Raw genomic sequence first — 72,089 nt, forward strand, 5'->3', positions numbered from 1 at the left:
TCTGGGAGGGTTGGGATGGCAGGACATTAGATTAAAAATATTTCCTTTTTTCCTAGAGTACTAAATTACAACATCTGCAGTAGTTTGCTTTTGATTAAATTATGCTGCTTGGGAGAGGGGAGTCTTGTCTTAACATTCCCTGTACAAAAGGTTAAAACTCCTGTCCTAGTACAGGCTCTATTCTGTCCTTCCATGGATAGTGTTCAACTCCAGAAGTGAAGTGCCGTTTCATTTGATGTCATTTCTATTAGACGCAAGGCCCCCAAATTTCCTGGATCGCACTTACGCACAAGTTACGCGAAATTTATGGCAGTTTCTGTGCCGATCTTGTCGACGGGAACTGTTGAACCTGTGATTCTTAAAGTATGATGTTTTCCCAATAACTAGACGGAGGCTGTAAGTTAACAATCAACAGGTGTTTACTGGAGGAGGGTAGTCTAAAGACTGACAGTACAGAGGCATACTCAAGGCTTATATACAGGTGTGGTCACTGCCAGTACTACAGTATACAGGAGCTGTAAAAGTAGTTCTCTCTTAAAGGTACATACACTACAATTCCTCCCCTTTTAGATTAACAGTACCCATAACATTCAAATAACAGTTAACACTTTAACATGCACATTAAACTGAAATAGTCCATTTATAGATTCAGTCTTTGGGGCGGCTTCCTGATCCTTTCTGGATAGCGCCTTTCCTGAGGTTCTTGTTCTTGGTGCGGAGGCGATTCTGGCCCCCTTTCGTTGGTTAGTTCATTAGTTTCTGCTGCTACTGTTTCTGAGGTAGATGCTACCGGTATGTCGGGTTCATCCCCAGGTACGCGAGCCATGGGGTTGACTCGTTCCTGTGACGCTAGGATCTGGTCGACGTGGCATCTCACAAGGTTCTCCCCGACATCCACTGTGTACATTAATGGCCCCTGCCGTGTGCATATCGTTCCGGGTTGCCATTTCTCTGTTCGGTAGTCGCGGGCCAAGACTGGTTGCCCTACATTGAAGCTCCTTGTCGGCTTCTCATTGATGTGCTGGAATTGCTTATCCTCAACATTTCTTCGCACATTTGGTCTGAGCAAATCCAGACGAGATCTCAACCTTCGGTTAAAGAACATCATGGCCGGGGTCTGGTTGGTAACTGCATGTGTCACATTTCTGTAGGCTAACAGGAAATTGTCCACCTTATGCTGTAGTGGAATTTCATCATCGCACATGGCCCTTATCGCCTTTTTAAAGGTTTGTACGAACCTCTCGGCCAATCCATTTGTGGCTGGATGATACGGGGCGGATGTGTAATGCCTTACCCCATTCCTTCTCATAAATTTCCGAAACTCTTCGGACACAAACTGTGGTCTGTTATCAGAGCAAATCTGCTCTGGCAAGCCGTTCCTGGCAAATATGGTCCGTAGGACTGCAATCGTTTTCTCTGTAGTGGTTGAGGACATTTTGATCACCTCAAGCCATTTCGAGTGCGCATCCACTGCTATTAAGAACATTGAGTCCATGAATGGACCAGCAAAATCAATATGCACCCATTGCCATGGAGAGGAGGGCCACTCCCATGGGTGTAGAGGGGCATGTGGTGGTGCATTTTGGACCTTCTGGCATCCTGAGCAGCTCTTTGTTAGGTCCTCGATTTGTTGATCGATCCCCGGCCACCACACATAAGCCCTAGCAAGGCTTTTCATTTTCACCCCTCCCAGATGACCTTCGTGAAGCTCATTGAGCACTCTCTCCCTTAACTTGGGTGGAATTACCACTCGGGATCCACACATCACTGTCCCCTGGCATACTGACAGCTGTTCTCTTCTGGATGAGAATGCTGGCAACAGTGAGTCGCCATGTGTTGGCCATCCCTTCACCGTCAAATCATATACCTGAGACAGTGTCGGATCATTGCGGGTCTCCTTCTCTATATCCGCGTTAGTTACTGGCAATCGTTCAATCATCGACGAATAAAATATTTCGATAGGGTCCACTGCTGGTGCTTCCTCCACCGTAGGCAGTGGCAGGCGTGATAGCCCATCAGCGTTTCCATGCTGTTTCGTGCCCTTATACTCTATTTCATATTGGTTCGCCCCTAGAAAAAGTGACCATCTTTGTAGCCGTTGTGCAGTCATCACCGGAACACCCTTCTTTGGATTAAAGATGGAGACAAGTGGTTGGTGGTCAGTCAGCAAGGTGAACTTCTGCCCATGCAGATAGTGGTTGAATTTTTTTACTCCCCATACTAGGCTGAGGGCCTCCCTGTCGATCTGGGCGTAGTTGCGCTCGGCTGAGGTTAGTGACCGAGACGCAAAGGCTACTGGCCTCTCCAACCCATCTGGGAATTTGTGCGACAGCATCGCTCCAATACCATAGGGTGATGCATCACATGCCAACCGAATTGGTAGTGCTGGGTTGAAATGGGCCAACACCTCTTTTGATGTGATCAATTCTTTGCACTTCTGGAAAGCTCGTTTACATTCGTCATTCCACTTCCATGGTACCCCCGTTTGCAGTAGGGTGTTCAGTGGGTGTAATACTGTAGACAAATTTGGTAAGAACTTATGGTAGTAGTTCACCAGCCCGAGGAACGACCTCAGTTGTGACACATTTTCCGGTGCTGGAGCCTTGACTACTGCCTCAATCTTTTCAGGGGACTTATGTAACCCCTCTTCATCAATAACATGGCCACAATACGAGATCTGCTTCTGGAAAAACTCACACTTGTGGCGATTAACTCGTAGCCCATATTCCTTTAATCTAGTGAGCACCTTCTCCAGGTTGGCGAGGTGATCACTGTCATTTTCGCCCGTGACCAGGATGTCATCCAAATAACACTGGGTCCCTGGAATCCCTTGCAGGACTTGATCCATTGCCCTTTGCCAAATAGCCGGAGCCGATGCTACCCCGAACACCAGCCGGTTGTATTGGTAGAGACCTTTATGAGTGTTGATCGTGAGGTATTGTTTCGAGGCTTCTTCTACCTCCATTTGCAGGTACGCCTGAGCCAGATCAATTTTGGTGAAGCATTTACCTCCAGATAGCGAGGCGAAAATATCCTCAATCCGTGGACGTGGATATTGTACCGTGTGAAGGACTGGGTTCACTGTCACCTTAAAATCCCCACAGATGCGGACCTTCTTTGGTTCCCCAGGCGTATTACTCAATGACCTCTTCATTACAGGAACAATGGGTGTAGGCCACTCACTCCAGTCCACTTTGGACAGTACTCCTGAACGTTCCAACCCTTCCAGCTCTGCTTCGACGGCTGGTCGGATCGCATAAGACACTGGTCTGGCCTTAAAAAAACTTTGGGCTTGCATTTTCCTCTATTTTAATCATCGCTGTTATGCTTTTTAGTGTTCCGAGTCCCTCCTGGAATACTTCTTGTGCATCAGTTAGCATTTTTGACAGTCGTCCAGGTGTGACGTCGTCATCCTTTTTGGCCTCAACCTTCAGTGCCTGTATGGAATGCCAATCTAATTGTATCTTCTGGATCCATTCACGTCCTAGTAGTGGTGGTCCTCCATCTGGCAATACATATAGGTCCATTTTAGGTATTTCCTGGCCGTTGTATATCACTTTCACCCTTATTTTTCCTTTGGGGTAGGCTTTTTGCCCCGTGTACGTCTTCAAGACAATCTCTGTAGCTTTCAAGGGTATATGTGAAACTAGCCACTTGTAGTCCCTCTGGTTTATGACTGTTAGGGCTGATCCTGTGTCCAATTCCATTTTCACTTGAACTCCGTCTATCTTGAGTGTGACCCAGATAGTCTGGTGATCCTCCATTTTGATTACCTTATGTAATTTCAGACAACCCAGCTCCTTGCTTCCGGAGTCTGTATCACTTTTCTGTTCATCTGAACTACTGTCCATCACCTTATGTACCTTTTTGTACTTCTCCTGTGGAGATTTCTTGCTGCTGGTTTTCTTCCCTGACCTGCAGACTCTTGCTATGTGTCCTGCTTTTCCACACTGTCTGCACACTTGGTCCATGAACCAACAATCCTTCTGGTCGTGTGTTGTTCTGCCGCAGCGATAACACTTCCCTGCTCCATATGACATTTCATTGGTGCCATATTCTTGCGGTCTCCATTGTATCTCTGCAGCGCCCCGTGCGGCTGCTTCGTGTGATACTGCCATGCTGAAAGCCTTGTCCAGCGTAAGATCCTTTTCTGATAGAAGCCGTTTCTGGGTTCCTTCACTTTGAAGCCCACACACAAACTTGTCCCTTAACGTATCTGCTAGTCCCAATCAGAACTGGCAGTGTTTCGATAGCTTGCACAGTTCCGTTAAGTACTCAGCATTACTTTCGTCTTTATGCTGGTTCCTTTTGTGGAACTTAAATCTTTCTGCTATCAGCAGCGGTGTGGGGTTTAAGTGGTCCTGTAGGATTTCCACTATGCTTTCGAAATTCTTATCCACTGGCTTCTCTGGGGTTATTAGGTTTCGCAGTAAGCCATAAGTTTTTGCACCCATGGAATTCAATAAAACCAGTGCTTTCCTAGCATCTGGCACTTCATTCGCCCTGCAGTACACCTCCATGCGTTCCACATATGTCGCCCAATCTTCGACTTCATTGTCGAACGCAGTGATACTGCCACTCTTCGGCATCCCGGGGTGTGATTAAACTGTCTAAAATGGCGTCTCCCGCGCTCTCCCTTCTTCTCCGCTCGCACAAAATGGCGTCTCCCGCGCTTTCCTTTCTTCCCGCGCTCACCCTTCTTCTCCACTGCGGCTTCTAAAATGGCGTCTCCCACGCTCTCCCTTCTCCGCGGCTCAATGGCGTCTCCCGCGCTTCCTTTCTTTCCCCCACGGATGCTGTTCAGCCCTTGAGCCCTGGCTGTGCTCTGCGCGTTCTCCTGTGCGCCTCTCTCGTTGCCGCTGCTCGGTCCTGAACCCGGCTGCTGCTTTACCCTCTCTCTCTTTTTGTTTTTCTTTGACGCCGCTCGGTTTTCAACCCCCGGCTGCGCCCTGTGCGCTTCACCCTCTCTCTTACCCCGTCGACGCTGCTCGGCCTTTTCTGTGCCGTCAGTCGGCTCCAGCCGCCGCTGTCCGGGAAGGGTCTGCGCTGCACCTGTTGCCAGTCTGTTGCTGGATCGTCGTGGCTGGAGAACTAAGCCCAGCTCTCAACAGCCTCCCCTGCAATGTTCACTCTTTGCCGGATGACTGGGCGGTTGCTCGTGGTTGACGCCCGTGCTTCTGGCCTCGACTTTCTTCCACCGTCCTCCCGGAGCGAATCCTTGAAAGGAAATGCAGAGTTGCAGGTAGATTCGAATCGACCTCGTCGCCACTGTTGAATCCGTGATTCTTAAAGTATGATGTTTTCCCAATAACTAGACGGAGGCTGTAAGTTAACAATCAACAGGTGTTTACTGGAGGAGGGTAGTCTAAAGACTGACAGTACAGAGGCATGCTCAAGGCTTATATACAGGTGTGGTCACTGCCGGTACTACAGTATACAGGAGCTGTAAAAGTAGTTCTCTCTTAAAGGTACATACACTACAGGAACTTATGGTGACATTTCCTGTGGAGCTCAATTGCCTATGCTGGAATGGAACGAGCACAAGTGCAACACCAATTGTTACCCATTTGTGTTACAACTGTTGATGCTATTTTTAAAATGGTAACTTTCCCATAAAACATAATGGCCTGGATATTGCAGTTGTAATGACAGCAAAACTGCTGTCATTACTCTGAAACTGACAGCGACTTCTGAAGCCTGCACATGTGCAGTTAAACGCGGAAATCCAGAAGTTGCTGTTGAAGTCCCCGCAGATGGCAATCTTTAGAAATCACTGAACTGACGAGAACTTCCCCTTTTACGCTGCAATACCCTGGAAAAGTTGAGCCTTTTGAATGAGGTGTAACTGGGTTTTTAATGGTGTACTGAGTCATAACTGCTGCTGAATAACCTCTCTGGCCCTGAAAAACTAATTTTTTATTTGTGGATTGTCAAATTTTTCCATTATGATAAAAATTCCACATGTTTTAAATATAATTTAAAATATATTTTTTATAAAGTTTGTTTATGATATTTCAGCTTCTACCTTAATCCCATGTGTATGTCCCAATATTTATATTGCTCTCTATAAAATTTATAAAATGTGAAGGATAATCAGTGCATTTTAAACATAGAAATATAGAAGATAGGAGCAGGAGTAGGCCATTCAGCCCCTCAAGCCTGCTCCGCCATTCAATGAGATCATGGCTGATCATCCAAATTCAGTACCCTGTTCCTGCCTTCTCTCCATAGCCCTTGATCCCTTTAGCCTTAAGAAATATATCCAACTCCTTCTTGAATATATTTAATGAATTGGCCTCTACTGCCTTCTTTGGCAGAGAATTCCACATGTTCACCACTCTGGGTGAAGAAATTCCTCCTCATCTCTGTCCTAAATGGCTTACCCCTTATCCTTAGACTGTGACCCCTGGTTCTGGACTCCCCGACCATCGGGAACATCCTTCCAGCATCTTGTCTGTCTAGTCCTGTTAGAATTTTATAAGTTTCAATGAGATCCCCTCCCATTCTTCTAAACTCCAGCGAGTACAAGCCCAATTGACCCAATCTCTCCTCATACGTCATTCCTGCCATCCCAGGTATCAGCCTGGTGAATCTTCGCTGCAATCCTTCCATGGCAAGAACATCCTTCCTCAGATAAGGCGACCAAAACTGCACACAATACTCAAGATGTGGTCTCACCAAGGCCCTGTACAACTGCAGCAAGACATCCTTGTTCCTGTACTCAAACCCTCTCGCTTCGAAGGCCAACAGACCATTTGCCTTCTTAACCGCCTGCTGTGCCTGCATGCTTACTTTCAGCGACTGGTACACAAGGACGCCCAGGTCTCGTTGCACTTCCCCTTCTCCCAATCTATTGCCATTCAGATAATAATCTGCCTTCCTGTTTTTGACACCAAAGTGGATGACCTCGCATTTATCCACATTATATTGCAACTGCCATGCTTCTGCCCAATCACCCAACCTGTCCAAATCATACTGGAGTTTCTCGGCATCCTTCTCACTGCACACACACCCACCCAGCTTTGTGTCGTCTGCAAACTTGGAGATATTACATCTAGTTCCCTTGTCCAGATCATTAATATATATTGTGAATAGCTGGGGTCCAAGGACCGATCCCTGCGGTACCCCACTAGTCACTGCCTGCCACTCGGAAAAAGACCCGTTTATTCCAACTCTTTGCTTTCTGTCTGCCAACCAGTTCTCTATCCAAGTCAATACCTTGCCCCAATCCCATGTGCCTTAATTTTACAAGCTAATCTCTTATGCGGGACCTTATCGAAAGCCTTTTGAAAATCCAAATATACCACATCCACTGGTTCTCCCTTATCTATTTTACCAGTTACATCCTCAATAATTTCCAGTAGATTAGTCAAGCATGATTTACCTTTTGTGAATCCATGTTGACTTTGTCCGATTCGGTCACTTTTTTCCAAGTGCTCTGCTATTACATCCTTTATAATGGACTCTAGCATTTTCCCCACTACCAATGTCAGGCTTACCGGTCTGTAATTCCCCGTTTTCTTTTTACCACTCTTTTTGAACAGGGGGGTAACATTAGCTACCCGCCAATCCATGGGTACTGTTCTAGAGTCTATCGAATTTTGGAAGATGACCAGCAATGCATCTACTATTTCTAGGGCCACTTCCTTAAGTACCCTAGGATGTAGATTATCAGGCCCTGGGGATTTATCGGCCCTCAATCCCATCAATTTCCCTAACACCATTTCCCTACAAATACTGATTTCTATCAGTTCCTCCCTTTCATTAGACCCTATGTTCCCCAGCATCTTTGGGAGGTTATTTGTGTCCTCCTTTGTGAAGACAGAACTAAAGTATGTATTTAATTGGTCTGCCATTTCTTTGTTCCCCATTATAAATTCCCCTGATTCTGACTGCAAGGGACCTACGCTTGACTTCACCAATCTTTTTCTCTTCACATATCTATAAAAGCTTTTACAGTCAGTTTTTGTGTTCCCTGCAAGCTTACTCTCATACTCTATTTTCCCCCTCTTAATTAATCCCTTTGTCCTCCTTTGTTGGATCCTAAACTGCTCCCAATCCTCAGGTTTGCTGCTTTTTCTGGCCAATTTATGTCCTCTCCTTGGATTTTATGCTATCCCTGATTTCCCTTGTTAGCCATGGTTGAGTCACTTTTTTTGTTTTATTTTTATGCCAAACTGGGATGAACCAATTCTGTAGTTCATCCATGCGATCTTTAGTTCCTGGTTTGCTGTCTATGAGAATTCTTCAATGTGATTGGTTGCTTAGCCTCCATAATGACTTCACTGTTGCTGGATGATGGAGATCCCCTAGAATCAAATTAACCTTGGGAAAGTGATATCAACGCCACAGAGATTGCTAGATCTTTGTGGGCAGCTTTCTTCGAGGTCACGCAGTCACTTCACTGCTGACTGCAAAATCCGGCCAAAGGCTTTCTGCATGTGTCTGTATTGCTGTTTTGTGGACTTCTTTGTAAAATCAGGACACTGGCATGTGTGGAGTATGAAACGGAGCACTCTGATGCTTCACAGCAGTAATGCTGCATTATTTAGTGGTCTGGCAAGAACCACCAAAACTTGCACAATGTGGGAAAGGAAGTGTGAATCTCAGTTAAATCTGGATTTGAAGTCACAGCTTGCCATTTGAGATCCCTGACATTTTATCACCAGGCGTAATGGAGAGGAACTTATTTCTGGTTTAGCCTCTCATTTCTATAAGCAACTGAAAAGGCAGTGGCTCCATTACTATCCACAGTAACAAAGATTAATTTGCACACCTTCACCATGGTGTCAATGTGGGAAGCATCCAGCACTAGCGTCAAAAAGCCATTGTTATTGTCTGAATGATTCAGTGTTTCCTTGAGGTTAACATTCTTAACCAGATGTAGTTTCACTTTTGAGTGATATTGGCTGGAAAATTCCTCAGAGCTGCTCCGCTTTGCTGGCATTACTTCACCAGAACTGCAGCAACAAACCCAGTTACATGTGCAAATAGGGATTCCACCGCTCTTCTGGTAAAATAATGCCGGCGGAGTGGGAGTAGCTCAGAGGAACTTCCTGGCCATTGTATTGCCGTGCTGGCGATTTCACTCTGTCAGTACTTTCTGCAATGGTGCCCTCAGAGTCTCTTACCTCTGCTGCTCCTTTTCATCTTCCATTATAGTACAGAACAAGGAGTAATTCCACTGGGAAGGTCATCCCACCTGCTTAGCCCTTCTGAACACATGGGGGAGGGGCGGGGGTTAAAAATTTTGAGTGCACTGAGATTGACAACACTTTGGTTAAGTATAGTGCAGATCACACCAAGGAAAATGTGGGGGAAACAATCGCGAAGAACATTGCGATCAAACTCCAGAAATCTCAGTTACACTGAAATCAGGAGGCTTTGGGTTGGGTTGCATCCAATGTTCCTGATCTGCAGGTCCCGCGCAGCCTGCTCCATGGCGTTCTCATGTCAAAAGTCACGCATATGCGGTAATTTGAATGGGCTGCGCAGCCCCTTAAAGGGGCCGTGCACCCAAAAAAAAATTACAGGGAACATTGGTTGCGTCTATATTTCTGGGTGTAGACCTATGTCAGCAAATCCAGGAAACTCACATAAAGCTGGACTTTCACATCTAGGTGGGGCTATGTAAATGAGTGACCAAGGATTTGACAGACCAAAGCAGCAAAAACTATTGAGGGAACTTCGCACGCACCAATGTTTCAGCGTAAAACTGGCATAAATCAGTTATACGCAAATTTCCTCATTAAAAAATGGTGAAATGCCACTCTTACACCATAGTTATACTGAAACTTTCCAGGAAATTCTGGGCCAAGGTGCATAAGGCTATTCAGCATACCCGAAGTGAAGAAAGATGCAAAATGTTACTCTTTGAATTTAAACACTGCATTCGAAAACACATCTGTACAAAGTCTTTGCCCATACAGGCATCAGTTTTAAATGTTACAAGCAGTTTAAAGCCACTTTCTATGACAATCTGTGCACCACCATTGTATTGACCTAGCAAAAGTGAATGGAACACATAATTTGGGTCAATATTCCCAAGCATCTTTGTACACCCCAGGGTTCCACAGCGCCGGTTCAAAATTGTAAGGGAAAGTGAGCATTGATGTCAGACCAGCAACACCTTGATTTTAAAATTCTCATTCTTGTTTTCAAATCCCTACAGGGCCTCGCCCTTCCCTATCTCTGTAATCTCCTCCAGCCCTAAAACCCTCTGAGATAGCTGTGCTCCTCCAATTCTGGCCTCTTGAGCATCCCCAATTTTAATCACTCCGCCATTGGTGGCCGTGCCTTCAGCTGCCAAGGCCCTATGCTCTGGAATTGCGCTCCCTCTCTACCTCTCTTTCCTCCTTTAAAACACTGCTTAAAATCTACCTCTTTGACCAAGCTTTTGGCTACCTGCCCTAATAATCTCCTTATGTGGCTCGGAGTCAACTTTTGTGTGATACCGCTCCTGTGAAACGCCTTGGAACGTTTTACTATGTTTAAAAGGTGCTATATAAATACACGTTGTTGTTGAATGGAAAGAGGTTACCTTTTAGATAGTTTTTTTTAATTGTTAATCGTTTTTACTAGCAACTTTATGGATCCAATTAAAGTTATACATAGAAATGAGATATTCAGTATTTTTTCCCCTGGAGGCATTGACTGCTTGCTGGAACATTAGTTTCACAGGTGCCAGTTACACTCTGGAACATTGCCCAAGTGGTTTTGTTATTCATTTGTGAGTCTCGAGTGTCATAGCCTCACCAGCTGCAGGGGGCATCACTATGAATTTGTCCTCACACAATAGCCACGTACACTCTTCCAGCAGGAGACACTTACCATTGCCCTAGATTACCCAACTCAGCTCAAACTGAGGATTGAACCTGGGACTTCCGAGTCTGTTTAGTGCAGTTATTTACTGTATAAACCTCCTGAGCCATCAGAGTGGCTACAGCATAGTCAATATTCCATATCACTTCTATTCTCAAGTGCCCTCAATAGATGATCAGCAGCCTTCCAGCTTCGGTTCTCCTGCGACAGGGGAACCATCTCACAGGAGTATTGAATGGGTAAGTGAGCACATAAGCCAGGCACTAAGGGATTGCACTAGGGCAATTTCATTTCAATATTAAGAGAACGAATAGAAACTTATAAAATTCTAACAGGACTAGACAGACTAGATGCAGGAAGGATGTTCCCGATGGCGGGGGAGTCCAGAACCAGGGGTCACAGTCTAAGGATAAGGGGTAAGCCATTTAGGACAGAGATGAGGAGGAATTTCTTCACCCAGACAGTGGTGAACCTGTGGAATTCTCTACCACAGAAGGCAGTTGAGGCCAATTCATTAAATATATTCAAGAAGGAGTTAGATATATTTCTTAAGGCTAAAGGGATCAAGGAATATGGGGAGAAGGAAGGGACAGGTGTAGGGGGTGGCGCGTGGGCCCAGTCAGTTATGCCTCTGACTGCCCGTGAGCAGTTCGAATCGCTCCCACGCCCCTGAGATTCTCGACACCGGACTTAGGTACAGGTAGCGATACAGAAAAGACTCGAGTAGACAGGTGGTTTGGATGTAAGCAAAACTCAAGATTTTATTAAACAGAAAAATAACACAGTCTTATGAGAAGCTACCAGTATATAAAATTACAGGCAAATACAAATAACTATACTTATAGAGAATGGGGAACACACGGCACATCGAAGGAAACAACTACCTTAACAAATCCCCTTATCCTTATCCCACCCCCTATACCTAACTAGATTAAGCTATGAGGGGCCAGAATTTATGCTCACCAATCAAAAGGGTTTGCTGAACTCAAAACAGCAGTTGGGTTCGGGGTTCGCTCTTGGTGCTCTCTGGAGCCTGCCGTCGTCACGTGGTCTCCGGGTACTACAAGGGCGTTGTCCAGGTTAGAGTACCCCAAAGTTAAAGTCACTGTTTGGGTACTTTACCTTGCAGGGATGATGGTTCTTCGGCCGACAGTTTGAGTTTGCATAAAGATAGTCGCAGGTTGGCTGAGACTGAAGGCCTGATGATTTGAAGCCTACCCTCAGTTCATCTCCTCAGTTGGTCTTCCTCAGTTGGTCTTCCCTCCTCCCCTCGTCGCGTCCCGCCTCGCCTGGCCTGAATTGTCCGTGTCCGCCTGATGCAGTGCCTGGGCGATTTCCAGATGGAGTGGGAAAAGGCACGGGCAAAGACCAGGGGGTAAGCGCGGGACGGGGAAAGAGCAACAGTCATGAGGGCGAGGGGCAGAAGAGCCGAGCAGAGAGAGAGAGAGAGAGAGAGCGATTGCTACCCGGGGCCTTTAATTATACTCTTTTCAAAAAACCCTTATCTGCGTGCCAAATCAGGTTAGTTCTTTGTCTTAATCTTGGCGGGCTATTTTAAATAATGGTAGCAATCTATACTAACTGTTTTTAGATGGCTGGTAATCACATCTACCGGCCCGATAATTGACTTGTTTTGTTATGAATGTTCCTTGATGGGCCTGTCCAGCCTCGATGGCTTCCTTAATCTGTTGCCGATTATATATGTAAACTGCTTGATGGCCTTAACTATAGGCCTAACTGGGTTTAGATTTGTCTCCAATTCGATCTAATACATAATTCAAAGTCCTGTCTGCTTTCAAAATACAAAGTCTCTCTTCACAGAAACTACAGCTTGGGTTTCGATTTCTCCACAAGCTGCCTGCGCTGCAGGGTCCAAGTTTTAAAATCTCACAGGCTTTCTGCCATGAGGCACGGACGCCATCTTGGGTACCCTTTTTTATTTAAAATGTCCACGCAGGGTCCCTTTATTAATAACAACCTTTGGGGAAATGTAGAAATTTTGCAAATCTTACACAGGGTACTGAGTTTGGATGATCAGCCATGATCTCATTAAATGGCGGAGTAGGCTCGATGGACCGAATGGCCTACTCCTGCTCCTATCTTCTATGTTTCTATGTTAAATCCACAACATGCCCGATGTGAAGTAAAGACTTTTATTTGCATTGATGTTGACCCTCATACTCTTAGTTATGTGAAAGGAAGACCCATGAGGTAGTAAGAAAGAAAGACTTGCATTTATATAGCGCCTTTCATGACCACTGGACGTCCCAAAGTGTTTTAAGGCCAATGAATTACTTTTTGAAGTGTAGTCACTGTTGTAATGTAGGAAACACCAGTAGTGTTGAAAGGACATTCAGAAGGTGGGTGGAAGGACTGGGTCTAATGATGGGACTGTTGGCTGGGAGAATCTCTCCTCAATAATTTGTTGCCTTACCACTCTGTCAGCTGGTAGAACTGCTTGGTCTTGGTCTTTCCTCATCATCTTCTTCCTCGTCCACTTCTTCCTCTTATGGCAGCTGCAAGGCTTGGCTCCTTTGATAGTATAGTTGTGTGTCAGGCAGCAAACCACTACAAACCTGGAGACTCGCTCGAGCCTCTACTGCAGGACACCACGAATCGGTCCAGGCACCAGTACCTTTACTTGAGGACGCCTATGAATCATAGAAATTTACAGAAGGAGGCCATTCGGACCATCATGTCTGTGCTGGCCCTAAAAGAGCTTTCCAGTCTAATCCCACTTTCCAGCTCTTGGTCCGTAGCCTTGTAGGTTATGGCACTTCACGTGCATACCCAAGTAATGGTTTGCTCAATGTGAGCACTGATTTGTATGTGGTTCTCACTGTATCCACGCTCAGCGTCTGTGCCCGAGTTCCTAACGGGAGTCATGAGTCAAGTGTAACGAGGATATTCCCTGTCTCCAAGGGGCCAGCCTGACATCTGCTGGTCTGGGTCAAAGACAGGGGGAATTGAGGACTACCACAGTATGAAGGCATCATGACTACTGCCAGGAAATAGGGCACAGACCTTCATTAGTCGCTGCCTGTGGTAACGGACCAGCTGAACATTCAGGGAGTGGAACCCCTTCCTGTTATAAAACATGGCTGGTTTTTGAAGGGGAGAATGCAGGGCAACATGTGTGCAGTCAATGACACCTTGCATCTGGGGAAATCCAGCAATGTGGGCACATCCGAGAGTTCTCGTCTCCTCGCGAAGCAGGCATCCATCACTTGCTTCATGGCCATATGGACAACAAACTGAGTGATGTTGCTGTTGTCACCTGTTGCAGCCTGGAGTGAGCCTGTGGCATAGAAGTTGAGAGCCACTGTAGCCTTCACAGCCACAGGTAGTGCTGTGTGTGCCCTGGTGTTTGGCTCCAATTCCTGCAGTAACATGTGACATAGGTCAGTGACCGCCTGCCTACTGAAGCGCAGCCTTCTGATGCACTGCTCCTCTTGTCATGTTGAGCTACAACAACCTGTTCCATAAGACCCGCATTCTGTAACACCTTCTTGGCCCTTGCTTCCAACGCCCTCTTATTTGAGCCTGCACAGTTCTGTTCTGCCGTGCTTGCTGCTACTTTGGCAGCCTCAATAGTATTCCCAGCAACATGCCCATCTTTTCCAGTACTCCTGCAGCCATTGAAGTCGAATAATGCCGCAGCAGCCAAAACTCAGCTCTCCAGCACCTCAGTTGTATACAGAAATGTCAAAAAAAAAACATGGCTCTAAAAATCTCCAGCAGCTAAAAACGACTATCCAGAGACTTAGCTGAATGGAGGTGAGAATCCCTTTAAAAATTGCTGCTTCAGCCTGATCCCTGAGTGCTCGGGCCATGCTTTTCTTAAGCGGCCATAAGAATGAGCGAATCAAACGCTCCCAAAACCAATTTCCCAAAGGAGTCCTAATAGAAACGCAGGACCCCATTTGCATACTTTAACGAGGCCAGCATTCATTTCAGATGGCCGCCAGGGATGCCTAATGAGAGCCTTAGCCAATAGGGTGGCCGCCGCATTTTGTGCGTACCTTCGTCGCGGGACATCCCACTGTGAAATTGATAAATGGTACGCTGATTTCGTGCTCAAAAACTTGGTGAAACAGAAAGGAATTTCTGCCCCGATATAATGCACATGCAAGGTTTATCAATCTTGGTCAGTGATTTTTCCTCTCTATCCTGATATACAGATCTCACAGAAACCAACTAATCGAAAGTACCAGTAACCTGCCATGTATAAAATTCAATTTCTTAGAATGGAGGCTAGCCTCTCTTTCATCTCTGAAGATCATTTTCTCCCCTATAATTATTCAATTTTCCCATTGCATTAACACCTGAAGAAAGGCTCTCTCTTTCTGAATATACAGTGGCAGAGTTTATAGGTTTGTGGAGAATACTCTAGTCACATGACGGCTGAACAAACAATATCAGCTTGTTTAGAAAAATCCCTCTTCCCAGTAATTTGAGCTTTTCAAAATATGCGAACTACACCTGCAGTTGAAGTGAAAATATACTAAGTTACCAAGATTGTTAATAAAAATACAAAGGCAAAAAAGCAGATGCTGAAAATCTGATATACAAACAGAAAATGATCTGACGAAAGGTCATCGACCTGAAACGTTGGGCTGGAATTTAAGAACCTCGGCAGATCTGTGGCGGTCAATGTCGGTGGCGGGTCGCGGCCCCGGTGCTGGCTCCATCCCACTCTGTGAAATGAATTTACTGTGATTGGGCTTGTTAAGCCCACCCAGCACGCTTCCTAGTCAATTCTCAAGGGCAACTAGGGATGGGCAATAAATGCTGGCATTGCCAGCGACACCCTGATCCCATAAACGAATTTAAAAAAACAGAGGAAGTGGGACTGGTGATGTCATTTGATGACGTGTCATCAGCCGGTTTCCTTAAAGGGACAATGGGCAACTTTATTTTGACATTTGTGCTGTCGGTGTTCTACAGCATTGAGGTGCTGCAAACACTGAAAAGCACTGCAAAAATGCACAGGGCTACACCCGGGCTTATGGAGGGAATCACAGCATGCAGGGAGGTCCTCTTCCCTTCCAATGGGTGGAGGAGACCTCCCTAGGAGATCAGCACAGCCTGGTTGCACATAGCACAGGAGGGCACAAGCAGGGATGTGGTCAGCAGGACCTGGGTGCAGTGCCGCAAATGTTTCAATGATCTCAATAGATCATGAAATGTTAGTACAAAGCCACACTCAACCTCATCCTTCTGTGCCTCTCATCACAACCCCATCACTCTGCCTTCCCTATCCTACTCCTGCACATCCTTACTCACACCAACTTACCTTGCACCTTGAGGAAGTGTACTTTTATATTACAAAATGGCTTCACAAGGTACAGAATAGAAAATACAAAATGGCTTCCATAGATTAGTTGTTAAGTATGTGTATTGTATTGAACAATTAACACAAAGACTTAAACGTATAACTCAAACAGGTCTTTACTGGTTGGAGGTAGGGACTATACATAGGTCTTTACTTCATGCCCACAAGCGGGAACTGAGGGGAGATCAGTACCCACAGTACTATTTATACCCCTATGGCCAGGAGTGGTACTGCGTATCACTACGCCCAACAAGTAGTGCAGTCCTGTCCATAGGTTCAAAGTAGCACACATATTACATACACAACATTCCTCCCTTCCTAGCTTTACAGTCATCTCCCCATTTAACATAACGTAATAACATATATACATATATAACTTCAGGTTTACATAACAGAATAACAGATACATAGATAACTTCATGTCAAAACAGATCACAGATTCAGTCTCTGCGGAAAACAGTTCACAGATTCAATCTCTGTGGTGGAGTCGGTTCACGTTGCTGGAGTGACTCATTCAATAGTCCTTCCATGGATTTAACAGTTTGAACTTCCGAACTGAATTGGCTCCGTTCGGAGGGACCACGTGTGTGATCTGGTAGAGGTAATAATGGTTCAGATGGGTCATCTTCTGTTTCGACTTTTCCTTTTCTGCTTCTTGGAGACTCTCTGGGCTCCACTGTCAGCTGCCAGCTGCATGCGCAGTTCCTCCATACCCAGCTGGGCGTTAGCCAGCTTTTGTTCCAAGTCCAGACATCTTTCCTGAAGAGACTTCTTCATGCGTACCTCTTCATCCAGCTTTTTCTGGGCTTTCAGCAAGTCGTTTACTAATGACCTCATTTGAGATTTTACTACTTCAACTTCTTTTGGAGATTGATTGATCGGACTATTCAATCCCTCTACCGGAGCAGCTGTTTCAGCGGTCTGTTGTTCTACGTTGACGTGAGTCAGCGTACTTTTGGCATCCAAGGGCTGCTCTGTTGCAGTCATCTCAGTCTGTGTTGCCACCTCAGCTCTTCCAATAACCTTTGAGAGCTCCGAACCCCTTTCGTTTGAATATTGAAGTTCGTGTTCAAGTTTTTCCCATTTCAGAGTCCTGTCCTTCAGCATATGCAGGAGTTGGCTGACCGTTAACTCCTCTGACATCAGACGTTTTGTGTGCTCCTGCTCCATTTTCTCCATCAGCTGCTTCTGTTGTCTTTCCAGATTCTCCAACTCTATATCAAAGAACTCTTTCATTGCATTCAACTCTTGCTCACAACGGCGAAGCATTTGTTCTAATTGCTGTTGTAGTTTGAAATGGAGTTGAGTTCGAGCCCGGTGTCCCTCAGAAATGGGCACATCAGTAGACTTGCCAGACTCAGAATCCACAGTTAAACTATGTTGTTGTTGCTCAGTGGAATTCTGTGCTGAAACTTTGTCTTTTGCACCTGAGTTGGGCTTACCATCATCCGTTCCAGAGTCTGGGCCGACTATCTTCACCGAGTGCTCACTTGTTATTGTTTGTAGGAAATGCCAGTCCATATTCATTTTCCTAATCCACTCCCGTCCTAGTAGTGGAGAACCTCCTTCAGATATCACATATAAGTCCATTATTTGACTGTCTTCGCCCTTGTGGACCACTGCAACCTCTATTTTCCCGATGGGGTACACTCTTTGCCCCGTGTATGTTTTCAATATAATCCCCGTATCCTGTAGGGGAATATGTTGGAATAACTTTCCATAATCTTTCTTATTTATGACCGTCAATGCCGATCCAGTGTCCAATTCCAGTTTTACTTGGACTCCTTCTATCTGAAGAGTGACCCAAATTGTCTGGAGGTCTGCACCCTTACCAGCGTTGAGTACTCTTAAGCTAGCCAGTTCATTACAGCTTAAGCTAGCCAGTTCATTACTGCTAGCGTCTGAATCGGACTCCTGTTCGGTCACCTTGTGTACCTTTGCGTATTTTCCTTGCGGTGACTTCTTGTTGCTGGTCTTCTTCCCTGACCTGCATACTCTAGCTATATGTCCAAGCCTACCACAAGTTCTACATTCTTGGTTTTTAAACCAACACTGGTTCTGATCATGCGTTGTCTTTCCACAACGACAACATTTGCCAGAACTCACACCCAATTTGTGTGCACTGAGCTCCGGTGACCGTAGCTGCATTACTGCCGTGCCTCTCGCTGCGGCTTCGTATGCTGCTGCCACAGTGACCGCCTTCTCAAGCGTCAGCTCATTCTCCTCGAGCAGTCGCTTTTGTGTATCCTGTTTAAATAAACCACACACAAATTTGTCTCGAAGTGCCTCTGTCAGTCCCGTTCCAAACTGGCAATATTTCGCTAATTTACGCAATTCCAGCAAATAATCAGCATTGCTTTCATGCTGTAGCTGCCTTCTGTCATAAAATTTAAATCGTTCCGCTAGCATCAGCGGCGTGGGGTTTAGATGATCTTTCAGGACAGTAACAATCTCATCGAACGTCTTATCCGCCGGTTCATCTGGTGATAACAGGTGTTTCAATTGCCCGTATGTCTTCGCACCCATTAAATTTAATAATGTTAGAGCTTTATCTTGGTCATGAATTTTATTGGCCTTACAATAATTTTTTACTCTTTCAACATATATGGCCCAATCTTCGAGGTCACTATCAAAGGTGCTAATATTCCCGTGTTTAGGCATTGTAGATTTGCAATTTCTCAGATTTTATTTTGTTTACTTGTTATCAAAGATGGCGGCTTCCCGCTCTTGCCGTCGTCCTCCGCCCACAAAATGGCGGTTTTCCCGCGCTTGGCGGTCTTCACCCGTCCCCCGACGCCGTCTCCCTTCAGCCCCCGAGTGCGGCCCTTATCTTTGGTTCCGATCGCTGGCCCGCGCTGCGCCTCGCACTTGAAGCGGCTCCCGGCCTCTGGCTCACCCGCTCGCGCGGCTCTTGCTCGCTCCCTCCCGGGCTCTGGCTTACCCGCTCGCGCGTTTCACCGCGGCTCTTATCAGGGATTGCGATCGCCCTTATCTTCTCCAACTTCCCCAGCCCTGTCTTTGCAGCCAACACTGCACGGCTTACCCCACCACCTAGGTTGAACAAGGAAACTGCAGAAAGACTTCTGTCAGTCGCTGGAAGCTGTCAGGATGTTTGCTGCACTCCAGTGCTCAGTCGCTGATGGAGGCTTCAGAGTCCTAAAGCCTGTCGCTTCTAGTGGGGTGGTGATGTTTGAAACCTCTCTTCAACTGCCGCAGGGTAAGAACCTGACTCGTCGCCAGTGTTAAGTATGTGTATTGTATTGAACAATTAACACAAAGACTTAAACGTATAACTCAAACAGGTCTTTACTGGTTGGAGGTAGGGACTATACATAGGTCTTTACTTCATGCCCACAGGCGGGAACTGAGGGGAGATCAGTACCCACAGTACTATTTATACCCCTATGGCCAGGAGTGGTACTGCGTATCACTACGCCCAACAAGTAGTGCAGTCCTGTCCATAGGTTCAAAGTAGCACACATATTACATACACATTAGTAATTGCTAGTTCTGCTGAAAAAGCAGAACTCTCCAATTAACAAAATGACCTCAACTGTTAATTAGAACAAAGACCTTCAAAGGTACATACTGTAAGCCTCCCTATCTCTTTCTCATAGCTAGATGAAGAGAGTCCTTGAGTCATGTATAAACCAGGATAGGGAGTCAAAGAAGAACAGAACTTATAGATTAGATAACCCTATCTATAGGCATTCCTTGTTGTTCCAGTCCTTTTTATCCTTGATTACAGTTTGACTAACACTACTCAGACTTCGATCATGTGATTCTGAAGGCTTGCTTTAACTATAAATATGTTACCTTTTGCCTATGATCTTAGAAGTGGTCAGCGTAGCCATTGTCTACATGTCCGCTTCCCTTGTATACAAGAAATAATAAAGTCTTCCTTTGACGATACTTTGTGTGTAAAGAGTCTTACTCGGAAGTCGAGACTTCGACAACCTCCACACATCTCTCTCTATCTACATTATTATATCCCCATCTCAATAGCCACCCCTCACACTCACCCTCATCCAAGTGCAATCATACCAAGTGTAGGCACTTGGGTGTTTTATGCAATGTTCATGTAAAGTTTCTGTTAATGTGGTGTCAAACATTGAACCTTTATTTTCAACACTTTGTGTTCTTGGGCAGATATGTGTGCACCTTTGGAAGTGAACAGGCCAGTGTCGGGAGCGGTGAGAGCGGAGGTTTAGTGAGTATTTAAACTCACTTTCACTGGCTTTTTTTCACAGGCCATTGTCGGGAGCGGTGAGAGCGGAGTTTCAGTGAGTATTTAAACTCACTTTCGCGGGCTTTTTTTCAGAGGCCATTGTCGGGAGTGGTGAGAGCGGAGTTTCGGTGAGTATTTAAACTCACTTTCGGGCTTTTTTACAGAGGCTTACCAATCTCGCATACCGGCGGCGGCATTCCAGAGTCACATCATGATTCAAAACCTGACGCGGGCAGGAGGAAGCAGCTGATTGGGTGGGTATGGCCAGGTTAGTATTTATACTACTCTATAGTTTGACAGTTAAGGTTCATAGTTTATAAAGTCTTAATTTTGTGGTTATAGTTTCTAAGGTCTCTGTTGTGTAGCGGGGAGTGCTAGGAAACAAGGGCCCTTGAGAATATCATTTAATTGTAGTGTTGTGAGGGTGCCGGTTAGTTCTCCTAGTAACCCCTAGGTGGCACCTTCATGAGCGGTTACCCCTGTGTTAATCCTTAATTGACTGTTATTGGGCTTATGAGTTTCACCTGTGATTTGTAGTATATAAGTTCTGTTTTTCCCCTTCTCTGTGCTCAGTCTTGACAAGCCTTTGTGCCAAGTGGTTGCTTGTCAGAGCTTCTAAAGTGTAATTGTATCTTTGTGTTTATTAAGTAAAGTACTTTGTTTGAACTTTATACCTGCCTCTAGCCTCGTCTCTGCACTTGGGTCCAGAACCAGCCTCGCCCTGACAGCAAGACTGAGCCAGTATGGACCCAGCAGTGATGGAGGAACTTCGTTCTATTCTCTCCCATCAAGGTGTTTTCCTCGGCCGCCTTGAGCAACTTCTCCAAAGCATTTCGGACAAGGTAGATACGTGGACTCAGACCATTCAACACCTAGCCGCTGTGGCTTCTGCTCGGGATGTTCCTCTTCAGTCAGTTCCTTTGGGTGCTACCCCACCGGTTGCCGATCGCCAGGCTTACCGAGAGCCTCGCCTACCTGCGCTGGAGCGCTATGATGGTGATCCAGGCAAGTGTCGTGGCTTCCTGACCCAGTGCTCCCTGGTTTTTGAACTTCAACCTTCCATGTTCCATTCATCTTGCTCTAAGGTAGCATTCATTATTTCACTACTCTCGGGAAAAGCTCTCGCCTGGGCTACCGCTATCTGGGAGCAGCAATCTTCGGTTTGCCTTGACGTTGTCGATTTCACCGATGAGATGGGCAAGGTCTTTGACCATCCTGTGAGTGGACGGGAGGCAGCTAAAAGACTTTTGAATCTCCGCCAGGGCGGCTGCAGCGTAGCCGACTTCGCCATTGAGTTCCGCACACTCGCTGCGGAGAGTCGCTGGAACACCGAGGCCCTTCTTTCCATGTTTTTGTACGGCCTTTCCAGAACTATCAAGGATGAACTAGCGTCCAGAGAGATCCCGGAGGACCTTGACACGCTCATCTCCCTTGCTGTCAGAGTGGATAACCGCCTCCGGGAGCATGCTGGAGAGAGGAGATTCACTACTTCCACAGGGGTGAGATCGTCCGGTGTTCCGGATCTGACTAGGAGTTTGCAAGTACCCCCGAGTCCACCTGTTAGCACGGAAGAGACACCTATGCAACTCGGCAGAACTCAGCTCTCCCAGGTTGAGAGACAGAGGAGATTGAGAGAGGGGTGTTGTCTTTACTGTGGCCTGTCTGGTCATTTCAGAGCCACATGCCCAGAGCTCCAGGAACAAGCCAGGAGGATTGGGAAGATACGGACTGATCAAACCCCTTCTCCTACCCCTTCTGTCTTCCAAACCCTGATTCCTGCTCGTCTCTCTTGGGAGGGAAAGCAGTTCAATCTGCAGGCGTTCATTGACTCCGGGGCCGCGGGTGTAAGGACCGGAACTCGGTGGACCCAACTGCAGTAAGGCAAACTGAGGCAGAGGTTAGGTTGCAAAACAAAGGTAGACTTTACTTGACATAAACAAAATAACAATAGCACAGAATACAGGCTCGCAGGCCAGCAAGCGGTATCACCAGGCAGTGCAACTCAAGACTGAGCAATGAACATAAAGTGAACACCACTTAAATAGTAGGCATCAAACAATGCACAGGTGAATACAATAATGAATAAAGAAGGACACAATTAAGAGAGTTCATGGAGCCCTCTGGTGGCGAGGCGAGGCAGAATCTGGGTCATTCCTTACAGGACCCCCCCTCCTAGGAACGGCCCCTGACGTTCCCCCAGAAGGTCCATGGTGACGACGAAAAAAATTCCGTACTAAATCGTGATCCAGGATGTCCCGGTCCGGGACCCAAGAGCGTTCCTCCGGACCATATCCCTCCCAGTCCACCAGGAACTGGAGGCCCCCGCGAACCCGGCGAGATTCCATCAGGCGACGGACCGTGTAAGCAGGCTGGCCGTCGATGATGCGGGGAGCAGGAGGAGGCCTCGTGGCGGGCGCCAGGGAACCACTGGCCGAAGCCGGGAGACATGGAAGGTAGGATGAATCCGCATGGAGCGGGGTAGCTGGAGACGGTAGGACCTTCCTCAACACCATGAAGGGGCCGATGAAACGGGGCGCCAGCTTGCGGGACTCCACTCGCAGCGGGAGATCCTGCGTAGAAAGCCAGACCCTCTGACCAGGACGGAATGAAGGAGCCGGTCTGCGCCGCTTGTTGGCCTGGATCTGCCATTGTCGAGAAGCTCGTTGCAAGGCCAGCCGCGCTCTCCTCCAGGTCCGCCGACAACGCTGGACAAACTTCTCCGCGGACGGAACCCCCACCTCGAGCTCCTGCTCCTGGAACAGTGGGGGCTGAAAACCGAACTGGCACTCGAACGGCAACAGTCCTGTGGGAGAGCAGCGCAACGTGTTGTGCGCGTACTCAGCCCAGATGATGTGACGACTCCAGGTCGCAGGGTTAGCGGACACGAGACACCTCAGGGTCGTCTCCAGGTCTTGGTTGATCCGTTCTGTTTGACCGTTCGACTGAGGGTGGAAACCCGAGGAAAGACTGACAGTAGCTCCAATGAGCTTGTAGAAGGCTCTCCAAAACCGGGAGGCGAATTGTGGACCACGGTCAGAAACGATGTCAAGGGGCAAACCGAATAACCTGAAAACATGCTGGACCATGAGCTCGGCTGTCTCTTGGGCTGAGGGAAGCTTGGGCAAGGGCAGAAAACGACAGGCTTTGGAGAAGCGATCTACGATGACCAGAATGACAGTGTTGCCTTGAGATGGTGGAAGGCCTGTGATGAAATCCACCGAGAGGTGTGACCAGGGGCGAGTGGGAATGGGGAGAGGATGCAGCAAACCCCGGGGGCGAGATTGAGGGTTCTTGTTTCGTGCACAAATGGCACAAGCTGCCACGAACGCCTTTACGTCCTTCTCCAAGGTGGGCCACCAGAATCTTCTGCGAAGAAACTCCAGCGTCCTGGATGCGCCTGGATGACCGGTGAGTCGCGACGAATGCCCCCACTGCAGAACTTGTGAGCGAGTCGTGTTGGGGACAAAAAGGCGACGGGGTGGGCCGTTGCCAGGGTCTGCCTCCCTCTGTTGCGCCTTTCTGACCAGCGTCTCGATCCCCCAGCACACCGGTGCTACAATTCGGGAAGTAGAAATAATAGGTTCTGGTTGTCTCTCCCGCTCGGGTGGATCAAATTGCCTGGAGAGAGCATCAGGCTTGAGATTCTTGGAACCTGGACGATATGACAGGACAAAGTCAAAACGATTAAAAAACAGTGCCCAGCGAGCTTGACGCGAGTTAAGTCGTTTGGCCTCCTGGATATAGGCCAGATTCTTATGGTCAGTCCAGACAATGAACGGGTGTTTAGACCCCTCCAACCAATGTCTCCACTCCTCCAGTGCCAACTTAACTGCCAGTAATTCCCTGTTCCCAATATCGTAGTTTCGTTCAGCGGGAGTGAGTCGGCGAGAGAAAAAGGCGCAAGGGTGCAGTTTGTTGTCATTAGACCGTTGGGATAAAACGGCGCCCACTCCTATATCCGAGGCATCCACCTCAACAATGAAGGGGAGTGAGGGATCCGGAATAACGAGGACAGGAGCAGACGTGAAGCGCCGCTTGAGATCCTCGAAAGCCTGCGCAGCCTCAGCGGACCAACTGAACCGGGTAGAGGCAGTCTTGGTGAGGGCGTTAAGAGGGGCAGCGATGGTGCTGAAGTTTCTGATGAATCTCCGATAGAAGTTAGCAAACCCCAAGAAACGTTGCACCTGTTTGAGAGAGGTGGGTGGTGGCCAATCTCGGACAGCTTGGGTCTTGCCAGGGTCCATTTGGATGTTGCCGCTGGAGATGATGAAGCCCAGACATGAAACCGTGGAAACGTGAAATTCACACTTCTCCGCCTTGATGAACAAGAGGTTGTTAAACAAAAGTTGCAGGACTTGTCTTACATGCTGGACATGATCGTGAAGAGTTTTGGAGAAAATGAGAATGTCATCCAGGTAGACAAACACAAAGTGATTCAGCATGTCTCGGAGAACGTCGTTGATGAGCGCCTGGAACACAGCAGGGGCGTTGGTCAATCCAAAGGGCATAACCAGGTACTCATAGTGCCCAGTAGGTGTGTTGAATGCCATCTTCCACTCGTCCCCTTCGCGGACACGGATGAGGTTGTAGGCGTTGCGGAGGTCCAATTTTGTGAAGACCGTGGCTCCCTGAAGTAGCTCGAAGGCCGTCGACATGAGTGGAAGAGGATAACGGTTCTTTATAGTAATCCGGTTAAGGCCACGGTAGTCGATGCAGGGACGGAGACCTCCATCTTTCTTACTCACGAAGAAAAAACCGGCACCAGCAGGAGAGGTGGACGGACGGATGAAGCCAGCGGCGAGGGCGTCACGGATGTACTCCTCCATGGCGGCGGTCTCAGGAGCAGAAAGGGAAAAGATCCTACCCCTAGGTGGGCATGTCCCAGGCAGGAGGTCAACGGCACAGTCATATGGCCTATGAGGGGGAAGTGATGTGGCTCGAACCTTACTGAAGACCTCTTTTAGATCCTCATACTCGGGTGGCACTCGGGACAATTCAGAGCGTGATGGGAACTCCTGAGGCTGGGAAGGAGACTTGGCGCGAAGACAGGTAGTATGGCAGGCGGAGCCCCATTCCGTAAGCCGGCCGGTGGCCCAATCCAAGCGAGGATTATGGCAGGCCAACCAAGGGTAACCCAGAATTAATGGAAACTGGGAAGAGTGGATAAGAGAGAATTGGATGGTCTCGAAATGTTGTCCTTCCACGCCCAAACACAGGGGGGCAGTATGATGGTGAATGGTTCCAGAGCCCAGGGGTCTTCCATCCAGGGCAACAACAGTGAGGGGGTAATCAGGATGGGTCAGGGGAATCTTGAGCTGTTTAGCTAACCCCAGATCTATGAAGTTACCATCAGACCCCGAATCCACCAGGGCCTTAAGATCATGTTGTTGATTGCCCCAGAAAAGGGAGGACGCCAGCAAAACCCTAGAAACAGTGGGGTCGGAAGGGATGGTTACGCTCATCTCAGGTCCCTCCGTCCTGGCTGAGCCCTGGCTTTTCCCACCAACTCTGGACAGGAAGAGCGAAAGTGGCCAGCTTTCCCACAATAGAGGCAAGATCCCTCTCTCATTCGGTGATCACGTTCGGGCTGCGAGAGGCGGGTTACTCCCACCTGCATGGGCTCCTCTGGATCGGTCAAAGATGGACTCGGGATGGCTCAGAGGTTCTCAGATGGCTTCGAAGCAGGAAAAGCTCTGGTCTCTGGAAACGGGGTGAAAAAGGAGTGGCGTTCTCTTCGCCTCTCACGGAGACGATTATCCACACGAACGGAGATATCAAGAAGAGACTCCAAATCACTCACCGGATCCCTGGAAGCCAGTTCGTCCTGGATCTCATCCGTGAGACCGTGGCGAAAGGTGGCGATGAGCGCCTCCGAATTCCATTGGCTTTCTGCAGCGAGAGTGCGAAACTCAATAGCGTAGTCCGCAACGCTACGAACCCCCTGGCGAAGCCGAAGCAGTTTGTTAGATGCCTCTCTCCCACTGACAGGGTGATCAAAGACCCTTCTCATTTCTTCCGAAAAAAGTTGGTAGCTTGAACATGCCGGCGTTTGCTGTTCCCAGACGGCTGTAGCCCAGGTAAGCGCCTTGCCGGTAAGTAGCAAAACGATGTAGGCCACTCGGGAACAATCACTGGGAAATAATGAACCCTGCAGTTGGAAAACCAGGGAACACTGGATTAGGAAACCTCGACATCCTCCTGGGTTACCGTCGTAGCGCTCGGGTGCAGGTAATCGGGGTTCTCTCAGAGGAGAAGGCGAAACCGTAGGAGCGGGTAATGGTGCAGGAGCGGCTTGGATCACCTGACTCTGTTTCTGGCTCTGATGGAAAGTGATGACGAGGCCCTCCAGCATATTCTGGCTTCGGGAGACTGCCGTGGCGAGACACCGCAGTTCATTCAAGATCAGTTGTAGCTGTTCAGAAACTTGTCTTGGTCATTGGTCCTTCTCTGCTGGGTCCATGTTTTGGCTCAGTCTTGCTGTAAGGACCGGAACTCGGTGGACCCAACTGCAGTAAGGCAAACTGAGGCAGAGGTTAGGTTGCAAAACAAAGGTAGACTTTACTTGACATAAACAAAATAACAATAGCACAGAATACAGGCTCGCAGGCCAGCAAGCGGTATCACCAGGCAGTGCAACTCAAGACTGAGCAATGAACATAAAGTGAACACCACTTAAATAGTAGGCATCAAACAATGCACAGGTGAATACAATAATGAATAAAGAAGGACACAATTAAGAGAGTTCATGGAGCCCTCTGGTGGCGAGGCGAGGCGAGGCAGAATCTGGGTCATTCCTTACAGCGGGTTGTTTTATTGACCGTACCCTGGTGCACAGACTGAAAATTCCTTTCTCCAGCCTGGACCAGCCTTTACAAGTCACCGCCCTCGATGGCAGGCCCCTTGGTTCTGGGCACATTCATCATATCACTGGAGTGTTACATGTCCAAGCGGGGGAGAGACATCAAGAGTTGCTGCAGTTTCACCTGATAAATTCCCCTGAGCTCCCTCTCGTTCTTGGACACCCGTGGCTCTTTCTCCACAACCCTCATATTGACTGGACTACTGGGATGGTGCTGGAGTGGGGCCCTTCATGTTCAACTAACTGTCTCAAGGTCTTCCCTAGTCTGCCTCGTCCTTCCTCTCCCGAGCCAGCCGATCAGCTGGACCTTGCTCGTGTGCCTCCTGAGTATTCGGACCTCCATGCAGTATTTAGTAAGGGGCGGTCCTCTACACTCCCCCCACACCGGCCCTACGACTGTGCGATTGATCTCCTGCCTGGCACTAGCCCCCCTCGGGGTCGGCTCTACTCTCTCTCTGGCCCTGAGAATGTTTCAATGGAGGAATATATCAAAGAAGCCCTCGCCACAGGTTTCATTCGCCCTTCCACCTCCCCAGCGGGTGCAGGTTTCTTTTTTGTAAAAAAGGATGGTGGTCTCAGACCTTGTATAGACTATCGGGGGCTCAACAAAATTACGATTAAGAACCGCTATCCTCTCCCTTTGATGTCTTCAGCGTTTGAGCAGCTACAGGGAGCTACCATCTTCTCCAAACTTGACCTCCGCAACGCATATAACCTGGTCCGCATTAGGGAGGGGGATGAATGGAAAACTGCCTTTATCACCCCGAGCGGTCACTGGGAATACCTTGTCGTGCCCTTTGGTCTCACTAACGCTCCTGCTGTCTTCCAGGCTCTGGTCAATGACGTGCTCCGGGACCTGCTGAATCAGTTCGTGTTTGTTTATTTGGATGACATTCTCATCTTCTCGAAGTCCCCCCAGCAGCATGTCCAACACGTCAGGCGGGTGTTGCAGAGGCTCTTGGAGAGCCGTCTCTTCGTCAAACCCGAGAAGTGTGAATTCCACGTCACTAAGGTCACCTTCCTGGGCTACGTTATCTCTGGTGGAAGCGTCCAGATGGATCCGAGTAAGGTTCAAGCCGTCCTGAACTGGCCGAGTCCCACGTCGGTTAAGCAGATTCAGCGGTTCCTGGGATTCGCCAACTTTTACAGACGCTTCATCCGTAACTTCAGCTCCCTTGCCGCCCCCCTCTCCGCATTGACCAAGGGCTCGCCTGTACGGTTCAGCTGGCGTTCTGAAGCAGAACGGGCCTTCCAGGAGCTCAAACAACGCTTCACCTCCGCCCCCATTCTGATACATCCCGATCCCACCCTGCCCTTCATCGTAGAGGTGGATGCCTCGGATATTGGAGTTGGGGCTGTCCTGTCCCAGCGCTCCCCCAAGGGCCAAAAACTTCATCCCTGTGCCTTCTTCTCCCGTCGCCTGAAGCCAGCTGAGTGTAACTATGATGTCGGCAACAGGGAGCTCTTGGCAGTTAAGTTGGCCTTGGAGGAGTGGAGACACTGGTTGGAGGGAGCGGAACATCCTTTTGTCGTCTGGACCGACCATAAGAACCTGATATATATTCAGGACGCTAAGCGCCTCAACCCCCGGCAGGCCAGGTGGGCACTCTTCTTTAACCGGTTCAACTTTCTCCTGTCGTACCGCCCAGGATCTAAGAACCTCAAACCGGATGCCCTTTCTCGCCAGTTTGACCCCTCGGAAAAGGACCGGATTCCGGAACCTATCGTCCCTAGTTCCTGCATCGTGGCTCCCGTCGCGTGGGAGATTGAGACTGTGGTGCGAAGGGCCCAATGTCAGGAGGCCGATCCCGGAGGAGGCCCTCCTAATAAACTATATGTTCCCAGTCGAGTGCGCGCCCAGGTCCTTCAATGGGGCCATTCTTCTCGATTGACGGGTCATCCTGGGATCCATTGGACTCTCGAGTTTCTTAAAAGGAGGTTCTGGTGGCCCGCTATGGAAGCCGACACCCGGGCCTTTGTCTCTGCTTGTCCTGTCTGTGCCCAGAACAAGACATCCCAACAACCTCCGCTTGGTCTCCTGCATCCCTTGCCTATTCCCAGCCGTCCCTGGTCTCATATCGCCTTGGATTTCATCACCGGGCTACCTCCATCTGAAGGATTCACCACCATCCTAGTTGTGGTTGATCGCTTTTCAAAGGCTGCTCACTTCGTTCCTCTTGTCAAGCTTCCCTCTGCCAGGGAGACTGCCCAGCTGGTTGTCCAACATGTCTTCCACCTCCATGGCTTGCCCCTGGATGTTGTCTCTGACCGTGGTCCTCAGTTTTCATCTAGGTTTTGGAAGGCCTTTTGTTCCCTCCTGGGGGCTTCCGTCAGTCTCTCTCCGGGGTTCCACCCTCAATCTAACGGCCAGACTGAGAGAACTAATCAGGATCTGGAGAGGGTGCTACGAAGCTTTGTGTCCTCCAAGCCTTCCTCCTGGAGCAAGTACCTGGTCTGGGCAGAGTATGCGCATAATACCCTTCAGAGCTCCTCCACTGGTCTTTCGCCTTTTGAGTGCCAATATGGCTTCCAACCGCCACTCTTCCCGGAACAGGGGAGGGAGGTAGGAGTGCCGGCTGCCCAGGGGTTAGTCCAACGCTGCCGTCGTACCTGGAGGAGGGTCCGATCCGCCTTGCAGCTTGCCTCATCTCGGCAGAAGGTACAGGCCGACCGTCACCGTCGCCCAGCTCCTCGGTTCCGGACCGCACAGAAGGTCTGGCTGTCTACCAAGAATCTTCCGCTCCATGTGGAATCCCGCAAGTTGGCTCCCCGGTTCATAGGACCTTTTAGGATTTTGGAGCAAGTAAACCCGGTGGCCTACCGGCTCATCCTTCCTCGATCGATGAGGATACATCTCACATTTCATGTCTCTCACCTCAAGCCGGTACTTACTAGTCCCTTGGTTCCTGCGGCTAGACCTCCCCCCCCGCCCCCCCCCGCCCCGTATGATCGACGGCCAGCAAGCCTTCACGGTCCGTCACCTCCTTGATTGTCGCCGGGTCAGGAGGAGCATCCAATACCTGGTTGACTGGGAGGGTTTCGGTCCTGAGGAGCGTTCCTGGGTTCCGGCCCAGGACATTTTGGATCCGGAACTCATAAGGGATTTTCGCCGTCGCCACCCGGCTCGTCCAGGAGGAACGTCAGGAGCCGTTCCTAGGGGAGGGGGTCCTGTGAGGGTGCTGGTTAGTTCTCCTAGTAACCCCTAGGTGGCACCTTCATGAGTGGTTACCCCTGTGTTAATCCTTAATTGACTGTTATTGGGCTTATGAGTTTCACCTGTGATTTGTAGTATATTAGTTCTGTTTTTCCCCTTCTCTGTGCTCAGTCTTGACAAGCCTTTGTGCCAAGTGGTTGCTTGTCAGAGCTTCTAAAGTGTAATTGTATTTTTGTGTTTATTAAGGAAAGTACTTTGTTTGAACTTTATACCTGCCTCTAGCCTCGTCTCTGCACTTGGGTCCAGAACCAGCCTCGCCCTGACAAGTGTAATTAGTGGTATTGATTTAATTTAAATTAATTAAAGGGTAAGTCATGGCAGCAAAGCTCAGCCCCGTGGCATGCTCCTCCTGCACTATGTGGGAAATCAGGGACAATTCCTGTGTCCCTGACGACCATGTGTGTGGGAAGTGTATCCAGCTGCAGCTACTGCAGACTGCATTGCGGCACTGGAGCTGCAAATGGATACATACTGGAGCATTTGTGATGCTGAGGATGTTGTTGATATCATGGTTAACCAGTTGGTCACATCGCAGGTAAAGGCTGCACAGGCAGGAAGGGAATGGGTGACTGCCAGGCAGAGTAGTAGGCACAAGCAGGTAGTGCAGGGATCCCCTGTGGCCATCCCCCTCTCAAACAGATATACCACTTTGGATATTATTAGGGAGGATGGCTTATCAGGGGAAGGCAGCAGCAACCAACTTCCTGGCACCATGCGTGGTTCTGCTGCACGGGACAGGAGGAAAAAGAATGGGAGAGCTATTGTAATAGGGGATTCTATTGTAAGGGGAATAGATAGGCGTTTCTGCAGCCGCAAACGAGACTCCAGGATGGTACGTTGTCTCCCTGGTGCAAGGGTCAAGGATGTCTCTGAGCGGCTGCAGGGCATTCTGGAGGGGGAGGGTGAACAGCCAGTTGCCGTGGTGCATATAGGTACCAACGATATAGGTAAAAAACGGGATGAGGTCCTAAAAGCTGAATATTGGGAGTTAGGAGGTAAATTAAAAAATAGCACCTCAAAGGTAGTAATCTCAGGATTGCTACCAGTGCCACATGCTAGTCAGAGTAGAAACAGAAGGATATTTCAGATGAATACGTGGCTAGAAGAATGGTGCAAGGGGGAGGGATTCGAATTCCTGGGACATTGGAACCGGTTCTGGGGGAGGTGGGATCAATACAAACTGGACCGTTTGCACCTGGGCAGGACTGGGACCGATGTTCTAGGGGGAGTGTTTGCTAGTGCTGTTGGGGAGGGTTTAAACTAAAATGGCAGGGGTTTGGGAACCTGTGCAGGGAGACAGAGGAAAGGGAAGCAAGGATAGAAGCAAAAGACAGGAAGGAGAAAAGCAAAAGTGGAAGTCAGGGAAATCAAGGGTGTAAATCAAACATGGCTGCAGTAAACAATAATTCTAAAAGGCCTGAGTGTTAAAAACACAAGCCTGAAGGCTTTGTGTCTTAATGCGATGAGCATTCATAATAAGGTGGATGAATTGGCTGTGCCAATAGATGTAAACGGATATGATATAATTGGGATTACGGAGACATGGCTGCAGGGTGACCAAGGCTGGGATTTCAACATCCAGGGGTATTCAATATTCAGGAAAGACAGGCAAAAAGGAAAAGGCGGTGGGGTAGCATTGCTGGTTAAAGAGGAGATTAACACAATAGTAAGGAAGAATATTAGCTCTGATGATGTGGAATCTGTATGGGTAGCACTGAGAAATACCAAGGGGCAGAAAACGTTAGTGGGAGTTGTATACAGACCCCCAAACAGTAATGCTGAAGTTGGGGATGGCATTAAATGGGAAATTAGAGATGCATGCAATAAGGGCACAGCAGTTATCATGGGTGACTTTAGTCTACATATAGATTGGGCTAACCAATTAGTAACAATACTGTGGAAGAGGAATTCCTAGAGTGTATACGGGATGGTTTCCTGGACCAATATGTCGAGGAACCAACTAGAGATCAGGCCATCTTAGACTGGGTATTATGTAATGGGAAAGGATTAATTAGCAATCTTGTTGTGCAAGGCCCCTTGGGAGGAGCAATCATAATATGATAGAATTCTTCATTAAGATGGAGAGTGAAGTAGTTGATTCAGAGACTTGGGTACTGAATTTAAATAAAGGAAACTATGATGGTATGAGGCACGAGTTGGCTAGGATGGATTGGGGAATGTTACTTAAAGGGTTGACGATGAATAGGCAATGGCAAACATTTAAAGATCGCATGGATGAACTACAGAATTTGTTCATCCCTGTTTGGCATAAAAATAAAACAAAAAAGGTGACTCAACATTGGCTAACAAGGGAAATTAAGGATAGCATAAGATCCAAGGAGAGGACATATAAATTGGCCAGAAAAAGCAGCAAACCTGAGGATTGGGAGCAGTTTAGGATTCAGCAAAGGAGGACAAAGGGATTAATTAAGAGGGGGGAAATAGAGTATGAGAGTAAGCTTACAGGGAACATAAAAACTGATTGTAAAAGCTTCTATAGATATGTGAAGAGAAATAGATTGGTAAAGTAAGGCATAGGTCCCTTGCAGTCAGAATCAGGAGAATTTTTAATGGGGAACAAAGACATGGCAGACCAATTAAATACATACTTTGGTTCTGTCTTCACAAAGGAGGACACAAATACACTCCCAGAGATGTCGGGGAACATAGGGTCTAATGAGAGGGAGGAACTGAATGAAATCAGTATTTGTAGGGAAATGGTGTTAGGGAAATTGACAGGATTGAAGACCGATAAATCCCCAGGGCCTGATAATCTACATCCTAGGGTACTTAAGGAAGTGGCCCTAGAAATAGTCGATGCATTGCTGGTCATCTTCCAAATTCTACAGACTCTGGAACAGTTCCCATGGATTGGAGGGTAGCTAATGTAACCCCACTATTTAAAAAAGGTGGTAGAGAAAAAACGGGGAATTATAGACCGGTAAGCCTGACATCGGTCGTGGGGAAAATGCTAGAGTCCATTGTAAAAGATGTAATAGCAGAGCACTTGGAAAACAGTGACAGGATCGGACAAAGTCAACATGGATTTACAAAAGATAAATCATGCTTGACTAATCTACTGGAATTTTTTGAGGATGTAACTGGTAGAATAGATAAGGGAGAACCAGTGGATGTGGTGTATTTGGACTTTCAGAAGGCTTTCGATAAGGTCCCGCATGAGAGACTACCGTGCAAAGTTAAAGCACATGGGATTGGGGGTAAGGTACTGACTTGGATAGAAAACTGGTTGGCAGGCAAGAAGCAAAGAGTTGGAATAAACGGATCATTTTCCAAGTGGAAGGCAGTGACTAATGGGGTACCACAGGGATCGGTGCTAGGACCCCAGTTATTCACAATATATATTAATGATCTAGATGAGGGAACTAGATGTAATATCTCCAGGTTTGCAGATGACACAAAGCTGGATGCGTGTGTGTGCTGTGAGGAGGATGCAGAGAAACTCCAGTATGATTTGGACAGGTTGTGTGATTGGGTAGATGCATGGCAGATGCAGTATAATGTGGATAAATGCGAGGTTATCCACTTTGGTGTCAACAACAGGAAGGCAGATTATTATCTGGACGGTAATAGATTGGGAAAAGGGGAAGTGCAATGAGACCTGGGTGTCCTTGTGCACCAGTCGCTGAAGGTAAGCATGCAGGTGCAGCAGGCGGTTAAGAAGGCAAATGGTGTGCTGGCCTTCATAGCGAGAGGATTCGAGTACAGGAGCAAGGATGTCTTGCTGCAATTGTACAGGGCCTTGGTGAGACCACACCTTGAGTATTGTGTGCAGTTTAGGTCGCCTTCTCTGAGGAAGGATGTTCTTGCCATGGAGGGAGTGCAGCGAAGATTCACCAGACTGATACCTGGGATGGCAGGAATGACGTATGAAGAGAGATTGGGTCGATTAGGCTTATATTCGCTAGAGTTTAGAAGAATGAGAGAGGATCTCATTGAAACTTATAAAATTCTAACAGGACTAGACAGACTAGATGCAGGAAGGCTGTTCCCGATGGCGGGGGAGTCCAGAACCAGGGGTCACAGTCTAAGGATAAGGGGTAAGCCATTTAGGACTGAGATGAGGAATTTCTTCACCCAGAGAGTGGTGAACCTGTGGAATTCTCTACCACAGAAGACAGTTGAGGCCAATTCATTAAATATATTCAAGAAGGAGTTAGATATATTTCTTAAGGCTAAGGGGATCAAGGGATATGGGGAGAAAGCAGGGACAGGGTACTGAATTTGGATGATCAGCCATGATCGCATTGAATGGCGGAGCAGGCTCGAGGGGCCGAATGGCCTACTCCTGCTCCTATCTTCTATGTTTCTCTATGGCTTAGTGAGTTGCAGTGAGACATAACAGTACCCCCCACAATGCTGATAAGTGTGAAAGGAATGGCTTGGGCATTTGTAGGGATGTTTTATGGTGCTGGTGTGGGGTGGTGCCAACCTGGTGCATCATGTGGCAGCCAGGGTGTACAGTGTCAAGTGAAGTGAATCTTGCCATGGTGAGGCCATCCCTAGCCTCCCGGGCAGCAATCTGGTCTGATGCCCTGTGTACTGTGCAGCATCAGTTGGTTGTGGAGAAGGTTGGTGTTGTTGTTAGTGCTGCTGGTGTGCCTGGTGATGCTGGTGTTGGGGCTGATTGTGGTGGGATTCTGAGGACCAAGGTGAGAGAGTTTCAAGGGCACCCATGCTGATGGAATAGATGGCAGGTGAAGTAGAGATGACAGAAGCGATCTGTCAATGGTGGGAGAGGTAATGAGGTCAGACTGGATGGAGACTTGCGTAAAGACTTGCAGCATCCTGAATCTGTAGTGGAAATGCAGTTTAGAGAAGCTAATGGTTAAGGGAACATTTCTCAATCAGCTGGGAGCTTTGACTTGACATTTGAAGCTGTCAGCCCATCAGCTGATTCAGTGGCCACTGACCTCCCGCCTCAGCTTCACAGTCGAGTTCTAGGCACAGTGGGAAACTGGTGGTCAAATCCAAAAAGCTGGGGGAAAAAATTACTAAGATTTGTTTTTTTCGCTTATGGGATGTGGGCATCGCTGGCAAGGCCAGCATTTATTGCCCATCCCTAGTTGCCCTTGAGAAGGCGGTGGTGAGCCGCCTTCTTGAACCGCTGCAGTCCGTGTGGTGAAGGTACTCCCAGTGCTGTTAGAGAGGGAGTTTCAGGATTTTCACCCAGCGACGATGAAGAATCGGCGATATACTTCTAAGTCAGGATGGTGTGTGACTTGGAGGGGAACTTGGAGGTGGTGGTGTTCCCATGCGCCTGCTGCCCTTGTCCTTATTGGTGGAAGAGGTCGCGGGTTTGGGAGGTGCTGCCGAAGAAGCCTTGGCGAGTTGCTGCAGTGCATCTTGTAGATGGTACACACTGTAGCCACGGTACGCCGGTGGTGGAGGGAGTGAAAGAATTCGACCCAACACAATCGTCGCTAAGCAAAAGGAAAAATATCTGTCATATTGGGCAGAAACAACAAAAACCCAAAGCAAACTCAATTGCTACTTGGCCCTAAACAGACAATACAACATAGCTGATTACCTGACCATGGTAAAGGATAACAAACTGAGAAGAACCTTGACAAGGTACAGACTTAGCGAACATAGCCTAGCGATTGAAAAAGGCAGACACAGGCAGACCAGGCTGCCAAGAGAAAACAGGATATGCTCTCACTGCAGTCAGGGAGTAGTTGAGACAGAGATGCACTTCCTCACAGCCTGTGGAAAATATCAGGGCATCAGAGAGAATTTCTATCAAAAATTCTCACAAATATGCCCTGAATTCAGAAATCTGACTGACAACCAAAAACTCCCATTCCTACTGGGGGAGGAGAGAAGCTGTGTAACACTGGCGGCACACTATGTTACAGCTTGCCATGAACAGAGGGACAACCAGTAAACTAAGACAAGAGTATATATAAACAAGGCGAAAATATATTTATAAACTCAGGGATATACCTGTTTATACACTGTATGAATGGAACCGCGTTTATGTGTTCAACCATAAATGTATTTTGATGCTTTGGCAACATAAGATGTACCTTATCATGCCAATAAAGCGATTTGTATTGTATTGTATTGTATTGAATGTTTAAGGTGGTAGATGGGGTGCCAATCAAATGGGCTGCTTTGTCCTGGATGGTGTCTGTAAACAAGTCACTAATGATTTTAATTGCCTACCCTGCTGCTGCATGTTGGGTCTGCTCAGTGCTGACAGACCTGACATTTGGTAAAGGCGTGTGGTGGCGGGTTGACAGCAGGGTTCCGACCTGCTGGGGGAAAAAAAACACTTCCCACCAGACCCGCCACCGATCGTGCCCGCTGACCCCCCACAAAATCCAGCCCTGTTTCTCTCTCCACAGATGCTGCCTAACCTGCTGAGTTTCTACAGCATTTTCTGTTTATATTGTTATTAAAAATATTGCTTGATCCTTTTATGAAGAATCAATTATTAAAAAAACCACGATTGTTTATAAAAAAAACTTAAATAAAGAATAGACGCATGAGCAAATTTGGAAACAAAATAATCAGCATCAATACCACCTTTTTATATAGGAATGAAAATGAGTTAAAGAATCTCAAGGCTCCCTTGATGATCACGTGTGAATGGTGATTTTTTTTTAAATTAAAAAGCCTGTGATGTAAGTCCATAATGACTGTCACCATGAAGCATCAACAAGCTATATCGCCCTCAAATATGACAAATTTTACTAAAATATTCACAGTGCATTAAATGTGAAAATGTCTGTGTAGGACCCTTGCACAGGAACATAAATGAAATAAATTTGCTTTTCTTGTGTGCAAAAGCAGAAGTCTTTTTTTTAAATCTTTCTGAATTGCAGTGACTAAACAGATGCTTATATTAGTTAAAAGGGATACAATTATTTGACTGGAAGGCAGTACTGCAGTGCATCAGCTGTTCATCTGTCTCCCACTTCTAGTAACAGATGCATACATAACACATTCACACGGGCTGCTGAGAAGGTTGTGGATCTACTGAGGATCCATGTTGGGCCAACAAATGGATGAGTTTTCACTACCTATATAATGAACTAAACCCCACTGGCCCAGACAAGCTACCTGCAGTCTGGCCCTTGACTCTGGAACAGGCATGGTACAGTGGCAGATGGGATAGACTCGCCATTGTGTCTTCCGCTGCAGCTGAGCTCAGGAGAGAGGGGTTAAAAACGTACTAGGAAAAAAATCCTTCGCTAAAATATCTGGATTATAAAGGCAGAAAACGCTATGAACAAAAACGGTGGAACCTATTTAAGAGTAGTTCCACGCACTCTGTATCGTTCACATGGTCGCAAGTTTGTTATTTAATATTCATACAGCTCCTACTGATAGAATTAAATGAATGCTAATGCTACATTTCACACAGTGCTGTACTTGCTTTGACAATCTATTTGCACATTAGAACTTACCATACTCTCAAAACAAAAAAAACCATAATGGTTTGCACCGATGAAACATAGTTCTACATATGGAGAAAATTGTGCCTATATATGCCATGTGGAGATTATTACTTTGTTTAAAAGTCTAACAGGGGCTGAGTGCAAGTCCTGGCAGGCCATCAAATTTAATGCACAGTTAACCTGACCAGTCACCATAACAAATGAATTTATACTCTTGCAAAGAATCATTATGTTGATTTGATCACTACTTATGACTCACAGATCAGTCATTCGTATAGCCTGCACCCTCAAAAGGTTCACAATTTAATTACGGTCATTCCTAGCAGATGATTGTGGTGTTGCAAAGCTATTCGTAGTTATTCATTAGGCTCACTGGAACAGTTTGCATTTAGATAGAATTACTCCACAGCTTCATTCAGTGGCAAACAGGTTTAGAAGATACAATCAAAATATTAATCACATACTTATTGTGAATATTTTTATGCTCCATAGAATGTGGAAAAACATTTGAATATTATGTGAAAAGAAATGCTCCAGGGTGATAATGGCATATAATTAAATATGTTGTGAAACCGTACTTATTTATAGTGTAATTAATTATGATGATGTCAATTGTGACCTGAATGGACAGTTTTACATAGAATTACGTAGAGTTTACAGCACAGAAACAAGCCATTCGGCTCAATTGGTCTGTACTGGTGTTTATGCTCCACACAAGCCTCCACCCACCCTACTTCATCTAACCTCATCTGCATATACTCCTATTCCTATTTCCATTCAGCCCCTCGAGCCTGTTGCGCCATTCAATGAGATCATGGCTGATCTGCGCTCTAACTCCATATACCCGCCTTTGGCCCATATCCCTTATTACCTTTGGTTAACAAAAAGCTATCAAGCCCCGATTTAAAATTAACAATTGATCTCGCATCAGTTGCCATTTGTGGAAGAGAGTTCCAAACTTCTACCACCCTTTGTGTGTAGAAGTGTTTCCTAATTTCACCCCTGAAAGGTCTGGCTCTAATTTTTAGACTATGCCCCCTAGTCCTAGACTCCCCAACCAGCAGAAATAGTTTCTCTCTATCTACCCTATCTGTTCCCCTTAATATCTTGAAAACTTTGATCAGATCACCCCTTAACCTTCTAAATTCTAGGGAATACAACCCTAATTTGTGTAATCTCTCTTCGTAACTTAATCATTCTGGTAAACCTACGCTGCACTCCCTCCAAGGCCAATAGGTCCTTTCTAAGGTGTGGTGCCCAGAACTGCTCACAATACTCCAGGGCCTAGAAATTCAGTATCGCCACGTTTGGGGCGCTACAGCTGGGCATTCGCTAAATTTAGCGCCCGGCGCAACTTAGCGCCACCTTCGCCGATATTCAGTTGCATCGCCCCAAGAGGTTGCTGCTGCGCTAAAGCAGGCGATGCACGACTATCATAAGGCGCTAAGCCGGCGAGCCGGGGCGTTACCACCGAGGGCGGGCGCAGCGCAGGTGCGGCGAGTTGCTGATTGAAGGCAGACACGCTGGCGCCAGTCAGCTCTTAAAGGGGGAGGGTGGATTTGTTTGGCTGCCAAGCCCTGCACACTGCAGCCCTGAATCAAGGCCTGAACATAGCTGCTTCACCAATTCAACGCCCACGACTATGGAGAAGGCTAGGGAGCGCGCACAGCGCTTCAGCGAGGGTGCCCTGAAGGTACTGCTTGGCGTAGTGGAACGCAGGCGACTTGTCCTCTTCCCTGATAGTGGCAGGAGGCCGCTGCCCAGCGAGTATAGAAAAGCTTGGAGGGAGGTGGCAAACAGGGTGACCTCCAACAGCATGGTTGGCAGGTCTCCACTTCAATGCAGAAAAAAGTTCAATGACCTCACTCGGGTTGTCAGCGTGAGTACCCTTTCCAGTATCCTCCTCATCCCTGCATGTGCACCTCAATTTATGGCCAAAGGGACCTGAGAGCCCCAATGCCCAGCCCTCATCCAGCAGCTATGGGACTGTCCTGAAAATCACTTGCACATTCAGCACTTTGCGCACTGTCAGGGCTATTCCACCATGGGAGGCAGTGCAGGCAAGATGAGGGCTTGACACTGTCAGGGCTATTCCACCATGGGAGGCAGTGCAGGCAAGATCAGGACTTGACACTGTACTTAGAAGCCGTCCTTTCTCTTGCAGGGCAAGCTGGCCCACAACCGCAGGCAGCAGCGACAGACCGGGGGAGGCCGTCCTGACCTCAAACAGCTCAGCAACCTGGAGCAGCATGTGGAGCGCATTATGGCAGGCTGGCTGATTGGCCCCGTTGCCAGTGGAGATGCCAACCCTGTTCTGGGCAGCAATGGTACGGTCATCACCTTTTTGACCTCTCTCTTTCCACTTGCGCCTCACACCAGCATCCTTTGCCACTATCGAACCAATGCAGTGCATAGCAGCACTCATGCCTCCCTCGCTGCCACCCTGTCCTCACTCTAAAGCAACTCTTGTGCCTCCCTGCTTTCAGATGCTGAATCGCCAGGTGAGGAGGCGGGCCCTCAAGCTGGCACTGTGTCTGATTCTGAAATCAAGGAGGATGAAGAGGAAGCCAGCCCATCAGTGACACCCTCAGCCAAGGCAGCCCATGGCCATGATGGGGACACGTCTTCCCTGGAGGGGAGCAGGGGGGAAGGGTCTGAGGAGAGTGAAGCTCCAGGGCCCAGCGGGCTGCAGCAACGCGGGAGGGGTGGGGAAGCTCGGCGGCCTTCTCCCCGAAGGGAGAGTCTGGCCTCGAGTCCTGCTACGGTGAGCGCAGAGGAGGTGCGGCTCCTTGCTGAAATGGGTGCCCAGGTTGAGCGCAGGCAAACTGAGCTCATGGCTACAGTGGCAAGGATGCCTGACTCCAGAGTCACTGGCAAGGAGTGTACAGGAATTTGGGGCAGCACAGGCCAGGAGTCTGCAGGACTTCGCAGCAGCACAGGCTAGGAGTCAGCAGGACTTCGCTGCATCACAGGCGGCTTCCAGCCAAGTGCTCAGTCGTGCCGTGCATTCACTGGCTGGTGTGATGCAGACACAGACAGGGCCACACGGGCACTAATTGCTGCCACCCTTGCTGGATCGGCCAAGCATCGACGGGGCCCTCGCCGCGCCACAGCAGCCCAGCAGATTGCTTCAGCAGATTGCTGCGCATGCTGCAGTGCTGGCCCGTGCGAGTGCCAGTGTATCAGCCGACCAGGGAGTGCCTGTGCTCTGTCAGGTTGGCAGCATTCCTGCAGCCAACACTGTCACTCCTCCACTGCAGCTGCCACCACCCGTAGGACAGACTGCTGCCGCCCAAGCAGAGTTGGAGCAGTCAGCAGCCGGCCCCTCCAGGCCCAGAGCTGGTCCAGGCCGTCCCCCAAGGGCATCTGCCATCTCACCACCTGACCCTCAGCAGCCTTCCCCCAGCCTTGCTGCAGCCACTGGGGTCCCATTGAGGAGGAGCTGCAGGGCGGGAAGGGGCCACTCGCGGAAGCGAGGCGGATCACCCTCGCAGGAGAAAAAGTAGAAGGTGTGGCCAAATGTTTTTTTTATATATGAGGCCGAGAAGGTTTTTTTATGTATGAAAGCCCAGACTGTTGTGTTTTTTGATATATGAAGGCTGAGACTGTTGTGTTTTTTGATATATGAAGGCCCAGACTGTTGTGTTTGTTTTTTATAAAGGCCGAGGATCATGGTCATTTTTGTTTAACTGCTTTTTTCATTTTCTGAAGGTTGTGAGAGCCAGTTATGTCTCTGACTGTTTTTTGGGGGGTTTCTCTGAATTAGTTTGTCATGCGGGAAGGGCACAGAGTTTGCACAGTAAAAAATGTTCTTTAATCGCATTGTCCATGTTTGCTTTTTGAACTATTTGTTGCTTTGACCGGCTGAGGGCTTGCGGAGCGGCTCCATTCATCTTCTTTCATTGGCACAAGCCATTCCCTGAGAGGGGGCCGAGAACCGAGTTGCAATAAGCCGCTGACGGACGGCCCTTGCACTTTGTGCCTCCCTCCCGTCTTGGTGCTCCTCCTCCTCCTCTGGTGGTCCTCCAATGTCTGCTGGCAGTGGCCGAGTCCTGAGGATAGCCAGGTTGTGCAGCATGCAGCACACTACAACGAAATGGGAGACTCGCTCAGGCGAGTACTGTAGGGCTCCCCCGGAATGATCCAGACAGCGGAACCATTGCTTGAGCACACCGATTGTGTGCTCAATGATGTTCCTGGTTGCTTGATGGCTGTCATTGTATCGCTCTTCAGCAGGGGTGCTGGGCGCACGGAGCGGGGTCATCAGCCAGGTGCACAAAGGATAGCCTTTGTCCCCGAGAAGCCATCCTCGTGGGTGAGCCTGGGCTTCGAAAATGTCTGCCACAGAAGTCTGGCGCAGGATGAAGGCATCGTGGCTGCTGCCTGGAAAGCGGGCATTGACAGCTAGTATGAGCTGCCTGTGGTCACACACCAACTGCACGTTGAGCGAATGGTAGCCCTTCCGGTTGCGGTAATCCTCGGCATTCTGTAGAGGTGCCTGCAAAGCCACATGCGTGCAGTCAATGGCGCCCCGGACCATGGGGAAGCCCGCTAATACTGCAAATCCCATTGCACGCTCTTGCTGCTTGTCCAGGGTCATGGGGAAGGAGATGAACTGATGTCTCCTTCTGAAAAGGGCATTGGTCACCTGGCGGATGCAGCAATGTACCGCAAACTGGGAGATGTTGGCAATGTCCCCAGTAGCGGATTGGAAGGAGCCAGTGGCATTGAAGTTGAGAGCCACCGTCACCTTCACTGCCACCGACAGAGACGTCCTGCTCCTCAGCTGTGGCTGCAGATCTCGGCGAAGCAGGTGGCAGATCTCAGTGACCACCTCCCTTCTGAATCGCAGCCTCTGAACACACTGCTCCTCAGACATGTTCAGATATGAGAACTGCTGGCGGTATACCCTGGGTGGGTAAGGCCTCCTGTGCCGACGCCTGTTGGCCCTTGTCCATCTGGCCATGACTGGCATTCTCTCACGGCGTCTCTGAGCCCTTTGAATGAAATGCAGTAAGCCAACGTTTCCACCCATGGCAGCCCCCATTATATGTGGCGACTCAAGGCTATGGCACTGAAAGTTAAATCCAAGTGCAAAGCTCTGGCCTGAAGCCAGAAGTACCTGTGCGAGCGCTGAGTCTAACCAGAAAGCTCTCTCCCTTTGTCTCTCTCCAAATATCCGTCTCTCACACAGGAGTGGAACAAAATGGCTACCACTTATAATGCAGGAGGCGTTTCCTTTAATTAGCGCCCCCCGCAGTGACTGGGAACCGTTCCCCTTTACCAGTTGCTGGGGGCGCCAGGCGCACAGAAGGGCGGCGCCACTGAAGTTCTGGTTCGGGGCGCACCAAGGGCGTTGCACCATGAAATGACGTCAGGATCTGCGCGCGCAGCTGAGCGGGCGCTGCGGTTTTGCGCCGCCGCTAAATCTTGAGTGAAGTTCGCGAGAGGCGCAGATCGCGCCGCGCCCGGATGCTTGCCGCTTAGCACCCCACTTCTCCTCCTCCTAAGGCGCTAGCGGCTGGCGCTAACAACTGAATTTCTAGGCCCAGGTGTCTAACCAGGGTTTTGTGCAGCTGCAGCATAACTTCTAACCCCTTGTATTCTAGTCCTCTAGATATAAAGGCCAGCATTCCATTAGCCTTTTTGATTATTTTCTGTGCCTGTTCATGACATTTTAATAATCTATGTACCTGAACCCCCAAGTCTGTTTGGACATCCACTATTTTTAGCTTTTCACCATTTAGAAAGTACCCTGTTCTATCCTTTTTAGGTCCAAAGTGGATGACCTGACATTTGCCTACATTGAAATCCGTTTGCCACAGTTTTGCCCATTCACTTAATCTATCAATATCCCTTTGTAATTTTATGCCTTCATCTACACTGCCTACAATGCTGCCTATCTTCATGTCATCGGCAAATTTGGATATATGACTTTCTATGCCATCATCTAAGTCGTTAATAAATACTGTGAATAGTTGAGGCCCCAACACAGATCCCTGCGGGACACCACTAGTCACATCCTGCCAATTTGAGTACCTACCCATTATCCCTACTCTCTGTCTCCTGTCGCTCAGCCAATTTCCTAGCCAGGTCAATAATTTGCCCTTGATTCTGTGGGCTTCTACCTTAGATAACAGTCTCTTATGTGAGACTTTATCAAATGCCTTCTAGAAGTCCATATAAATAACATCCATAGACATTTTCCTGTCCACTACTTTAGTCACCTCTTCAAAAAATTCAATCAGGTTTGTCAGGCATGACCTACCCTTTACAAATCCATGCTGGCTCTGATCAACTGAAAATTTTTGAGGTGTTCAGTCACCCTATCCTTAATTATAGCAATTTCCTGACAACAGGTGCTAGGCTAACTGGTCTATAATTCCCTGGTTTCCCTCTCTCGCCATTCTTAAAGAGCGGAGTGACATGCGCAATTTTCCAATCTAAAGGGACAGTTCCTGAATCGAGAGAACTTTGGAAGATTATAGTTAGGGCATCTGCAATGTGCTCACCTACTTCCTTTAAAACCCTGGGATGAAAACCATCTGGCCCTGGGGATTTGTCACTCTTTAGTGCCATTATTTTCTTCATTACTGTTAATTTACTTACGTTAACTTTATTGAGTCCCTTTCCCCGATTCAATATTAGTTTCTTTGGGATTTCCGGCATGCTATCCTCTTCTTCTACTGTAAATACTGTGCAAAGTAATTATTCAACATGTCCACTATTTTCCCATTGTCATTGACAATATCACCACTTTTAAGGGGCCATCATTGCTCCTGACCACCCTCTTTTTACTAATGTAACTGTAAAATTCTTCGTATTGATTTTGAAATCCCTTGCAAGTTTCTTTTCGTACTCCCTTTTTGTAGCTCTTACTATGTTTGTGACCCTTTGCTGTTCATTGTATCTTTCCCATTCGCCAGGATCTGTGCTATTTTCTGCATTTTTGTATGCCCTTTCCTTTAGTTTTACGCTGTCCCTTACCTCTATAGTTGTCCTTGGCTTTTTTTTGGGCAGAGCTCTTGCCCCTCAGGGGTATAAACTGGTTCTGTATCACATTAAATTCTTTTTTAAACATCCCCCACTGATCTTCTGTTGTTTTACCCATTAACAGATTTGCCCAGTTTACTGTGGACAGCCTGTGTCTCATCCCGTTGAAGTCGGCCTTACCTAAATCTAGAATCTTAGTAGCTGTTTCACATTTTATACTTTCAAACACTACATTGAACTTGATCATGTTATGATCGCTCTTGGATAAATGTTCACACACAGTTAGGCTGTTAACTAAATCTGGCTCACTACTCATTACTGGATCTAATATGGCTTTCCCCCTTGTTGCCTCTAGGACATATTATTATAGAAAACTATCCTGGACACACTCAAGAAATTCACAACCTTTCTGACAGGTGCTAGTCTAATGTATATGAAATATACCTAATAGTCCAATCTATATGAAAGTTAAAATCCCCCACTAAAACCACTCTGCCTTTGCTACACACTTGTCTAATCTCTGCATTTATACAATCTAGCACTTAAGAGCTGCTAACAGGGGGCCTATACACAACTCCCAATAGTCTTAGATCCTTTCCTATTTCTTAATTCAACCCATAAGGTCTCCACTGGCTGCTTACCACTCTTTAAATCCGCTCTCATCATTGAAGTGATTTCATCCTTGATCACTAAGGCTACTCCTCCCCTTATCTGCACTGTAGACCTTATAACCTGGTATATTTAGTTCCCAGTCCTGACTGTCTTGCAGCTATGTCCCACTAATGGCTACCATGTCATACCCTCCAATTTGAATTTGTGTCTGCAGTTCATTCAATTTATTCCTTATACGCCGTGTGTTTGTATAAAAACTTATCTAGGACTGAAATGAGGAGGAATTTCTTCACCCAGAGAGTGGTGAACCTGTGGAATTCTCTGCCACAGAGGGCGGTGGAGGCCAGTTCATTAAATATATTCAAGAAAGAGTTGGATATATTTCTTAAGGCTAAAGGGATCAAGGGATATGGGGAGAAGGCCGGGACAGGGTACTGAATTTGGATGATCAGCCATGATCTCATTGAATGGCGGAGCAGGCTCGAGGGGCCAAATGGCCTACTCCTGCTCCTATCTTCTATGTTTCTATGTTTCCCCTTAAAGGCATCTATGCTATTTGCCCCAATTACTTCAAGTTTACAAGTTCCATTTATAAATCCAGTTGTAATTTTAACATACAGCAACTGTTATATGTATGCCCCCTAGTTTTGGTCTCTCCCACAAGTGGAAGCATCTTCTCTATGTCTACCATATCAAACCTCTTCATAATTTTAAAAATCTCTATTAGGTCACCCCTCAGCCTTCCCTTTTCTAGAGAAAAGAGCCCCAGCGTGTTCCGTCTCTCCTGATGGTTATTAAATATAAACCAGAGACAGCCATTTTACCCAGGAGTGAATTTATTTTCTTTTTATTTTCCAATTTCTTTCCTTCCTCTTCTCAAGGCAGTGACTATTGCTAGGATATAGGTTCACAGATGCCTCCAGTACCTTGGCTAAGTAACCATGCGTGAGCCTCAACAGCAAGGGTTTGTGGGCTATTTGAACATGGATGGCGGACGAAGATCACAACTGAGCATAATCCTGTCCTAGCTTGGCATTCACTTTTTTAGCATGGTTACCAATGCAATGAGCTGTATAAACTGAGTGTGGAGCAGTGTATGGTACGGTAGGAACGAGCATGCACAGGTTGTGTATAATCATCACGAGTACAGTCAAAGTTTAATTCCACTATGTTGCACACCTGCAGTTGCTGTATTTTGAAATGACAAAATAAAGTCTTTGTTCCTTGGCAGTGTTTGATTATTCCGGCAGTACTAATATACTACACTGAGCATTGAAGCCAACTTTAGCGGGCCTACTGCTGTTCCAGCTGAGGTCAGAGGTAATGCAGTCTGAGACCGAACCTCAGTTCGTTTTATGACGCAGAATTTTGGTTTGGCAGAAACATTCCCACCAGCAGCACACAGGCTGGGAAATGGTGGGTAAGTGAAATTCGCTGGCTCTCTGCTCATTATGTGCTGTGTCTTATGCTCCATATCACCAGCATTAATCATTCTTGTACAGAGTCTGCAACAGCTTAACAAATCCTCAATTTTATGTAGGATTACAATGAATCTTTGTGCAAAGTCCTGCACATTGCAGGAATTGCGCAATGTACTCAAGCTTTCCTTTTGTAATGGACATTGAAGTCCAATCATGGTCTGACCCTTCAGGAAATGCTTTCCTAAAGGTGAATTGCTGTAGTTTTGGTTGGAACAATCAAAATTGAAATACATATATTGCATTGAATGCTTTTCTCAAGCTATTTGGAGGTGGAAAAGAGAATGAAAGAATGTGAGGGAAATTTGCTTGCACCTAAATCTCCAAAATCATTGTCTGTTACTTGCTGCATAACTTTGTTATCTAAAGAGCTTAACAATGCAGGCCAGATCAGAACACTGACAATGACCCTGAGAATGTTGCCACTGAAACACCTTTACAACTAGGAAGAATCGTCCACCAGCCTTTGTTACAGGAAGCACTCATTTAATGACCCTTTCTCTCCACAAGTACATTCGGCCGTGTACCAGCACATCATCACCAACATAGTCCTCTGCACTGCCATCCTTTGATCTTATTCTGCACCATCAAACTATATGGACAAAGTTGAAATAAAGTGCAACCAATGTATTTTCTTATTGGTAATATGTGTTTCTTATCCAGGTGATTCCCCTTGGTGACAGTGTATAGTGTGCATCTTCTACAATCTATCCTACTGCTCCTTTTAGGTGCCTCCCCAGTGGAAGAAGCACATGTATTGGCTAGCTCTTGGGTGTCAGTGGAGGTCACTTGGGATTGAGGTGGCCCTGTATCTCTTTGTGGTGCTTCATGAGATGGCCCTGCCAATAGTTCTGCCACATCTACTCCTGTGAGGCTGACTGGTCTTGCCAGCTTTCTGGCACATGTAAGCAGAGATACAATATGGAGCAGATATGCTATCACTCCGATAACCTCATCCTTGCCAACCCAAGTCATGTCCATGTTGCTAGCAACTTCAGCAGCATGTCCACTAAACTGCATGGGAACAGACCGGAGGGCAGAAATTAGATTAGTGAAACCTATATCATGGCTCATTCTATCTGATCCCTCCGTATGTTGAAGCCAGACAAAGCAACCTGTGGCACATTTGAGGCTAAGGCCGCCATAGCAGCAGTATGACAATTTGTGAGTGATACACCCATATGCTTAGGTCCCCTGCCAAATGGGACTCTGCTGTTGATACCTGTGCAGTTGCCACACTCTCAGACTACAGTATAGATAAGCTTTCTTCCAAGTTAGTGCATTTGTAGCTAGCAGATTCTTCTACAGTCATGCCCAGGGTAATTTAGAAGCCACAAAAAACTATAGGATGAGGTAGAAATAACTGCGGCTGAGGAAGAACCTGAGCTGGTCATCCAGTCAGCAGGTTTCTGCTCCTTCACTACCATTGGCATTTGCTCCTCCTCAATCATGCTCGGTGGTTTTCCTGGTGTTTCTCCTTAAGCTCACTACCTAAATTCTCCAAGGTAAATTTAGCTGAGCTGGTGTTTGCAATAGGTGGTGTAAGTGATGCAGGGTGCTGTCAATTACGAGCTTCTTCAGTGTCACTGGGATTTTTGCACGCCTACAGAACAGAAGAACAACATGTTAGATTACTGGCTGCATGACACCACTTCAAGTAGTATTTACATGGCAATATAGAATCATAGAATGATACAGCACAGAAGGAGGCCATTCGGCCCATCATGCCTGTGCCGGATCTTTCGTATAGAGCTATCTAACCCATCCCACTCCCCCACTCTTTCCCCATAGCCCTTCAAGTATTTATCCAATTCCCTTTTGAAAGTTAATATTGAATCTGCTTCCACCACCCTTTCAGGCGGTGCATTCCAGATCACAACTCGCTGTGTAAAAAAAATGTTTCCTCATGTTGCCTCTGGTTCTTTTGCCAATCACCTTAAATCTGTGTCGTCTGGTTACCGACCCTTCAGCCGCTGGAAACAGTATTTACTCTCAATCCCAATGATTTTGAGTGTGGTCTCTTCGAAGGAACTCAACTTGAAATTGTGAACCCATCTCCCTTGCAGATCTTCTCCCTTCTGTATGTGTCACATAGGATACTACAAGCAGAGAGGTTCTGAGATATTGGAGGTGATCTCGATCTCTAACTCCCCATCCTGCAACCCAACATTTGGGTGAGGAAACAAACAGACACCACAGGTTTGATGGAAGAATTTTTTGTTTGCACATCTTAAAGATGTAAGTGTGACAACAATTCCAGTTGTAAGTTGTAGCTACAAACTGTTCCCTCTGTGGTATAGCCATGCATATTAAGTAATTGAACAGCTGTAAAGTTGTCTTGAGTGCTTTTCATGGGGCACAAATCAATATGTAACAGGTTGCAATAAAACACTTTGCGGTATTGTTGGGTATCCTTACTTTGGTAGATTTTCTGAAGTATGACAATGTTTTTCTTCATCTGCTCCCATGTTCCCCGTGTGTTGAAGACAGCATTTACTCTTTCTGCTATCTCTTCCCAGGCTCTGTACAACACTTTCAGTTAGTTATTTAAAGTCTCCTGTGGCTAGGGGCACATGAGGCAACCCATTTCTTCCATCTGATCAACACTTTTCCTGGAGTGCTGACTGAACCTACCTCTTTTCAGCTGAAGCAGCACCTTCAATGCTGCAGCTGTGAAGTGGACTGTACTTCACGGGTGCTTCTCCATTAGTTCGCCAGAAACAATTTTCAGACCTTCCACTGTTTCGCCCTGTCAGAACACTGGTCTTTAAATGGCTGCTACTGCACTTTAAGTAGGTGTAGCAAAACAGGAGATCCTGCTCACTCACTGTGTTAGCTCCCAGCGGTAGGTGGATTGAAACTGGCAGATTGATATGAATAACTACTACTACTAATCCCAGGCGTTTTTGGGAATGGTTATGCAGATTGCAGGCAGGTGCACAGCCCACACAGATCCAGCGGCCAGCGTACCAACAGTGGAAAGTCCACCAATATCTGTTCCCTAGTGTAGATGGTGTCATAATGCTGTAGAATAAAATTCTTTGTTCAGTGTTTTGATAATACCACATTGCCTAGTCTCAAGCAGGTACAATCTGATGATAATTCTAGGTAAACCCACTCAAGAACATAAGTATATGGGGTACGGTAGCATAGTGGTTATGTTTTTTAAATTCTTTTATGGGATGTGGGCGTCGCTGGCAAGGCCAGCATTTATTGCCAATCCCTATTGCCCTTGAGAAGGTGGTGGTGAGCCGCTTTCTTGAACCGCTGCAGTCTGTGTGGTGAAGGTACTTCCACAGTGCTGTTAGGGAGGGAGTTCCAGGATTTTGACCCAGCAACGATGAAAGATCGACGATATACTTCTAAGTCAGGATGGTGTGCGACTTGGAGGGGAACTTGGATGTGGTGGTGTTTCCATGTGCCTGCTGCCCTTGTCCTTCTAGGTGTAAGAGGTGGCGGGTTTGGGAGATGCTGCCGAAGAAGCCTTGGCGAATTGCTGTAGTACATCTTGTAGATGGTACACACTGCAGCCACGGTACGCCGGTGGTGGAGGGAGTGAATATTTAAGGTGTTGGATGGGGTGCCAATCAAGCGGGCTGCTTTGTCCTGGATGGTGTCGAGCTTCTTGAGTGTTGTTGGAGCTGCACTCATCCAGGCAAGTGGAGAGTATTCCATCACACTCCTTACTTGTGCCTTGTAGATGTTGGAACGGCTTTGGGGAATCAAGAGGTTAGACACTCGCCGCAGAATACCCAGCCCCTGACCTGCTCTTGTTGCTACAGTATTTATGTGGCTGGTCCAGTTAAGTTTCTGGTCAATGGTGATGGTGGGGGGATTCGGCAATGGTAATGCCGTTGAATGTCAAGGGGGGGTGGTTAGACTCTCGCTTGTTGGAGGTAGTCATTGCCTGGCACTTCTGTGGCGCGAATGTTACCTGCCACTTATCAGCCCAAGCCTGAATGTCGTCCAGGTCTTGTTGCATGCGAGCATGGACTGCTTCTTTATCTGAGGAGTTGTGAATGGCACTGAACACTGTGCAGTCATCGGCAAGCATCCCCATTTCTGACCTTATGTTGGAGGGAAGGTCTTTGATGAAGCAGCTGAAGATGGTTGGGCTTAGGACACTGCCCTGAGGAACTCAGTTACTGGACTAGTAATCCAGAGGCCTGGACTAATGATCCAGAGACATCAGTTCAAGTCCCACCACGGCAGCTGAGGAATTTAAATGCAAATAATTAAATAAATTTAGAATTTAAAAAAGCTAGGCCTAGAAATTCAGCTGTTTGCGCCAGCCGTTAGCGCCAGATTTCCGGCGCTAGCCACTTAGCACCCGGGCACCGCCGGATCTGCGCCTACGCCGAAATTCAGCTGGGATTTAGCGCCGGCGCAAAGTGTTAGCGCCCGCTCAGCTGCGCGCGCATCTTATGACGTCATTTCGTCGTGCAACGCCGTTTGTGCACCCCAAACCGGAAATTCAGTGGCGCCCGGCCGATGTGGGCATGGCGCTGCTAAGAACTGTGAAATGGAACTCAACAGAGGCCCTGTGGGATTCGGGGAGCGCGAATTAAAGGGCACATCCACTCACCCATAAAAGCCAGCCATTTCGCTGCAATGACTTTACTGCTTTGGATTTCTGCACAGAGAGCAAGGCACAGAGATTACTGATTTCGGACACCATAGGAGAGGTATTTTTGGCTTCTAGCCAGTGCTTTGACATTTGCATCCTTGTGATTTTGCTGTTTGGAACTTTGTAATGGGGGCTGCATGGGGGGCCAACCCTCAGTTGCTACATTTTGTGCGAAGGGCTCGCAGACGCTTTGAGAGAGGGCCAGGCATGCCTAGACGCAGAGGGGCCATTAGGCGTCGCCAACGTAGGCCTTACCCAGTCAGGCAATACCGGGAGCAGGTCTCATATCTCACCATGACTGCGGCGCATTGTGTTAAGAGGCTGCGCTTCAGAAGGGAGGTGGTTGGAGAGATCTGTCAGCTGCTTCACGCAGATTTGTAGCCACAGCTTATGTCCAGGACGTCTCTCTCGGTGGAAGTGAAGGTCACGGTGGCTCTCAGCGTTTATGCAAGCGGCTCCTTCCAAGCCGCTGCTGGGGACATTGCGAACATCTCCCAGTTCGCCGCGCATCGCTGCATCCGACAGGTCACCGAAGCACTTTTCGCGAGGAGGCACCAATTCATCTCCTTCCCCATGACCCAACACAAGCAGGAGCAGCGTGCATTCGGATTTGCCAGGATCGCGGCCTTCCCCATGGTGCAGGGCGCCATTGACTGCACGCATGTGGCTATGCGGGCACCTATCCACAATGCCGAGCAATACCGCAACCGGAAGGGCTACCATTCCCTAAATGTGCAGCTGGTGTGTGACCACAGGCAGCGCATCCTAGCTGTCAATGCCCGCTTCCCAGGAAGCAGCCACGATGCCTTTATCCTGCGCCAGACTACTGTGGCTGACATGTTCCAGGCACAGCCTCCACCAAGGGGATGGCTTATCGGGGACAAGGGCTACCCTTTGTGCACATGGCTCATGACCCCGCTCCGCGCGCCCAGGACCCCAGCGGAGCTGGCATACAACGAAAGCCATCAAGCCACAAGGAACCTAATAGAGCAAACGATAGGCGTCCTCAAGCAACGGTTCCGTTGCCTGGATCGTTCGGGCGGGTCTCTTCAGTATTCGCCGGATAGAGTCTCCCAGTTCGTCGTGGTGTGCTGCATGCTCCACAACCTGGCTATCCGCAGGACTCAGGCACTGCCACCTGACATTGCCCCACCACCTCAGGAGGACGAGCAGGAGGACCCTGAGGAGGAGGAGCACCAGGCCAGGAGGGAGCGACAAGGTCCAAGGGCCGTCCGCCAGGGGCTTATTGCTCGACACTTCTAGGCCCCCTGTCAGGGAATGGCCTGGGCCACTGAACGCAGCTGAAGGCAGCCGCTCCGCAAGCCCTCAGCCGGTTAACCCAACAACCACTTGAAACATGACACCTGCACATGGTGAATAAATAAACATCTTTATTTCAAAAACTCAGGGCCCTTCCCACATGGAAGAGCAAAACAGAGAAGACCCCCAAAAAACAGTCACAAACTTCTGTCACTCCCAAAACCTGGGGAGGACTAACAAAACATCAACATCCAAATGGCCTTCCTCACTGGCCTAACAAAAACAAGCCCCCCCCACAACACAAACACCCCCATAAAACCAAACAACATAATGCCCCCCAGAACAGAAGCCCCCGCATCACCCAAACCCTCGCTCACCACACTCTATTCGGTGTGGCGAGAGGGCGAGTCTGTCGACAGCCGTCTTTTGCCCCGGCCTGTCCTGCTGCTGCGCCTCAAGCTGGGCCGTGAGGCTGTGGCGAGGCTGGGGGAAGGATCTTCAGGGCGACAAGGCGTCTCGCCAGATGCCCTTGGGGGTCGGCCTACACAAGGGCGGGCCCGGGAGGGGCCGGCTGGTGGCTGCTGCAGCTGTGGGTGGCCCTCTTCACTGCGTGCAGCAGCTCCTTGCACCCTGGCTGGGGGAGTGGCAGGCTCGCCTGCACCAATGGGGACAAGGTGGGTGATGCCAGGCGCGCGCTGCTCGCCAGACACACGTGCACTCGGGCGGCCTGGCCGGGGAGCAAGCGCGCCAAACTGTTGGTCGCCAGACCGGTGTGCGGCAGCAGGGCGGCGGCTGGCCTGGCGACGCCTCCGCGCCAGTGCGAGGGTGGCAGAAGTCAGTGCCCCAACTGCGCCGGCATGTGCCCGCATCTGCAGTGCCATTGTCTGCCCAGCACCTCTCAGCTGGCGACTGGCGTGCTGCGCTGCCTCGAGTTGTTGCACCCCCCTCTCATGCGCTGCCACAAGGAGGTCCACCCCCCTGGCGTGCGCTGCTGCGATTTGCTCCAGCCCCCTGGCCTGGGATTGGCCGAAAGCCACCACACTTTGTGCGAGGCTTTCGATGGCGTGAGGCATCTGTGCCACCACCTCCATGAATTCGACGTGCCGCCGCTCCGACATCTCGTCCAGGAGGCGCACCTCCTGGGCGACGTCTGAATCCGGACTGGAGGGCGCCTCCCCCTCTGGGCAGAAGGCTGGTGTGCCGCCGGAGCCTTGCCGCGTGCGTCCATGCCACTGGGAGCAGGTTCTGCCCTCCCCTCCACCGCCTCCCCCCTCTGGGCAGAAGGCTGGCGTGCCGCCGGAGCCTTGCCGCGTGCGTCCATGCCACTGGGACCAGGTTCGGGGCTCCCCTCCCCCGCCTCCCCCTGGCTCTCCGGCACGCCAGACGTCTCCCCTTCATTGCCATCTCCTGGAGCGGAGGAGGGTTCCCCCGAGGTGGCGCCTTCCTGCTGCTCCTCGACGTCCTCCTCCTCCGAGGGCCTGGCTGTGTGGGCTTCAGGGAGCACCTCCTCCTCACCAGCTGAAAGCAGGAAGGCACAAGTGTAGCTTTAGAGTGAGGACAGGCCGACAGCGAGGGAGGCCGCACTGGTGCATTATGCGCATTTTTCGGCCAGTGGGGAAGGATGTAGATCTGATGCGCGAGGGCAAGGAGAGAGGTGCACCCGGTCCTGTCCTTACCAGTGGGTTCCAGTATAGGGTCTGCGTCGCCGAACGCCACAGGCCCAGTCACCGGGTGACGCAGGAGTCGGGCCACCCTCTCTTCCAGAACCGTTAGCTCCTGGTAATCGCGAGGGCCTCCACCAGTGACACGCAGGCTCCTGGCGTTCCTCGCCAGCTTGGCCTGCAAGAGAAAGGAGGGCGTCTAAGTACAGTGTGGTGCCCCGTTGGTGTGTGTGAGTCCTCCCATGGTGGAATAGCTTGGACAGTGTGGTGCCCTGTTGCTGTGTGTGAGGCCTCCCATGGTGGAATAGCTTGGACAGTGTGATAAGTGCAGAAAGAGCTATTGATTAACATGCAAGTGCCATTGCAGCGGGAGGAGGGCTGGGCATTAGACCTTTGATGTCCCTTTGGCCCTAATGGGAGGTGCACATGCAAGGATGAGGGGGACACTGGAAAGGGTACTCACCTTGACCAGCCGACATAGGTCATTGTCTTTCTTGCGGCACTGGTCCGCACTCCTGGGAACATCGGAGTTGGAGGAGACCCTCCGGGCAATTTTGGTCCAGGCCTCCCTGAACTTGCTCCTGGGAGCCTTCCTGCCACTAGCCGGGCACACGACCCGTCTTCTCTTGCATACCCCATGAAGGAGCACACCCAGCGCATGGTCAGAGAACCGCTGGGCTCTTTCACGGGCCCTCTCCATTACCTCCAGGCGTTGATTTGGGACACAACCAGTGCTGAGGCCTAGTTGCAGGGCTACAGCATGCAGGGCGTGGCTGCAGTCAAAGTTGACCCTTCCCCCTTTAAGAGCTGGCCGGCGTCAGGGTGTCTGCTGACACTCAGCACATGATCGCACCTGCGCTGCGCCCGGAATCGGCGTTATCAGGCCGCATCGCCGGATTAGCGCCTGAACACAGGGTTCCAACGCCTATTGCAGCGCTCGGCCAAAAAGTTGGCCAAATCTACTGAATTTCGGCGAGGTCGCCTGCACTTTCCGGCGGCCGCTAAATTTGCCGAGCGCTCGACTTTAGCGCTGCAATAGCGTCCGAACTGAATTTCTAGGCCCTAGTGTCAGTAATGGTGCCCATGAAACTACCGGATTGCTGTAAAAACTCCATCTGGCTCACTAATGTCCTTTAGGGAAGGTAGTCTGCCGTCCTTACCTGGTGTGGCCCATATGTGACTCCAGACCCACAGCAATATGGTTGACTCTTAATTGCTCTCTGAAATGTAAGAAGTCACACAACACCAGGTTATAGTCCAACAGTTTTAATTGAAATCACAAGCTTTCGGAGCGCTGCTCCTTCGTCAGGTGAAGTGGAGAGATGCCTATAGACACAGATTATATAGTCAGAGAATAATGCCAGATGATTATAGGTAATCTTTCTAACTGCCATTTATCACACCTCGGCAGAGAGGTAATCACAGCAATCAAAGATGTGAATGGTGTCCAAACAGGTCAGTCAGGAAAACATTACATCAAAGAACAATGAGGTGGGGTCACAAGGGGTAAAATGTTGCAGATGCTGGGGTCTGTATGAAAAACAGAAAACAGACAAAAAACATTTTCTTTGCTGGAAATCACAGCAGGTCCGGCCGCATCTGTGTAGAGAGAACAAGCCAACGACGACTCGAGTCTGGATGACACTACGTCAGGTGGGGTTACATGTAGCGTGACATGAACCCAAGATCCTGGTTGAGGCCGTCCTCATGAGTGCGGAACTTGCTATCAGTTTCTGCTCTACGATTTTGCGTTGTCGTGTGTCTCGAAGGCCGCCTTGGAGAATGCTTACCCAAAGATCGGAGGCTGAATGTCCTTGACTGCTGAAGTGTTCCCGACTGGGAGGGAACACTCCTGCCTGGCGATTGTTGCGCGGTGTCCGTTCATCCGTTATCGCAGTGTCTGCATGGTCTCGCCGATGTACCATGCTCCGGGGCATCCTTTCCTGCAACGTATGAGGTAGACAACGTTGGCCGAGTCACATGAGTATGTATCATGTACCTGGTGGGTGGTGTCCTCACGTGTGATGATGGTATCTGTGTTGATGATCTGGCATGTCTTGCAGAGGTTGCCGTGGCAGGGTTGTGTGGTGTCGTGTTCGCTGTTCTCCTGAAAGCTGGGTAATTTGCTGCGAACGATGGTCTGTTTGAGGTTAGGCGGCTGCTTGAAGGTGAGTAGTGGAGGCGTGGGGATGGCCTTAGCGAGGTGTTCGTCGTCATCGATGACATGTTGAAGGCTGCGAAGAACATGACGTAGTTTCTCCGCTCCGGGGAAGTACTGGGCGACGAAGGGTACTCTGTTGGTTGTGTCCCATGTTTGTCTTCTGAGGAGGTCTATGCGTTTTTTTGCTGTGGCCCGTCGGAACTGTCGATTGACGAGTCGAGCGTCATATCCCATTCTTATGAGGGCGTCTTTCAGCGTCTGTAGGTGTCCATCGCGTTCCTCCTCGTCTGAGCAGATCCTGTGTATTCGCAGGGCTTGTCCATAGGGAATGGCTTCTTTAACGTGGTTAGGGGGGAAGCTGGAGAAGTGGAGCATCCTGAGGTTGTCTGTGGGCTTGCGGTAGAGTGAAGTGCTGAGGCGTCCGTCTTTGATGGAGATTCGTGTGTCCAAGAATGAAACCGATTCTGAGTAGTCCATGGTGAGTTTGATGGTGGGATGGAACTTGTTGATGTTATCGTGTAGTCTTTTCAGTGATTCTTCGCCGTGGGTCCATAGGAAGAAAATGTCGTCGATGTATCTGGTGTATAGCGTTGGTTGGAGGTCCTGTGCAGCGAAGAAGTCTTGCTCAAACTTGTGCATGAAGATGTTGGCGTATTGGGGTGCGAATTTGGTCCCCATGGCTGTTCCGTGTGTTTGGGTAAAGAACTGGTTGTCGAAGGTGAAGACATTGTGGTCAAGGCTAAAGCGGATGAGTTGTAGGATGGCGTCTGGAGATTGGCTGTTGTTGGTGTTGAGTACTGAGGCTGTCGCAGCGATGCCGTCATCGTGGGGGATACTGGTGTAGAGTGCCGAGACGTCCATCGTGGCGAGGAGTGTTCCTGGTTCAACTGGTCCGTGGGTGCTGAGTTTCTGTAAGAAGTCTGTAGTGTCGCAACAGAAGCTGGGGGTTCCCTGTACGATGGGTTTCAGGATGCCCTCGACGTATCCAGAGAGGTTCTCACACAGGGTTCCGTTGCCTGATACGATAGGACGTCCGGGTGTGTTGGCTTTGTGTATCTTTGGGAGGCAGTAGAAGTCTCCCACGCGGGGAGTACATGGGATGAGAGCGCGTAGGATGCTTCGAAGGTCTGGATCGAAGGTCTTGATCAGTCTGTTGAGTTGGCGGGTGTGTTCTTTGGTCGGATCTGCGGGTAACTGTCTGTAGTGTTCCTGGTTGTCCAGTTGTCGGTATGCTTCTTTGCAATAGTCCGTTCTGTTCTGTATGACGATGGCTCCTCCTTTGTCTGCTGGTTTGATGACGATGTTGCGGTTGGTCTTGAGAGCGTGGATAGTGTTGCATTGTGCTCGGGTGACATTCTGCACTGTCTTGTGAGTGCGGCTGATGAATCTGGCGTTGATGCATCTCCTGACAGCTTGAGCATACATGTCAAGCTTAGGGCAGCGACCCTCCGGAGGGGTCCAATTTGACTCTTTCTTCTTCGGTTGCTGCACTGCGGATCCCTCTGTCTCCTGTTCCGAATCATTGGTTCTCTCAGACTTCTACTGCCTCCCAAAGATACACAAAGCCAACACACCCGGATGTCCTATCGTATCAGGCAACGGAACCCTGTGTGAGAACCTCTCTGGATACGTCGAGGGCATCCTGAAACCCATTGTACAGGGAACCCCCAGCTTCTGTCGCGACACTACAGACTTCTTACAGAAACTCAGCACCCACGGACCAGTTAAACCAGGAACACTCCTCGCCACGATGGACGTCTCGGCACTCTACACCAGTATCCCCCACGATGACGGCATCGCTGCGACAGCCTCAGTACTCAACACCAACAACAGCCAATCTCCAGACGCCATCCTACAACTCATCCGCTTTATCCTTGACCACAATGTCTTCACCTTTGACAACCAGTTCTTTACCCAAACACACGGAACAGCCATGGGGACCAAATTCGCACCCCAATACGCCAACATCTTCATGCACAAGTTCGAGCAAGACTTCTTCGCTGCACAGGACCTCCAACCAATGCTATACACCAGATACATCGACGACATTTTCTTCCTATGGACCCACGGCGAAGAATCACTGAAAAGACTACACGATAACATCAACAAGTTCCATCCCACCATCAAACTCACCATGGACTACTCCTCAGAATCGGTTTCACTCTTGGACACACGAATCTCCATCAAAGACGGACACCTCAGCACTTCACTCTACCGCAAGCCCACGGACAACCTCAGGATGCTCCACTTCTCCGGCTTCCACCCTAACCACGTTAAAGAAGCCATCCCCTATGGACAAGCCCTGCGAATACACAGGATCTGCTCAGACGAGGAGGAACGCGATGGACACCTACAGACGCTGAAAGACGCCCTCGTAAGAACGGGATATGACGCTCGACTCGTCGATCGACTGTTCCGACGGGCCACAGCAAAAAATCGCATAGACCTCCTCAGAAGACAAACACGGGACACAACCAACAGCGTACCCTTCATCGTCCAGTACTTCCCCGGAGCGGAGAAACTACGCCATGTTCTTCGCAGCCTTCAACATGTCATCGATGACGAAGAACACCTCGCTAAGGCCATCCCCACGCCTCCACTACTCGCCTTCAAACAGCCGCCTAACCTCAAACAGACCATCGTTCGCAGCAAATTACCCAGCTTTCAGGAGAACAGCGACCACGACACCACACAACCCTGCCACAGCAACCTCTGCAAGACATGCCAGATCATCAACACAGATACCATCATCACACGTGAGGACACCACCCACCAGGTACATGGTACATACTCATGTGACTTGGCCAACGTTGTCTACCTCATACGTTGCAGGAAAGGATGCCCCGAAGCATGGTACTTCGGCGAGACCATGCAGACACTGCGACAATGGATGAACGGACACCGCGCAACAATCGCCAGGCAGGAGTGTTCCCTCCCAGTCGGGGAACACTTCAGCAGTCAAGGACATTCAGCCTCCGATCTTTGGGTAAGCATTCTCCAAGGCGGCCTTCGAGACACACGACAACGCAAAATTGTAGAGCAGAAACTGATAGCCAAATTCCGCACTCATGAGGACGGCCTCAACCGGGATCTTGGGTTCATGTCACGCTACATGTAACCCCACCTGACGTAGGGTCATCCAGACTCGAGTCGTCGTTGGCTTGTTCTCTCTACACAGATGTAGCCGGACCTGCTGTGATTTCCAGCAAAGAAAATGTTTTTTGTCTGTTTTGTTTTTCATACAGACCCCAGCATCTGCAACATTTTACCCCTTGTGACCCCACCTCATTGTTCTTTGATGTAATGTTTTCCTGACTGACCTGTTTGGACACCATTCACACCTTTGATTGCTGTGATTATCTCTCTGCCGACGTGTGATAAATGGCAGTTAGAAAGATTACCTATAATCATCTGGCATTATTCTCTGACTATATAATCTGTGTCTATAGGCATCTCTCCACTTCACCTGACGAAGGAGCAGCGCTCCGAAAGCTTGTGATTTCAAATAAAACTGTTGGACTATAACCTGGTGTTTTGTGACTTCTTACATTTGTCCACCCCAGTCCAACACTGGCATCTCCACACCATGGCTCTCTGAAATGGTCTAGCAAGCCACTCCGTTGTATTCAAGAAGGCGGCCTTCTCGAGGGCAATTAGTGATGGGCAATAAATGCTGGCCTTGAATATAAAAACAATTGTTAAAATCCCGTGGGACTGATTTTGCTTTAAACAGTGCTTGGCAAATTTATTACTGTGTTCCCGACAGTAAAGGTGTTAGTGCCCAAGTGTTTTTAAAAATAAAAACAACAAACTCAGCTGAAATTCTCAAGTACACATGGCACAGAACAATACCGGCTCTGCTGAACAATAACTTACTTGCACAAAAATAAAATACAGCAGATGCTGGAAATTTGAAATAAAAACAGAAAATGCTGGAGAAACTCAGCAGGTCAGGCAGCATCTGTGAAGAGAGAAACAGACTTAATGTTTCAGGTCGATGACCTTTCGTCAGAACTGGAAAAAAGCAGGAAATGGAACGAATTGCTTACTTGCCTTTATTAAGGGGAGGTTGGGATATTACAAATGTAGTAATTTAAATAGAGATGCATATCATAAGTTTCAAAGTATTTTAGGGGCTTTCCCTTCTTAGAATGATACCACATCAGTTTACAGCAACCTCTCTCAGTCCATCCTGGATTTTGCAGAGTAGCTGCACTAGCCTTGTTATCTTTTGCATGCATACACATTCCTGAAGTGTGGGTGGGAGCATTGCCTTCATGGCCGAGAAATTCGGGTCTCCGCGGGTGAGTACGCACGGGGTACTCACCCGTAGGCCCAACGGAAGTGCCGGTTTCCTGCATGCACTGCGCATGCGCGGGAAACCGGAACTTCCGTTCCCTTAAAGGAAGGGGTTCAGAGGTCGAACACGTGCGCCGGAGAGGCAGCGCGTGCGCATGGAACTTACGTTTTTTTTGCAGGATTCTCCGGGAGGGTAAGTCTCCAGGAGTTACACATGTAAAAAGCAGGCGCAAGGACTGCTTTTAATAATAATCATAATAATCATAATCAACTTTATTGTCATTGTTAGTGCACAAGTGCAGTACAACGAAATGTAGGCTTGCGGCTCCCGAGAGTGTACATTTAGATTAAGACATTTAAACATTCAACATTCATTTGGCTTGTAATACATTAACATAAACATAACCATAATAAAGTGCATTGGCAGATGTGCAGGCTTTAGAGTTTATTTGTGGAGTTCAGTAGGATGACAGCCCTGGGAAAGAAGCTGTTCCTAAATCTGGTCGTTCGGGTGCGAATGCATCTGTAGCGTCTCCCAGATGGCAGGAGGGCGAACAGACTGTGGCTGGGGTGGGTAGGGTCTTTGATGATGCTCCGTGACCTCCGTAAACAGCGTTTCTGGTATATGTACTCTATGGTCGGTAGCCGGGTGCCGGTAACGCGTTGGGCAGTTTTGACTACCCGCTGCAGGGCTTTCCGGTCATAGTAGCTACAGCAGCCATACCATACTGTGATACAGTTTGTCAGGATGCTCTCTATTGTGCAGCGGTAGAAGTTAGAGAGGATCAGGGGTGACAGGTTACATCCCTTCAGCCTCCTTAGGAAATATAGGTGCTGCTGGGCCTTCTTCACCAGAGAGGAGGTATTGAGTGACTAGGAGAGGTCTTCCGTGATGTGGACTCCGAGGAACTTAAAGCTGTCCACCCTTTCCACCACAGCCCCATGGATGTGGATGGGGGTGTGACTTCCGCCTTTAGACTTCCTGAAGTCCACAATGATTTCTTTGGTTTTCTTGATGTTAAGGGCCAGGTTGTTATCGGCGCACCACTTCACGAGATGCTGGACCTCCTCCCTGTAGGCTGACTCATCGTTGTTGGTGATCTGGCCTACTACCGTGGTATCATCCGCAAACTTGATGATGGTGTTGGAACCATGAACAGCCACAGTCGTGGGTGAAGAGGGAGTAGAGGAGGGGGCTCAGCACACATCCTTGTGGGGCCCCCGTGTTCAGGGTCAGGGGGGGGGAGGTGTGGTTACCTAATTTGACAGACTGGGGTCTGTTTGTTAGGAAGTCCAGGGTCCAGTTGCAGAGGGAAGTGTTCAGGCCAAGAGTGTGGAGTTTGGTGGCCAGCTTGTTGGGGACAATAGTGTTGAATGCTGAGCTGTAGTCTATGAACAGCATTCTGATGTAGGTCTCTTTACCATCTAAGTGATTCAGTGCAGAGTGTAGAGCAGTTGTGATTGCATCCTCCGTTGATCTGTTTGCACGATAGGCAAACTGGTGTTGGTCAAGAGAGGCGGGAACACTGGCTTTGATGTGAGCCAGGACCAGTCTCTCGAAACACTTCTTTATGATGGGTGTGAGTGCGACAGGTCGATAGTCGTTCAGGCACGTCACCGCCGTTTGCTTTGGCACAGGAATAATGGTGGCAGTCTTGAAGCATGTAGGGACTACTGCCTGGGCCAATGCAGATTGAAGATGGCGGTGAAGACATCAGCCAGCTGATCAGCACATTCCTTGAGTACCCATCCAGGGATGCTATCCGGTCCAGCAGCCTTTCGTGTGTTCACTCCGCGTAGAACACACTTCTACACTTAACACTTAACAAGGTAAGTGGTGAATTAATTAAAATTAAAACATTTTTTCCACAGGTTTATTATTTTTAAATACTTTAAAGAAAGCCTATATTTCTTGAGGAGGCTGAAGGGATGTAATCTGTCACCCCTGATCCTCTCTAACTTCTACCGCTGCACTATAGAGAGCATCCTGACAAACTGTATCACGGTATGGTACGGCAGCTGTAGCTCCCATGACCGGAAAGCCCTGCAGCGGGTAGTCAAAACTGCCCAACGCATTACCGGCACCCGGCTACCGACCATAGAACATATATATCAGAAACGCTGCCTACGGAGGGCACGGTCCATCATCAAAGACCCTACCCACCCCAGCCACAGTCTGTTCGCCCTCCTACCATCTGGAAGACGCTACAGATGCATTCGCACCCGTACGACCAGATTTAGGAACAGCTTCTTTCCCAGGGCTGTCATCCTACTGAACTCCACAAGTAAACACTAAAGCCTGCACATCTGCCGATGCACTTTATTATGGTCATATTTATGCTAATATATATGTACAAATGTATGTTGAAATGTTTAAGTGTCCTAATCCAAATTGTACACTCTCGGGAGCCGCAAGCCTACATTTCGTTGTACTGCACTTGTGCACTAACAATGACAATAAAAGTTGATTTGATTTGATTTGATTTGAAAGCTAAGTTTATTTTTAGCCCCGTTAGAAAATGTAATTAATTTTTTGAAAAATTTAAATTATTGTTTAAAATAGTTATTTTATGTAATTTATAGTTATTTTATAAAAATGTGATTTAAAAAAAAAATTATTTGAAGTTTCAGTGATTTTTGGGGCTTATAGTATTTATAGTTTTGACAGCTCTTCCTGTCAATTTTATGAATGGGCATTTCCCTGCTACCATTGGCTCTCCATGGCCCAGGGGACGCATCAAACTAACTGCACCCCTGGGATACGCAAGCACTGCGCACCGGCAGTTGGAGCAGGCCCAGGATCGGAATCCCACGTGGGCCCACAGCACAACGGCCGGCCCGCTAGGTAAGTGCAGGTCGGAGGCTTGCACCCGCGGGAAGCCTCTGACCCGAATTTCTGGGCCATTGTTTTTAGGATCACAGCTAAACAAGTTTCTTGAAATTTGCTGGTACTTGAATCATTTCAGAATCGACCAACATGATCGATAGTTATGCGATCTTGTCAAAAGATGAAGACAAATTCTTCAGTCCTACCCAAGAATGTTATGTACTGATTTGGTTGAATGCTGCACTTGCACTACCAACTGTTGCCACCCAGTGTAGCACTAAAGCCATGCAGACCAAAATGGTACTAGGTCTATGCTGAGTTAGCTGATCGTATCTCAGTGACCCTGGGCTAGGGAGGAGAAAAGTCAGCCTGTGTTCCCATTACTAATTCTTGGGTACTGACCCTTGCTAGAAAGTGTGAATGTCAGGTGAGGACAAGATCAGTTGTCCTATATAGTCAAATAGCCCATCAACGCTCACTAACTGGGTTCGCCACCTAAAAAATACTTAGCCGAGCAGCCTGAAGCAGATGGCTCCCATGGAACCATATCCCACAAGGAAGAGTCAGCATCCAAAGCAGAAGAGAGAAATTTAAGAAAAAACAATAACTTTATGAAGGAAGTGAAGGCTTTGGGGAGGGTACAGAAGAGAGTTACTAGAATGGTTCCCGGGATGAGGGATTGCAGTTAGGGGATAGGCTGGAGAAGCTGGGGTTGTTCTCCTTAGAGCAGAGAAGGCTAAGAGGAGATTTGATGGAGGTATTTAAAATCATGAAGGGTTTAGATAGAATAAATAAAGAGAAACTGTTTCCAATGGTTGAAGGGTCGATAGCCAAAGGGCACAGATTTAAAGTGATTGGCAAAAGAACCAGAGGTGAGATGAGGAAAAACTTTTTCAAAGGAGAGCGAAGAGGGGGGCATGAAAAAACACTGGCGGGCAAAATAATGGAAAATCCCAAGGTGTTTTATAAGTATATTAAGGGCAAGAGGATAACCAGGGAAAGAGTAGGGCCCATTAGGGACCAAAGTGGCAATCTGTGTGTAGAGCCGGAAGATGTGGGTGAGGTTTTAAATGAATATTTTGCATCTGTTCACTCTGGAGAAGGACGATGTAGGCATAGAAATCAGGCAGGGGGATTGTGATATACATGAACAAATTAGTATTGAGAGGGAGGAGGTACTAGCGGTTTTAGCGGGCTTAAAAGTGGATAAATCCCCAGGCTCAGACGAGATGTATCCCAGGCTGCTGTGTGAGGCAAGGGAGGAGATTGCAGGGGCTCTGACACAAATTTTCAGAACCTCTCTGGCCACAGGGGAGGGGCCAGAGGACTGGAGGACAGCTAACGTAGTACCATTATTCAAGAAGGGTAGTAGGGATAAACCAGGGAATTACAGGCCAGTGAGCCTAACATCAGTGGTAGGGAAATTATTGGAAAAAATTCTGAGGGACAGAATTAGTCTCCACTTGGAGAGGCAAGGATTGATCAAGGATAGTCAGCATGGCTTTGTCAGGGGGAGATCATGTCTAACCAACTTAATTGAATTTTTCGAGGGGGTGACTAGGTGTGTGGATGAGGGTAGTACAGTGGATATAGTCTACATGAACTTCAGTAAGGCTTCTGACAAAGTTCTGCATGGGAGACTGGTCAAGAAGGTAAGAGCCCATGGGATCCAGGGCAATTTGGCACATTGGATCCAAAATTGGCTTAGTGGCAGGAGGCAGAGGGTGATGGTCGAAGGTTGTTTTTGTGACCGGAAGCCTGTGTCCAGTGGTGTACCGCAGGGATCGGTGCTGGGTCCTTTGCTGTTTGTAGTGTACATTAATGATTTAGATATGAATGTAGAAGGTATGATCAGTAAGTTCGCAGATGACACGAAAATTGGTGTAGTGGTAAATAGCAAGGAGGGAAGCCTCAGGCTACAGGACGATATAGACGGGTTGGTCAGATGGGCAGAACAGTGGCAAATGAAATTTAACCCTGAAAAGTGTGAGGTGATGCATTTTGGGAGGACTAACAAGGCAAGGGAATACACAATGAATGGTAGGACTCTAGGAAGGACAGAGGATCAGAGGGACCTTGGTGTGCATGTACAGAGATCCCTGAAGGCAGCAGGACAGGTAGATACGGTGGTTAAAAAGGCATATGGGATACTTGCCTTCATTAGCTGAGGCATAGAATATAAGAGCAGGGAGGTTATGATGGAGCTGTACAAAATGCTAGTTAGGCCACAGCTGGAATACTGTGTGCAGTTCTGGTCGCCGCACTATAGGAAGGATGTGATTGCATTGGAGAGGGTGCAGAGGAGATTCACCAGGATGTTACCTGGGCTGGAGCGCTTCAGCTATGAAGAGAGACTGGACAGGCTGGGGTTGTTTTCCTTAGAGCAGAGAAGGCTGAGGGGGAACCTGATTGAGGTGTGCAAAATTATGAGGGGCATAGATAGGGTGGATAGAAAGGAACTTTTCCCCTTAGTAGAGGGGTCAATAACCAGGGGACATAGTTTCAAGGTAAAGGGCAGGAGGTTTAGAGGGGATTTGAGGAAAAACTTTTTCACCCAGAGGGTGGTTGGAATCTGGAACTCACTGCCTGAAAGGGTGGCAGAGGCAGGAACCCTCACAACATTCAAGAAGCATTTAGATGAGCACGTGAAACGCCATAGCATACAAGGCTACGGACCAAGTGCTGGAAAATGGGATTAGAATAAACAGGGCTTGATGGCCAGCGCGGACACGATGGGCCGAAGGGCCTCTTTCTGTGCTGTATAACTCTATGGGGTAGATTTTGCCCAACCTGTCGGGAAGAAGGCGGGACTTCCACTTTCGGGTTTTTGACCCGCCTACTTCGACGTCAAATCAAATCAAATCAAAATCAAATCAACTTTTATTGTCATTGTTAGTGCACAAGTGCAGTACAACAAAATGTAGGCTTGCGGCTCCCGAGAGTGTACATTTAGATTAAGACATTTAAACATTCAACATACATTTGGCTTGTAATACATTACATAAACATAACCATAATAAAGTGCATTGGCAGATGTGCAGGCTTTAGAGTTTATTTGTGGAGTTCAGTAGGATGACAGCCCTGGGAAAGAAGCTGTTCCTAAATCTGGTCGTACGGGTGCAAATGCATCTGTAGCGTCTCCCAGATGGCAGGAGGGCGAACAGACTGTGGCTGGGGTGGGTAGGGTCTTTGATGATGGTCCGTGACCTCTGTAAACAGCGTTTCTGGTATATGTGCTCTATGGTCGGTAGCCGGGTGCCGATAATGCGTTGGGCAGTTTTGACTACCCGCTGCAGGGCTTTCCGGTCATAATAGCTACAGCTGCCATACCATACTGTGATACAGTTTGTCAGGATGCTCTCTATTGTGCAGCGGTAAAGGTTAGAGAGGATCAGGGGTGACAGGTTACATCCCTTCAGCCTCCTTAGGAAATATAGGCGCTGCTGGGCCTTCTTCACCAGAGAGGAGGTATTGAGGGACCAGGAGAGGTCTTCCGTGATGTGGACTCCGAGGAACTTAAAGCTGTCCACCCTTTCCACCACAGCCCCATTGATGTGGATGGGGGTGTGACTTCCGCCTTTAGACTTCCTGAAGTCCACAATGATTTCTTTGGTTTTCTTGATGTTAAGGGTCAGGTTGTTATCGGCGCACCACTTCACGAGATGCTGGACCTCCTCCCTGTAGGCTGACTCATCGTTGTTGGTGATCTGGCCTACTACCGTGGTATTATCCGCAAACTTGATGATGGTGTTGGGACCATGAACAGCCACACAGTCGTGGGTGAAGAGGGAGTAGAGGAGGGGGCTCAGCACACATCCTTGTGGGGCCCCCGTGTTCAGGGTCAGGGGGGGGGAGGTGTGGTTACCTAATTTGACAGACTGGGGTCTGTTTGTTAGGAAGTCCAGGGTCCAGTTGCAGAGGGAAGTGTTCAGGCCAAGAGTTTGGAGTTTGGTGGCCAGCTTGTTGGGGACGATAGTGTTGAATGCTGAGCTGTAGTCTATGAACAGCATTCTGATGTAGGTCTCCTTACCATCTAAGTGATTCAGTGCCGAGTGTAGAGCAGTTGTGATTCCATCCTCCGATTGCAACATCCGGCCAATCCGCGCGATCTTCCCTTGATTGACCTTGTTGAGCCCGCCCAGCGGGCTCAGCAGGCCAATTAAGGGCCACCCGGCAACAGGTGACGTCACAGACTGCAATTTCATCTGTCAAGAGTTCTTGGCAGGTGAAATATCAGTGTTTTACAGCTGTTTGAAGCTGTCAAACACTTACACTCTGATTTCTAACATGAGTCATTCTGCACAGACTCAGTTAGAACTGTCACCGGCACTCAAAGCTGAAGGCTGTCACTTTTGACAGATCGCAGCCTTTCAGCTTTAAGTTCCGGCTGAGTGATGGGCTCCCGACGCCTACAGGAAGAAAGGCTGTTAAGGTAAGTACAGGTAAGTAAAAGTTCTTTACACACTTTAGACACACCAAACACACTTACCTTTACACTCATGCACCCATCACTCACCTGAACACTGACATCGCGACTCCTCCAACTCCTTCAACCCGACGGCCCGCCGCTCCAACCTGGCATGGTTTGGAGCCGTCGGGAAACCCACACGAAACCCCTCGAAATAGGGATTAGGCTAAAAACTTCCTGTTAACTACCTGTTAACAGGCAGTTAATTGGCACTAATCCCTTCCCGCCTGGTTTCGGCGGGTCGCAGTGCGGGGCGGGTACCCGCTGCCCCTGAAACTTACGTGGGGCGGGGTTTTGGGCGGGACCCCCAAATTCAGGATTTCCCCCCCCCCCCCACATGCCTGAAACCCCGCCTGACGGCTCCCCGAAAATCTAGCCCTATGACTCTACGCAACAAGTGGTTAGGATTTGGAATGCACTAATGGGGTGGTGGAGGCAGATTGAATAGTAGCTTTCAAAAGGGAATCGGATAAATACTTGAAGGAGAAACAATTGCAGGGATATGGGGAAAGAGCGGGGGAGTGGGATTAACTGGATTGCTCTTCGAAAGAGCCAGTGCAGACTTGATGAGCTGAATGGCCTCCTTCTGTGCTGTACTGTTCTATGATTCTATGAACACTGCACTGAGAGGCAAATGGTTACCCATGGAGGAAACAGTACAGGGAGTAAGAATATGCAAGTAACGATTGTGGGGGATTTTATAGTCAGAGTGGTAGATAGTTTCTGGACACCATCCAGAGTCCCGAATGGTATGTTGGTTGCCAGATGCCAGGGTCCGGGAGGGAAAATCCACACAGTAAGTCAAAAAGTGTGAGAAAAAGACTAGCAGAATATATGAACAGCATGGGGCTGTTACCTAAATAAGGGTTCTGTACACAAATACACATAGCATTAGAAATGAAACAAGTGAGTTAGAAACACAAATCAGCTTAAAGGGTATGAATTAGTAGTCACTACAGAGATCTGGCTACAAGCTAGGCATGATTGGAAGCTAAATAGTCCAGACTCTAGGATCTTTAGAAAGGATGGAAAAATTGATAAAAGATACAATTACAGCAATAGGAAAGAATGGATTTCAGTAAGGGTGATCGGACCGTGGAAACACTATGGAACAGCAAAGGTTGCAAGACTCTGGTAGGACTTGTGTCCTGATAGTAGTGATGTCGTGGTGAGGAGCGGGGTGGGTATAAATACGCAGATCAGGGAAGCATGTAGCAAAAACAATGTGGTTATAATGGGAGATTTTTGATTTTCATATAGACTGGGAGAAGCAAAACAGCTTCAGTAGTAAAGGTAATGAATTTCTAGAATGTATTTAGGACAGTTTTCTCGAATAATATGCTTTAGAACTGAAAAGGGAACAGGCCATACTAGATTTAGTGATGAATAACAAATTAAAATTAGTTAATAATCAGACAGTAAGGGAACATCTTGCAAATAGTGACCATAATATGATTGAATTTGATATTAGGTTTGAGAGGAAGAGTCTCAAAACAAGGTTTTAAATTTTAATGAGACAAACTTCAAAGGGATGAGAAATAAATTCACCACAGTAAACTGTCTGAACAGTTAATGTGTAAATCTACAAACAGTGGGAAGTATTGCAAGAATATTTGATATCATACAAAACCAGTACATATCCCAAAAAGGCAAACGGCTCCACTTGTGCAGTTAAGCAACAAATGAAGTAAGAAACAGTGGTAAGCTAACTGAAAACACACAAATGGAAGGAAAAGTGGAAATCCAGCAGATTGGGAGAGCATTTAAAAACCAGTCCTCATAATTTAACTCTCAAAGCCCGGTATCATTCTCGCGAATTTGCACTCTAACCCTTCCAAGGCCAATATATCCCTCCTGAAGTGCGGTGGCCAAAACTGATTGCAGTACTCTAGGTCTGACCAAGTCTGTGCAACTGAAGCATCAATTCCTTACCTTTGTATTAAGTGGCTGGGGATGGGGGGTGTGGGGGCAAGGTTGCAATTTCTGGCAGCTTTCTGGGAGGTCTACAGTGTTTGTGGGTCAGTAAATCAATGGGGGAACTCCATAGCAATGATTGAAGATGATCTCCGATAAGATCTCTTTTATCTTTATGATGATAGCGTCACCAGAATGTCACCTCCTAGCAAATCTGGACTCAACTGCTTAAGATTTTAAGGAATTCCATAACCAATTATTTATCAAATATTTATTTTGTGTCGAATATGCAAGACCCACTAAAAGCTGCCACGATGACTACACATTTAAACACTTTCAAGAATGACCATTGGGGAAAGATTAGTGTTACAGAGAACGCAGATGCATTCATATCATAAACTATTAAGAAATCCACAAACATCAGGTGGCAGTTAATATTTTTTGAGCAAGTATGGCAACTGTTCGGGTCGTTCCTTTCTTTCCCGGTCCCCTACACTGCAAGTGGGAGACAGAGGTGACCTTTGGCCTTCTGAGATTAGTGCTGCGAAGAGCGCGTTACACCAGAAAATCACCACCACGCTGATGTTAATGAGCAGGCAGCACCAAAATGCCGGTACTGCCTGTGTTCTCTCGGCTGGTGGTCGTTATCCTTGGCCACCGTTGTTAACAGCAGGTTTCCAACATTCTCCAATTTCTAGGCCACAAGAACATAAGAAATAATAATAATAATAATAATTCAACTTTATTGTCATTGTACAATGCACAAGTACGTGAACAACGAAATGTGATCTTGCAAGCTCCCATGAGTCCAGTACAAATAACATTAACATTAAACGTAAATAGCACCGTCCTGGGAGAAGCAAAGCCGCTGCGTCTGTGCGCACCGCCATTCCATTTCCACCATTCCTCCTGTCTGACAATCTTCAGCCCAACGCCCGGGCCTGCTCACCAGCCGCCCCTCCCGGGGCTCCTTCCGTGACCTTCTCACCAACCGCCCCTCCTCGGGGCTCCTTCCGTGACCTTCTGCACCTGGTCTTCCCTGATGGTCACCCCTCCAAATAGGACCAGTAGTAGGCCATTCGGCCCTTCAAGCCTGCTCTGCCATTCAATAAGATCATGGCTGATCTTCTACCTCAAGTCCAATGCCATGAGATAAAGGCCAACATTCCATTAACTTTTTGATGACCTTTTTGTACATCTATACTAACTTTTAGTGATTTGAGTATATGGACACCCACATCTCTTTGTCCCTCCACAGCTCTTAGTCTCTCACCGTAAAGAAAATATTCCGATTTGTCTATCTGGTGGATGATCTCACACTTGCCCACGAGTACTGCGCACCTTCCTCCCGATTTCCTCCCCCTCCCTCCCGGACAACCCGTAGGCCTGGTATTGGTGTCCTCCCCGGGACTGGCGCACTGCCTCCTGGGACGTAAGTAGCACACCCTGCAAGCCGGTCAAGTCTTGATGATCTAAGAGGGTCAATTTCACGCGGTCTTTTTTGTGTCATCGGTTGTTGGTGCCACTGGGTTCATGTCCGAATTCGCGAGCAAATCAATTTCCAGGTCCATGTTCTGCCTATTGCACAGTTTTATTATATTTGAATCAAGTTTATTGCTTTAGACCATACTGCAATTAAACGCAAGCCTCTGAATGGGAAATTTGAATGAGCTTGTTAAACTTGTTTTGCATCTTATATTGCTTACAATAACGAAACTGGTTATCATCAGTCTGGTGATAATTAGAACAGGTTCGTCTGTGAAGAGGCAAGAACCACATAATGATCTGCTCCCACCCCCACCACATTCTGAGCATACCGCTGATTAAACACATTTCTGAACTGAATAAAAAGATTGAAATTTGAGAAATTCCACTTCAAGCAACTTTTCTCACACCAACCCATGAACT

Source organism: Somniosus microcephalus, chromosome 12 (genome assembly GCF_052327205.1).
Source record: "Somniosus microcephalus isolate GS21.2 chromosome 12, FLI_Smic_1.0, whole genome shotgun sequence".
NCBI lineage: Eukaryota > Metazoa > Chordata > Chondrichthyes > Squaliformes > Somniosidae > Somniosus > Somniosus microcephalus.